Raw genomic sequence first — 59,184 nt, forward strand, 5'->3', positions numbered from 1 at the left:
GTTTCCCAGGTCGAGCCACTTCCTCATCTGCTAGTGTAGTATGAATGTGTGTGTGTGTGATAAATATATATTTATATGTAAATGTATATGTATATAAAGTGTGAACGTGTCTGTTTTGGACTGTGATGTAATGTGTTTCTTTTTTTAAAGTGTTTATTATTATTATTTATTTTTATTTATTTGGCTGTGCTGGATTTTAGTTGGGGCTTCCCTGGTGGCTCAGGTGGTAAAGAATCTGCCTGCAATGCAGGAGACCCTGGTTCGATCTCTGAGTTGGGAAGATCCCGTTAGTTGTGGTATATGGTGTTTTCAATTTTCACTGCAGCAGGCAAACTCTTAGTTGCAGCACGTGGGATCTAGTTCCCCGACCAGGAATTAAACCCATGTCCCCTGCATTGGGAGCGTGGATTCTTAGCCGCTGGACCACCAGGAAAGTCCCTGTAACAAATTTCTGACTATGACTTGTGACAGAAAATTTGAGAGCCGTGATTGGAGGAAGCAAAAGTTCAGCATGGCTGGAGCACAGTGGGAGAGGGGAAGAATACAAGGGCAAGAGAGTTCATGTATGGTTCTAAAAGAAAACTGGATTTTATTCAAAATGAACCTGACCCCATAAGACTTAAGCAGAGAATGGACATGACCCATGTAGTTTCTTGGTTTCATTTTTAATCTTGCCATTTAGAAATAGATAAACTGAGTCTCCTTACAGTTACTTTTCCACCAAAACAGATTTGCCTTGCTTTCGCTGGCAAGAAATTGGGTTAGGGGGAGGCAGAGGAAAGACACTTCTGTCCACCTTGCCAGATCAAGAAGGACCTCCTGGAGGCACCCAGGAGAAGGGGCATACAAAGATCCCCGGGAGGCTGTAACGAAGGGTGGCAGAAGGAGGCCCAGAGCGGGTGGAGGAGGGCGGGGGAGTTGCTGCACTAGCGGATGAGGAAGTGGCTGGACCTGGGAAACTGGAAAGAGAGTATGTGTGGCTCAGCGTTCCCATCGCTGCCCGGCTCACTCCCATGTTCCTGAGTGCCTCTCCTTCCTTAGACTTCCCCCAGCGTGAGGGCCCCCTAGCACCTTGGTCCTGACCAAGCCTTGGTGGTGGCAAGAGAAGGTAGGAAGCCCTGCCTGCTGCAGTCTCACCAGTGTCCTCTGCTCCAAGTGCCTGTTTCAGGAATGGCAGCTACACTTACTCTGGCCACATATTGCTCCTCTGTCCCCCCACTCCCACCCCCCAACTCAGTCCAAACCAGGCAGAACAAGGTTTCCCCAGGACCACTGTCTTTACTGTGTCCCTGTTCCCCTCCTGCCCCATCCTCAGCCATCTTTTTCCTCCTAATTCTTAGTCTAGTTCAGGTAGCTTTTTTCTTTCTCCTCCTGTATAGGCCTTTACACACACACACACACACACACACACACACACACACACACACACACACACATTCACTGGTCCTCTTTTTCCATCTCTTGCTTCCATGCCATCCCATCCCCTAGATCATTCCCTATACACTACCCACCTCTCAGCATCTTATTCTTATTTTAACCATAGCTCAGTGCTACTTCCTCTAGGAAGTTTTCCAAGAAAATTCTCCTTTTTTCTTTTGTTTTTGCTTCTAATTGCTCCCCAGACTCATACAACACTCAGCTCTCAGGAAGAGGCGCAGAAGAGCGCAAGAAAGGGAAACGCCCCAGGAACGGACCTTCATAGCGAATCTTTGGTTTTCTCCTGTGGAATATAACACTTTCACAGAATATCAACATCAAGCAAGGCCACCCAATGACAGAAATAGATTAAGAACAAGACCTCTCTGTAGTCACATCCAAACACAGACAAAAACAAGAAATTGTCCAAGCCATAGAAATGAACAAACATCCCCCTGTTCTAGCTCACACGAGTGGCTGCTGCTCCTTTACCAATCATAGCGTTAGTCTTGCTTCATTCTTATTCACTAAGGTGCCCAATTGGTGGGGACTTCCCTGGCGGTCCAGAGGTTAAGACTCTATGCTTCCACTGCAGGGGGTATGAGTTAGTTCCCCCGTTGGGGAACTAAGATCCCCGACGCCAGTGCGGCACAGCCAAAAAAATAGAACCAAAAAAAAAAGGTACCCAATTGTAGAATCCTCCAGCTTCCTGACAACCTCTAACCCAGGGCACCCTTGCTTCCCTGACCTCTCCCCAAATCTGCAAATTTAAGTCCAAATCCTAAGCCTTTTCCTGGTTGCCCCATGGTTGGTGTGTGTTGTTCTTCTTGATGAAATGAGTCCACAAACCCAATTTTGTTTGACTACAAGTGTCTGCTGATAGTCTTTGGCTGGAGGGCATTGACAATCAAGAAAAAACATACAAGTATACTTGTGCGTATTTTTTAAAACTCTGAACGCCTACGTTTTGGTTTTTAAGTGTATTTTATGATATTTCAGTACCACATTCCCTTTCCTAATTATGTTCTCAGGCAAACTGCCCCACCCCCTGAATCATCTGCTTCAGCTGGTTGCATTGATTCTTCAGTCCTTGGGCGAGCTGAGCATTTTCCTGCATCTCTCCTCTCCAGTCTTTTTTTTCAATAGTGTTTGTCTGTTTATGTATTTGACTACCTTGGGTCTTAGTTGCAGCTCTCTGTAGCACTTGCTTCAATAGTTACAGTGCTCTGGCTTAGTTGCTTCACAGCATATGGGTATGTTAGTTTCCAGAGCAGGGATCGAACCCACGTCCCCTGTATTTTCAGGAGGATTCTTAACCACTGGAGCAGGGAAGTCTTACTGTCTCCAATCTTGTATTAAAATTGAGGCCCAGGAGAAACCACTCTCTTAGATGAGGCTTCCAGGATCACCTAAGCAGATCTGACCTCTCCCTTCTCAGCACTCCTACTGCACTTGTTTCAGTTACCCACCAGAGTCTTGTTTTATCTCCTCCTCATAAGCTGTAAACACCATGAAGATGGGGACTGAGTCTTAAAATCTTGTTTAGCACCCTAGTGAGTGGTCCAGCTAAAAGGCCCCGTCAAAGGGTCAGGTGTTCCCATGGCTAGGAGCCAGGGATCCCTGAGATCATGAGAAGTTATGGTTTAGAACTGAGAAGTGGAGCGCCTGAGTCATATTAAGGAGGGGTGAGTGGGCCTTGCCTTCTAGACTCCTGGGGGACACAGGTGGCAGTGTCCCTGGGAGCTCTTTGTAAGGATCCCTAGGGCAGAGAAAGTCCTGGGTTTGTGTACTCTGTGCTAAGAGTCAGAGTGGATTTGAATTTGCTACCACCCTGAACACCTTGGTGTATTATGTCACTGTCCTAGACAAGGACCTTATCACAGTAATCAGAGTCAAAAAAACATAGGACAGCCCTGAGCTTTGAAGGTGTGGTACACATACACTCACACACACACTCATGCACACAATATCCAGGCTAGTGGCTTTTAAATTGTGTTCCCTGGAGTTTGTCCCCTAGAAGTACCCTGGGAGGCTAACTGAGTCCCATCCCAAGTCCCTAATTCTGATTTAACCACTGAAGTTTTGTTTTTCATCTTTTTGTGTTTTGGGATTCTGCATGAGATGTAATTTGTAAAAGTGTTAAATACATGTTAACAACACCATGGAGATGCAATCAGCAAAATCCAGAATATGGAAGACACTGTAGAATAAACAACCTGGTTTCTTCATCAGGTAAACTATAGGGGAAAAAAAGGAAATGGAACCTATGAAATAAAAGATGCTTAAGAGCCATATCAATGAAATTCAATGAGCGGACTTTGTTTAGATTCCAGTTTAACTAAATCAATGAATGACACAATTGGGGAAATTTTAGCACCGACTGACTGACTGGTGAGCCTGTGCTCTAGAGCCGGTGCTCTGAAACAAGAGAAACCACTGCAATAAGAAGCCCGCTCACCGCAACTAGAGAGTAGCCTGCACAGCAACAAAGATCCAGCACACCAAAAATAAATAAATAAATAAAATTTCAGAAAAAGTAACAGCTTTATCAAGATATAATTCACATACCATACAACTCACCAATTTAAACAATTCAGTGGTTTTTAGTATATACACAGAGTTGTACAACCATCACCACAATCAAATTTAGAAGAGTTTTGTCACCTCAAAAAGAAACCTCGCACCTATTAGCAGACATTCTACATTCCGCCACAACCCTTACAGCCCTAGACAACTACTAATCTCCTTTCTGTGTCTTTGGATTTGTTCTGGATGCTTCACACAAGTGAAATCATATAATATATTGCCTTTTGTGACTAGCTTCTTTCACCTTAGGATAATGTTTTCAAGTATAACCTTGTTTTAAATTTTCCTGGTCTTATAGGAGGGCTTCCTTGGTGGCTCAGTGGTAAAGAATCTGCCTGCCAATGCAGGAGACCTGGATTTGAGTCTTGGATCAGGAAGATCCCCTGGAGACGGGAATGGCAACCCACTCCAGTATTATTGCCTGGAGAGTTCCACGGACAGAGGAGCCTGGCAGGCTACAGTCCACGTGGTTGCAAAGAGTCAGTCTTATAGGAAAAAACAACCTTAAAAGTTTATTACTCTGGCTTTGGATTTTTAAATAAAGATACATGGAATAGGTTTAAACCAACTTGGGAGAGGGAGTCTAACTGCTAAAAAAAAAAAGGCTAAAAACCCTTTCGTTAGTCCAAACCCCTCACCTTACATTCAAGGAACTAGGGGCCCAGAGAGACTAACCTAAACACACATAGCTTGTTAAGGACAGAGCTGGTCCAACACCCAGACCAGCTGAATTTTGGCTCCATCGTCCTTTCATGTTGCCACACTGCCTTTTGAAAACACACACACACACACACCCACATTTCCCACCATAATTCATAAACATGTGACCCACAAAATATCTTTAGAGACACATCTTGACAAGGTGAAGGGACCTAGAGAAGAAGTCTGGAGAGCTCTCCCTTCTGCTCAAGGTCAGTCTTACTTCAGCCCTGAACCCCGGGAGGCCCCATGATGGGGGCTGCTCCATCTCACAGCTCAGGCTTTCTGCTTTCCTCCCCTGAAATGCAACCACTTAGGGAAGAAGCAGTGTTAGTACCAGTTCCCAGAATTTCTATTTCAGTGGACCTCAGGAGTGGCAATCTTGTTAGAAGTTAGAGAAAGTTGTTTGCATAGCAAGAACAGTTTTTACTTATTTGAATATTTTTTGGAGTGCCTTGGGAGGGGGTGCGTGTAGGGGGAGGCTGGCAGAGAACATGGGGGAGAGAGAGGGTTAAAGCCTTTGGGGGAAAAGTCATTGGAGGGAACCCAGTTAAGGGTTAAGAGGCTGTATGGGAACCCCACTGGTGCTTCCAGAACTGACTTCGGATGAGACGGAGGGAGGGAGACACCAGGAAACAGTCATGCTGAGGGAGAGGACTCCAGGCTGAGGCAGTCTGTGATCTTACAGCTGTTCCTGGAATACTCCCAAACCATGTTTATGGGCAGCTCAGAGAGGCTGTCAGTCTGCTGCAAAAGGGCAGGAAGAGGACAAATTCTATAGACAGAACATTATCTTAAGGCTGAGGATGAGACCTGGGGCATGGTAGGGGAAAGAAGATTCCAGAGAGCCTGCCTGTGAGAGGAGGGTAACCAGCCAATGGTAGCACCTGGTAACTGTCTTTCTACCCTGGAGATTCCCTGAAGTGATTCCTGATCCCTGGAAGGGGGCCTTAGGGCAGAGGATAGTGCAGGACTTAGCTCCAGGGCCCTCAGCCAGGCAACTTGGACTAGACGCAGGAGACCCAGGTTCGATCCCTAGGTGGGGAAGATCCCCTGGAGAAGGGAATACTACCCACCCCAGTATTCTTACCTGGAGAATTCCATGGACAGAAGAGCCTGTCTGGCTACAGTCCATGGGGTCCAGGAGGTCCCAAAGAGTTGGACACAACTGATTGACACACTGTTGGGGCTTCCCAGGTGGTGCTAGTGATAAAGAACACGCCTGCCAATGCAGGAGACATAAGAGATGCAGTTTCAATCCGTAGGTCAGGAAGATCCCCTGGAGGAAGGCATGGCAGCCCACTCCAGTATTCTTGCCTGGAGAACGCTATGGACAGAGGAGTCTAGTGGGCTACAGTCCATAGCATTGCAAAGATTCAGACACTGAAGACTGAAGTGACTTAGCATGCACGCACATTGGTTAGGCCACATTTGCAAAATACTTTCCATTCTCCTGTCTATAGAGGGCGTTGGCAATCTTACCCTTAGAAATCTGTCCGTTTGGGACCAGGGAAGATTTTAAACATCCTATGTAACAGGGAACACACCCCCTTCCTCCGCCCCAGTGGGGCAGCAGTGATGGCAAGTCAGAGTAAAGCTCAAAGGGAATAGGACTCAGGCTGTGCTCCAGAGGCACTGGGCTTGACAAAGCGAAGGGACCTAGAGAAGTCTGGAGTGCTCTGCTTTTGTCCAAGGTCAGTCTCACTTCAATCTCTGATCCCCCAGGAGGCCTCATCTAGACTGTTTTGGTTCCTGAATAATCAGTGGGTTATTCAAGCTGGTTCTGTCTAGTGGAGAGGCGGTAACATGAAGGGCTCTGAGGGCCAAGGGCTGGCAGGCAGTTACGTAGCTCATCTCAACCTCATTTTGCCCTTCAGCTTCCGAATCCCAAAGTCCCAGGCCCATTCTTCCAGTCTGGACTTCAACCAGCTGACACATGCAGTTCAGCTGCGTCAGTAGGTGTCAACCTGAAACTGGACCTGTGCCTGATTCATCCAGGAAGCTGAGCCCAAGAGGTAGAACAAACACCCCTAAAGCAGCTCCTGCCAGGCCTGGGGTGAGAGGTTGTCTGGCCAAACAGACAGCAACTTTGTTTGTTTTGCCCTCTTCATGCCCCTCCCCACTTGCCAGACTCCCTCATTCCTTTCTCTGTGCCCATCTCTGGGTCAGAAGCTCTGTGGGTTTTTTCCAGATGATGCAAGAATGTTGTTTAATTTATGTACTTTTTAGTGAAGGTGATTTCTGAGGAAGAGCCTTGGGTGTTGAAAGGGGTCCAATTGAATTGATAAGGGGGTCCAGCAGGACCTTCTGTGAAGAGAAGCAAGAAGTAGGAAGTGGTTCGAGTGGGGATTAGATGGAACAAAGGGGCCAGAGATTTCTGGGACTACTCCTTTCCCAAGGAAGTGCCACCAGTCTACAATTTAGGCAAGTCCTGTTCTCCTGGGACAACTCCAGCTTGACCTTACTATCCACATTCTTGGCTAGTTTATTGTTTTTGACACTAATTGGTGGACACTCAAGACCATTAAATTTTGGTTCATTTCCCCCCACCCCAACCCCAATACAAACGCAAAACAACGTGGGAATTCCCTTTCAGAGGAAGCAAGAAACGGTGCAGCTTTAAGAGAAAGGGAAGGGAAGAAGTGGGTTCTGACTCAGATCCTCCTGCCATTGGCTGCTAGAGGGGATCCCACTTCAGGGATTGGCTGTGACAGAGTCCGCCTACTCTTGTGATTGGCTCAGCCAGGGAAATATAAGGTGGCCGTACCGGCCTCTTTCTCAGTTGGAGAGAGGCAGGGAATCCGGCTGGGTAGTGTGCTGAGACGCACCTGGCGTAACCCTCTCCTTTCTGAATCCGAGTCCAGGTCCCGCGGAGGCGGCAGCCATGAAGGAGAGACGGGCCCCCCAGCCAGTCGTGGCCAGATGTAAGCTCGTTCTGGTGGGGGATGTGCAGTGTGGGAAGACAGCAATGTTACAGGTGTTGGCGAAGGACTGCTATCCCGAGGTGAGTTGCTCGCCCGCCCGCTGGCCACCTTTCCTCTTTGACCGCCTGCTGCTGCAGGTAGATAGATTGCCACCTGCCCAGGGGAGCTGTTTCATCCCACCCCACCCCTCCCCATCCTCAGCCGCTTTCTGGCTGGAGGACCGCCCTACCTTAGCTTCCCCTGAGACCTGTTCCACTTCTGCCGCCCCGCTGGCTCCTCCTCACCTCTTCACCCATAGTCCCTGATCAAATCCCCTCCTACCTCTCTTCATCCTGGAGTCTGCTCTTGGGAGAGGGAACTGGAGGCATTTGAGAGTCAGGGGTTTCTTGACGTAATACCTGCCGGTCCCTTCACCCGTTCTATGCGCTTGTCCCCAGGCAGGCTTCTGCTGCCCTGCTGGTCCAAGGGACTTGTGGGGAGAAAATAAAGAGCCAGAATTGACTTGTGGCTCTGAAATTTGGAGACAGGCAAATCTGGGGACAAGAGGAATCCGTGTGTGTGTGTGTGTGTGTGTGTGTGTGTGTCCCTGACCATCTAGGATATGGGGAGATTGTCCCTGGCAGGAAGTCATTTACATTTCTCACTTTGATGGAGCAAAGTGCCTGAGCCTCTACACCCCTCCCTCCGGTCCCATGTGGTCCCTCCCACCCCAGGTATCCTCACCTTTCCTACCACTTTAGTGTCTCACTAGGGTGAGTGGCTTCTTGTGTAGCCAGCACTAACTGGAGGGTTCTGAGGGTTGGTACGTCCAAGGTGTGAATAGTTCCTCTCTTTTCACAGACGTATGTGCCCACTGTGTTTGAGAATTACACAGCCTGCTTGGAGACAGAGGAACAGAGAGTGGAGCTCAGTCTCTGGGACACTTCAGGTAAGACTGCTGACCCCAAGTGCCCCTTTCCCACCCCCACTGGTCTGTTGAATTGCTGTCTCTTGGAAATTGTTTTTCTCTTTGATGGGGAGAAGGAGTATGGTGCCTGCCCGGAAACTGAAAGAAAGGGACCTGAAGATTCTTTGGTGGGGGTGGGGCCTGGCTAACTCAGTTGGCTCATCCAGGGGTGCAGAGTGGATGAACCCCAGAAGCTATCACTTCTCTTGGTCTGGCTCCATCCTTTAGAGAACTGGAATGGGGAGGTGAATGGACCCCAGAAGACTACTGGAGGAGGCAGTTAGGGCTTCTCCATTTCCGCTCTCTGCCACCCAACACACGCGCTCACAGCCTTTACTGCCCCAGAGCAAAGCCAAATAAAAGGCAGGAGGCAATTGTGCTTGAGGCAGGAGGCAATTGTGGTTGAGGCAGGGAGACAAGTCTCCTTTGGGGGAAATGTTGCTCCTGACTCAGTTTTCTCTCCTGCATTTCATCTCTGGCCACTGCTGCTTGCCTGCCGCAGCTCAGCCCCACTGTCATACCTCTGCGGCTGAGGGATGAAGCGATGCATTGTCAGTGTTTTGGAGGGTGGGGGCTCAATTTGGGTCATGGTCATGTTGTACATGGGGGGGAGGTGTTGGCTCTGACTAGACTGAGGTAGAAGATGCTCTATCTTTCTGGAATGTGGAAAGCAATCTTTTAAGCCTCTCATCCCTAAACCTTCAGTGCTAGGCTATCCTTTGCTTTTCACTCTGACCCTCTTTCCATTATCTCTTTACCCCAGCCATTTTTAGATAGACTGAGCTCAGAATCATAATTAAGGACTGAAAGCCAGAAATATGAGAAAGAAAATAAAATCGATTTCTCTTCAAAAATGCTGAGTTTAAAGAGGAACTATAAATCACTAGGGGTTTCCTGTTACATATAAATATGCCATCCTACTCCTCCAAAGAGCTATTATTCCCATCATCCAATTTTGAGGATTGGAAAGATTGGAGGTAGGAGATGGGTAATCAGAAAATGAGACATCCCCCTTGCTCCCCACTCCCCAAAACAGGACAGAAATTCCTCCACCTGGTATGTTTCCCTCTGTTGCAGTTCCAGGGGTTGGGAGCCAGGATTCTGATTATCCAGACTGTGCTATGCTGGCTGGATTGAGCTGGAATGCAGCTTGGCTGCATGATATATGGTTTTTCATCTCCTGTACTCTGCCCACCTCTCAATCTTCCCAGAATCTTACTGCAGCTCATCTCTTTTCACTACCACCACCCCCAAAGAGCCCCTCCCCCTCCTCCCACAGTCAGAATGCAGTCCTTGAATCCCAATCCAGATAATGGAAAATCAGCAAGGTGGTCTCTATTCCCTGTGCCGTATCCCCACCCCTCAAGTTCCAAAAGGATGCCGGCTATCCTTCAGCCTCAAACTCCCTCTTTCAAATGAGATGCCCGTAAGGAAGGAGGAATGGCAGGGGTGTGTGGGATGGGGCTTCCCAGCATTGGGGCCGTTATTCACTTGCTGGTCTTAGGGGAGGGGGATCGCTTAGAGCCAGAAAGGAGGCCTCCTCTCCTCCTCCTTCCCCAGTGCTGCAGTGTTCCCTCTGCTCAGTGGTACTGTAATAAGACCCCACTTCATCCCACAGAGAAGGATGGGGGCCGATTACTGAAGGAGCAGGCAGTTATCCCAACTCCCCTCTACTCCCTTTTTTTTGAACAACCAACCCCCTGCCTCAGCTTGGATTCCCCCCAGTTTCCATGGCGATTGCGGTTCAGGGAGAGGGGCTGCTTGCTATTCTGAGCACGGATTGTCTGGGTTCCAAAGCTGCTACTGTTCCTTCCCCAGGGTGGAGGGGGGCAGGTTCAACCCCCAGCCTTCTCCCACATTGGACCACCTGGGTCTGCACTGCCTATTCCCCTCTCAGCGATGGACCCTTATTCGAGAGCCTCTAAATCCCAGCTGTTGGTGCTGCTGTCTTTGAGAACGCCTCGCTGAGATCTTGGGACAGGGGGCTGCAGCTTTCCATTTGCCCTTTTCAGTGTAAGCTGATTTGGTTGGGAGGAGCAGTGGGACCCTGAATTCCTGATGCTCTCCCTTCCCTGCCCGCCTCCTAGAGTTCTGACCCCGTGGCAAAGAAGCAGAGCAGCCAGTTATATAACAGGCAGATGTGTTTCTTCACTGGGGAGACCCTGGAGCAGAAGCCAGGAGCAGAGGTTGGACAGCAGGCAGACTCTAGAAAAGAGATCTTAAACAAGGCCTGGTCTCTCTGCAGGGGTAGGAGCTGCTTCCCCTGGGACTCAGAAAACTGGTAGACCTTCAATGAAGCCCACTGTAGGAGACCCAGACAGGGCCCGATTATACTTCACCCCCTTTTATTTTGCCCCCTTTCCCTTTTTCAGGATTAAGGAGGATGACCTTCTCACACTGTCTCTTGGCAGGTGGTCAGGTCCCAAGCTTCCCATTGCAGCACATTCATTCCCCTGGGAGATAGGTGGAGGCTTCTCCCTTAAGGGACCAAGTGTGGTGTTCCCAGCGCTCTTTGGGTTTAGGCCTCTAGGGGAGGGAAAGTGCCACAATTCACCATCAGCTCTCTCCCCCCACTACCAGGGTCTCCCTACTATGACAATGTCCGTCCACTCTGCTACAGTGACTCAGATGCAGTATTACTGTGCTTTGATATCAGCCGTCCAGAGACTGTGGACAGTGCACTCAAGAAGGTAAGACTGAATGAATTCTACCATCTCTAGCTCAGCTGGAGAACAAAAAGGAATCTTGGGGACCTTGTCATCCAAACCCTCTTGTGTAAGAAGAAATTGAGGCCAGGGAAGGAAGAGATTTGCCCGAGGCCACACCATAAGCTACAGTTCTGGGACCAGAGAGGCTTCCCAGGTGGTTCAGTGGTCAAGAATCCGCCTACCAGTGTAGGGAGCACAGGTTCAATTCCTGGATCAGGAAGATTCCCTGGAGGAGGACATGGCAACCCACTCCAGTATTCTTGACTGGACAATCCCATTGACAGAGGAGACTGGCAGGCTACAGTCCATGGGGTCGCAAAGAGTTAGACACATCTGAGCGACTAAGCACTGGGACTAAACCCAGATCTCCAGTCCTTCTTCATCCTGCCTTTGCCCCTGTCCTGCACTGATCTGTCAGAGGCCCAGCAGGGGAAGGTGGTGTTAGAGACTCGGAAAGTGAGGGTTGAGAGTAGAGAACTTTCTGGTGATATGGTTTGAGGGTTGGAGAAGGGGCCTTTTGGTGGCAGCTTTACAGACCTTGATCCCAGGCCTTCTGGGACTTGGCCAGCCAGGCAGGCCTGAGCTGAACTGCTGGTAGGAAATGCCTTGGCCTTGGTAGTAAGGTCTACCCACACTGAGGAGTCCCAGGAAACCTTGTGGAACTAGCCTAGTTTCCCAGAAGACTCCAGGATTATCTCCTTCCCTTGGAAAGAGGTTGGCTTCTTCTTGGCTTTCTGGACTTGTGCAGCCCTTTGGGTTGAGGGGGTAGACCCATGCCCCATAGGCTTGGCAGAGAGTGCGAGATTTGTTCCTGTGCTCTCTTTGAAGACTGGGCCATTGAATCTGGGGACAGACTCTTGGGTCAGCACTCCTGTGGCCCCAAAGGCCTCATGGGCAGGAAGATGATGTAATTAGTGCAGTGGTGATGCTGTGACTCACAGGGAGGGCTGGGCTGGGGATAAGCAAGCGGAATGGTGTGTGTGATGTTGCCAACTGGGTTCCTCCGGGTGTCTGTCAGCCACTGACTCTCCTTCCTTCCTCCTTCCTATCTTCTTGCGCGGCTCTTCAGTGGAGGACGGAAATCCTTGACTATTGTCCCAGCACCCGTGTCTTGCTTATTGGTTGTAAGACAGACCTGCGAACAGACCTGAGCACTCTGATGGAGCTGTCACACCAGAAGCAGGCACCCATCTCTTACGAGCAGGTGTGTGTGTGTGCCCACGTGTGGGCTGGGAGTTGAGCTGGGGAAGGCTACAGGAGAGGGCTTGAAAAATGGCCCTTGTTCACACTCTTTCACTACAGCAAGAGAGAATTGGTATTCTGGGGGCCCATCTATAATCAGGAAACTAGTTTCCTGGATAGAGGTAGTGGATAACAATTTGCTCAGATTCATGCTTCCCAGGTGGCGCTAGTGGTAAACAACCTGCCTGCCAGTGCAAGAGACATAACAGATATGGGTTCCATCCCTGAGTCAGGAAGATCGCCTGGAGGAGGGCATGGCTAACCCACTCCAGTATTCTTGCCTGGTGAATCCTATGGGCAGAGGAGCCTGGTGGGCTACAATCTACAGAGTTGCACAGAGTTGGACATGTCTGAAGTGACTTAGCATGCACACAGGCACATGCTATAGTTTTTTAGGTGAGCCATTCCTGTGTGTGCCAGTGTTTCTCAGGTGGTTTTTTGTGTGTATGTGTGGACCACCTTCATGAGAATCACTAGAGGTGTTTGTTAGAATTCCCGACTCCTTATCTGCAGAGTCACTCTGGGAGAAAGGTATGGGAGTTACATTATAAATTAAGTCCCTGGATAATTTCTTATGAACATGGGAAGGTAAGGGTCATTTCTTTAAACCAGTCTTTTACATTACAATCATCTGAGGAGTTCTTAAAAATACTAATTCCTAGGCCTACCCCCAGAAATTCCGATTTACTTGTTTTGGCATCAATATGGTTTAAAAGTGTTCCAGATGACTTTAAGGTGCAGTCAGGCTTCACCTTCAGAAAATAATCAGTAGAGGGTGGTGGTGGGAGCCTGGCAGTTGGGTCCCTTGGAGCAGCCCTGGGGAGGACCACTAACCTGAGAAAGCAGGGTTTCAGAGCCATTTTGGATCACTGCATCAATGACCTCACTTCCCCTGCAGGGCTGTGCCATCGCCAAGCAGCTGGGTGCAGAAATCTACCTGGAAGGCTCAGCTTTCACCTCAGAGAAGAGTATTCACAGCATCTTCCGGACGGCGTCCATGGTGTGTCTGAACAAACCCAGCCCAATGCCCCCGAAGAGCCCTGTCCGAAGCCTCTCCAAGCGACTGCTCCACCTCCCCAGCCGTTCTGAACTCATCTCTTCCACCTTCAAGAAGGAAAAGGCCAAAAGCTGTTCCATTATGTGAAGTGGGGGTTGGAGAGGGGAGACAACCTCCCACTTCCTCCCTTGGGTTGCAGAGGCACAGGGAGAGGGAGGAGGAGACAATTTAGGACTCTGGACATGAGATTTTCAGATGGCCACGGTGAGGGCTCGGAAGGAGACAGGAACGAGACAAGGAAAGAGCCAGGCCCGGCTTGAGGACCTGACACTGAGAAAGAACCATCACACCCCAAGCCAGGCACTAGGTGGTGGAGGGGGCGGCTGCCCCAGTGCCCTCTGCTCCAGTGACAGAAAAGGTGTGGGGGTTTGGGGGGCATGCTGGCCTCACGGCTTTGGTTGGGGGCCTACAGGAGCCTCACTTCAGCATCATGCCTCTTCCACACAGCGTTTCCATGCAGGCCAGGGGATGGGAGGGGTCCCTGAGCCCTTCTCTTCCCCTCTGAGGAGGCTGCAGAGGAGTGGAGAGTGGGGAAGCCAAGAGGCAGCTCCCTTGGGAGCTGAGCCCAGGTGCTTCATAACTGGTAACTGAAATCAGAAGGCAGGAGCTGGTCAGAGCCACTGAGAAGGAAACCTCATCTTTGCATAGCCCATGCCTCATGGAGAGGTGACATCATACATTCGCATGCTTCTCACCTGAGTCCCCAGGGTCCAAGGGAGAAGCCCCAGACCCCCTTCTCTTGCAGTGTGGGGGTGGTGGTGCTGCAGGAGGCAGGGCTGGGTGGGGGTCACCAGACTTTTTCTGCCCTTAGGGCAGTATAGCTGGCATTTGTTTTATAGACTCTTGTCTTTGGAATCGGGGGGAGGGGGGAGTGTTTCAATCTGTTATATGTTCTGTGTTTAAAGAAGAAAACCTATTTATTAATTAAATATATAAGACATACAAAGAAGTTGACTCTGTTTTCTTAGTTTCTTTCTTGGTTTCCTTTGGTCTCCGATACTGAGGAGAAAGTTGTGCTGGGGTCCTTTCTGTGCGTTGCAGAGGGGCTGCCTCCACTGTTCCCTGGCACCTCCAGCAAGGATCTGATCCCTCTCCCCACATCCCTGCTTCATCCCCTTCCCCACCCATTTCCTGCTAACCAAGTGATAATCTCCTTACCTCTGGAGCAGGGTTTCTCAACCTGGGAACCAATGACATTTTGGAGTAGCTAATGCTTTGTGGTGGGGGCTCTCTTGTGCACAGGAGGATGTCTAACAGCATCCCTGGCCTCTCCCTGCTGGGTGTCCATAACACCCTGAGTTGTCCCAGCCAAAAACATCCCCTGCATTGCAGGTAGATTCTTTACCATCTGAGCACCAGGGAAGCCCAAAATGTCTCCAGATGTTGCTAAATGTCTCCCAGGGAAAAGTCATTTGGGGTTGACAACCATTGCCCTAGAGAGTCTAGAGGAGAGAGACAAAATCCAGTGAAAGCATCAGATGGAGAGCCAACCCCACCCCTACAGAAAGTGGACAGGCTGAAGCCAAGGCTGGGAGGTTCCAAGGGTTCAGGTCTCCTCTGAATTCAAGGTGAGGTGATGCCTTTTGCTTTCTTGACCTTCTAATTCCAAGGCCTGTTGATGGCAGCTCAGGGGACTTCTCATCTCTTCTCTTCAGCTGCTTATAGCTCCTTTTTTCTAAGTTTCATATTGTACTGGAAATAAAAATTTACTGTGTATTGCATACTTACTATGTGCTCAGCATTGTGCTGAGTGCTTTACCTATCACATTTTTTTGGATTTAGTATTAAAAAAAATCTTATGGTAGTTTATTTACAATGTTGTATTCCAGTGTACAGCAAGGTGATTCAGTTATATATTATTTTTCTTATTCTTGTCCATTATGGTTTATCACAGGATATTGAATATAGTTCCCTGTGCTTTACAATAGGGCCTTGTTGTTTATCCACCCTATGTATAATAGCTTGTATATGCTGATCCCAAACTTCCAGTCCTTCCCCCTACATTATCACATTTCACCTCATAAATGAAAATAACTAACATTTATTAAATGTTTACTATGGGTCAGGTGTGCTTATAAGTTTTTTATGTTACTTATTCTTGTGGTAACCCTATGATGTACTAACGCCATTCTACAGACAGGAATACTGAGGTTCAGAGAGATTAATGTGCCTAAGGTCACGTAGCTAGAAAGTGGTAGAACCTGGATACAAACCCAGGCAACCTGGCTGTAGAACATGCACTTAAAAGAAATGAACCATTTAATTTTTTTATCATTTTTAAAAAATTGAATGTCTTTAAATTCTATAGTGCTGTGCAATTTTCAAGTTTCACACGCATGATTTCAAATAATCCCATAAACACCATTCTTCCCCCACCCTATATTGCCTCTTCACTCTCCCCACTGGTAACCAGTAGTTTGTTCTCTACAGAACATGTGCTTTTTACTGGTCTGCTATCCTATGGTTGTAGTGGTGTTAGTTGCTCAGTTGTGTCTGACTCTTTGTGACCCCATGGACTATAGCCCGCCAGGGGATTAGTCCCTGTCTGTGGGATTCTCCAGGCAAGGATACTGAAGTGGGTTGCCATTCCCTTCTCCAGGGGATCTTCCAAACCCAGGGATTGAGCCTGGGTCTCCTGCATTGCAGGCAGATTCTTAACTATCTAAGCCACCAGGGAAGCCCATGCTATCCTATCCTGTGAGGCAAATGGTCTTATTATCCCTATTTTATAAATGAGAAAATAGAAAAGCCAGAGATGCCATATAACTTGCACAAGATCGTACTCTAGTAAATAGTGGAGTCAGGATTCAAACCCAGTCTCAGTGTTAACTAACTCCATGGGTCCTTTACTGCTAGCCATGTGGTACTGAAATAGGAGACTATACTTATGAACACTCAAAGAATGTAGTCCCTTTGTCTCCATCTCCAAAGATGCATATTTGTGAAAGAGCTAGCAGGGTAGGACAAACCATGCATGTATCCTTTTTCAAAAAAAAAATTTTTTTGGCTGCACTGACCAGGGATGGAACCCCCGCCCCTTGCATTGGATACGGAGTCTTAACCACAGGACTGCCAGGGAAGTCACGCAAGTATCCTTTAAACTCGATGTCTCACAAGTATCATGAGAAAGCTATGTGCAAGTACTAGGGGAACTCTGCCTCTATGCACTTGAACAAGCTTAATCAATTTTCTAGGCCTCAATTTATTGATCTTTAAAGATGATTGAGAATGGTAGCCTGAAAATGGGGACAGCATCTACGCTGAAGTTAAATGAACTTGGAGTTGAATCCTGGCTTCATTCTTTCAACTATGTGGACTTCAAAGGTATAATTAATCTTTCTGGGCCACAAATCTCCTTATCACTAAAATGGAGATAATGCCCATCTTACAGTGTTAGAACAAGTGAAATAAGTAATGTAATTAAGTATCCAGAGTTGGGCAGTAGAAGATGACTCAGTAAAGAGCAGCCGCAGCTCTACCCCTTGGTCTGATTGTTAGCTCCAGTCTGTGAGTGGAGAGCCCTCAAGCGTTCACTGGGTGAATTACACCTAACTGATCTTGGACAACTTTTCCCTTCCCTTCCTTCTCTGAGGTCCAAGTGGGCAGATCAAAGGCTTCAGAGTTCTAAGAGCAGAAGGGTGCCTCTCCTGGGGTTACTTTGGGACTTTGTGCAGTGAGGTTCCGAGTTTTAGGTTATTTGGGCTTACTCCAGGCTCTGCTTCAGTAACACTGAACACATTCAGAGAGAAAAACCAGACCAAGAGCCATGTGAGATTGAAACCCAAAAGCTTGTGATGGGAAAAAAGGAAAGGAGGGAGACATTAATTACCTCCTGGTCCATGGTGCTGCCAAGAGTTGGACACGACTGAAGCGACTTAGCACGAACGCATCTATCTAAACCGTCCTAGAATTTGTCAAGATTTTTGTTTTGGGAAGGAAGGGAGGTAGAATTATTAACCACAAAACCAAAGAGAAACAAAGTACAGTTTTGGGGGCGGGGGGGGAGCTCATTGGAGGACTGACAAGAGGGAACTAGAGAAAGAACAAAAAATATTAAGGTAACCCAAACAAATGGCTAGATTCCAAAGAGCCAGAACGTGAAAAGGGCAGGTCCTATCTGGGATGTTTAGAAAACCAGGTGCCACAGCCCAGAAGATACTCTCTTTCCAAGAGGCCTTTGCAATCCATTGTGTGAGCTCATTTCAAAATGTTGTAACAGTAACTAAGGTGTTACTGCGGGGGCCAGGGTTGTTAAAATGTCCTCCTAAAGCTGGGATAGTCTCACACAATGAACTGTCCCATCCTCACTGGTAAATACTAGGCTGCTCCTGTAACTTAAATTTTCATTTATCCATCTGTAAAATGGGGCTAATAATCTATCTCAAAGACTTTTTGTAAAAACCGGCTTTTCCACAAATGGTAAAGTATTTATTGCTTTACTACAGTTTCTAGTTATAACTACGTGCTATTGATATGTAAGGAAAGCCTTAAATTTCTCCGTTGTAAGCCACGGGCCATGATGTCGTTAACTACAGTTTCCAGGAAAACCAGCATATTCCAGGAGGGCTGCGCCCGCAGAGAGAAAAACCTTCTGATGAAAGTCGACCTATGAAAAACTCTTCCTCCCACAGACTCAAATGTTTGGCGAACCACATTGCCCAGCGGCCCCCGCGTCCCGGGACCGGCGCTCGCGCCGTGCATTCTGGGATTGGTAGTTCTCAGTCCCGCGTTGTTGGCCTGCGCTGCCCGGGACCAGGAACTCGCCTTCCCGGCTTGCCGCGCGGCCGAGGGAGCAGCCCGGCGACCAGGAAACGGGAAAGATGGCGACTACTCGGCGACGTTGAGGCCGCGTTGGGCGGTTTGGGCTCAAGAGTGGTGAGTCTCGGGCGATGGAAGCGGTTTCCACGAGCCTGCAGAGAAGGCAAGAGTGAGGGTACAGCGGTCGACCCTGCCTCTGGGACGAGGCGAGGAAGAACGCCATAGGGAAAGGGCACGAGCTTGGAAAGCTCTATCCGGCAGGAGCCAAGGGGCGCGGGCCCCAGTGGGAGTGTTGGCTCCGGCGAGGATAGGGCAGGTCCCTGGAAGATGTTACGGGTCAGACCTTCGCCCATGCGCACAGCACCCGTGATAGCCTCAGTCCGATCTTATTCTTGCGTATTTGGAGTAGCCGTTGCTCCAGCCAAACTGAAACTCTGGCTTTTCTCCCATAACTAGTCATGCTTTCCCGCCTCTGCGCCTCCTGTATTATTTCTTTTGCCGGGAATGACTTATTTCCGACACCCTCAATTACACATCTTCAAATTCTACCTATATTTAAATACTCAAGAGCCACTTCCTCTACACTCTTTCCAGATTTCCTTTTTCAAGTGAAAGGAAACTTCTTTGAACTCCTGCAATAATTCATCTGAGCCTGCATCTTGGTATGTGTCTCATATCCTCTATTGTTTTGTAAGCTTCCTGTGGACAGGATCTTCCTGATTTCCTTTTGTAACTCACACTGTGCCTAGCACTGTGCCTTGCATATGGTGGTTGTTTGATAAATGCATACTTCATTGAATGAAAAAAAAAAACTCTGCCCCTGTCCTGCAAGCACTGAGGAACTCAAAGATCTGGAGGTTTGTGATGAGTAGAATTATAATAAAAGTTGCCTGTGTTTACTGTCTGCTTATTTGGTCTTCTCATTTTCTTCTAAATTCATTGCACTCAGGCTTTTACTCCCACCATGCCATTAAAACAGCTCTTGTCATCTCTGTTTTTATGAAGGAGAGGGTGACTTCTTTATCTTCCAGTCTTTCACCACTTGACACAGATCAGCATTCCCTCCTTGAAACACATGGCATACTTTACTATTGCTTCTTTCCATGGCATACTTTACTATCTTTTTTTCTTTTTCACTGGCTATTGTTTCTTTCCAATTTTCTTCTCTGGCTTCTATGCCTGACTTCTAAATGTTACAATGTTTCAGAGCTTAATCCTGGGTCTTCTTTTTTAAAAAAGTATTTATTTATGACTGAGTTGGGTCTTAGTTGCAGTCACTGGTGGTGGGGGGCGGGGTGTGGGCTGCTTGGTTTTCTTACTGACATCTTACATTCACCGTGATCAAAATGAAACATTTAGTTTCTTCCTAAATCTTTTCCTTCCCCAGTCTTCTCCAGTCACTAATGGCACCGTGAACCATTTCAGTTGGTCAGACCATATATTTAGGAGTTTTAGTGTGTCTCCTCTTTGTTTCCTCCCTTCATCAGTAAGTCCTGTCAGCTCTGTCTTCAAAATCTGCCTTGAGGCTCTCTAGTTCTTTCCGTCTCCACTCTCACTTTCCTGGAACAAACCACTGTTACCTTTTGTAAAATATTTATTTATTTATTTGGCTGTACCGGGTCTTAGTTGTGACACAAGGAATTGTTTAGTTGTGGCATGTGGAATCTAGCTCCCTGACCAGGGATCAGACCTGGGCCCCTTGCATTGGGAGTGCAGAGTCTTGGCCAGTGAACCACCAGAGAAGTCCCCACTGTTATCTTTTGTCTAGACTACCATAATAGAATTCTCAGTGGTTCTGTGTCCACTCTTGCCTTTTGCAAGTCACCAAAGTGATTCTTTGAAAATGTAAAATAAGACCGTATTACTTCCGGTTTAACACCTTTCTAAGGTTCCCACTGCAGTTAAACTAAAATCCAAGTTCTTCTAGCCTGGCCTAAAACACGTTTCTGTGATCTGACTCCTGCCTACCTCCTTGAACGCATCTTGAGTCAGTCTTCTCCCTTGGTCACTGCCACTCCTGACCACATGAGTCTGTTTTTTTGGCAGCGCTGCACAGCTTGCAGGATATTAGTTTCCTGACCAAGGATTGAACCTGGCCCTGGCATTGTGAGGGCCTAACTATTGGACCACCAGGGAATTCCACACATGCATCTATTTTTAGTTAGCAAACATGCTAAGCTAGCTCTTGCCCCAGTGTCTTGCTGTTCCTTCTACACAATAAATCCTTGATTTTTACGGACTCTCTATTTCCTATCATTCAAATCTCAGCTTACATATCATCTAAAAAATTCTTTCCAGAGCCCTCTTATTCATGCTGCTCCCCATCACACACCCTGCTTTGTTCTCTTCATTAGCACTTATACTGTTTGAAATGCTCTTATTTTCTGCCTAACTGCTGTCTGATTCACTGGAATTTAAGCATTATGAGATCAGAGACTTTGTTTTGTTTACTGCTGTATCTCTAGTACTGGAATAGTTTCTGGCACCTCTCAGGTACTCAGTGAGTATTTGTTGACATAATGATGATGTCCAGGATGCTTTATAGAGAAGATTGCCTTTCCTCTGGATTGTTTCCTTAGGGCTATAAGTGAGAGACATAAGCATAATGTCCATGTTATATGCATGATGTACTGTCAATTCTGAGGTAAAATAGGTTGTCTCCAACTTTTTGAAAGTGCTACTTGTTCATTTTTCTTTTCTTTACCTAGTCTCCTTTCTTAAAGATACATGGCGGGAATTACATGGGAAAGGGGGATTGTAAGCTGTAGCTTAGGGAACTGTTATTTCATGGGAACCATTTGGAGATAAAGTAAGTTTTGAGAAATATATCCTGAGGCTTAGGAATGATGATGGTGATGGTAGAATAGAGGCAGATTCAGACTTGATGTCTGAATTTAGCACCTCGCTGAAATAGATTTTGTAGTCTAAAGGGCAGTTGACAGTGTGGTATGGTGTTCAATGTCTCCCAGGCAGGATGAGGACAGAACAGTTCCTGCTTAAACTCTTTGTGGGACTGGACCCTAATCAAGGCTGTGAAAATCTGAGTAGGGAATGTCAGTCAGAACGTCTGTGACCTCTAGTTTTTGGTATACTTCTTCCTCCCTCCCTCCCTCCTTGCTCTACTCCATCCCTTCCTCCCTTATGTTTTATTCTAAAATAATCATAGATTCACAGTTCAGTTCAGTCGCTCAGTCGTATCTGACTCTTTGTGACCCCATGGACTGCAGCACACCAGGCTTCCCTGTCCATCACCAACTCCTGGAGCTTGCCCAAACTCATGTCCATCAAGTCGGTGATGTCATCCAACCGTCTCATCCTCTGTCATCCCCTTCTCTGCTCGCCTTCAATCTTTCCCAGCATCAGGGTCTTTTCAGTGAGTCAGTTTGAATCAGGTGGCCAAAGTATTGGAGTTTCAGCTTCAGCATCAGTCCTTCCAATGAATATTCAGGACTGATTTCCTTTAGGATGGACTGGTTGGATCTCCTTGTAGTCCAAGGGACTCTCAAGAGTCTTCTCCAACACCACAGTTCAAAAGCATCAATTCTTCGGAGCTCAGCTTTCTTTACAGTCCAACTCTCACATCCATACATCACTACTGGAAAAACCATAGCTTTGACTATGAGATGGACCTTTGTTGGCAAAGTAATGTCTCTGCCTTTTAATATGCTGTCTAGGTTTGTCATAGCTTTTCTTCCAAGGAGCAAGCGTCTTTTAATTTCATGGCTGCAGTCACCATCTGCAGTGATTTTAGAGCCCCAAAAATAAAGTCTCTCACTGTTCCCATTAGATATAGATTCACAGGAAATTTTAAAACCAAGGTGCATGGAGGTCCTATGTACCTGTCACTCAAGTTTTTGCCATTGTATAACTAGAAGTACATTTCTTTTAATCTGTGTAAAAGTGAGTTTCTCTTCTATTTGAACTTAGGTTTTCCTTGAGGTGCTGATCATAATCCCACATCTCAAAATTAAACTCCTTTTTTCTCTTTTGAGTTTTCTTTATGCGCTCAAGAGAACTTATCTCCTTTAGATGTAGATATGTTGATTGATCCTCGTGGGCTGGTAGATACAGTAGATTCCTAAGATAAGCAATACAAGATATTTCTAGAGATAGCTAGTATACCATTTATTTGGTGACTTCTTTTTTAATACTTGTGCAGTTTAGTTATAAAAATTAGGTATGCTTATTGTATAGTTTTGGAAATGAATACATACAAAAAGGAATCACAGAGAGATAGTATTAATGAATAAGAATGGGCCTCTGGAGCCAGACTGCCTGAAACTCTGACACTTAACACCCAGGTGTCCTTAGGCAAGTTACTTTATATATCTGAGCTTCAGTTTCTTTATCCATAAAGCAGGCACACCACTATATCTACTTCAGAGGATTGTTTTGAGATTAAGTAAATTGTTTGTAAAAAGTTCAGAAAAGTACCTAGTACATAATAAATACTCGTCTTATGCACGATAGATGGCAGGAGAGCTGGCTGATAAGAAGGACCGTGATGTATCACCTTCCAAGGAGGAAAGGAAGCGATCTCGGACTCCTGACAGAGACCGCGATAGAGACCGAGACCGGAAGTCTTCCCCATCTAAAGACAGGAAAAGGCATCGTTCAAGGGATAGGCGTAGAGGAGTCAGCCGTTCTCGCTCCCGTTCCCGATCCAAGTCTACGGAAAGGTAAAGTAACTTGCTGTTTGTTACCTGGAAAGGGAGTGTACATTTCAGACTCCTTTATTCTTGGTTCCTCTGATGCCTCCATATTGGGACATGAGTCTGTCATAGGCTTCTCTACACCTGGGGACCCAGTAGCTCTTAAAGGTAAAGAGGAAACTTGTAAGATGAAGGTCCCAATGATTGAGGAAGATAGTTCATCTGTTCACACAGTCCATGGCCTATCATTGTCATTAATACTTAGCAGTACAGCTTGGAGCTCTAAGACCTTATCAATAGAATTCTCTCATAACTTCTCGGGAAACACATTTTCTAATTTGTAAAATATTACTTTGGGAAGAAAAGAGCATGGGAACCTTCTTAGGGCTGCAGTGCAGGTACACAGGAAATATCACATGATTTCTTAATTGCTCTGTCTTCAGAGATCGCCGGCACAAAGAGCGAGAGCGAGATAAGGAACGAGATCGGAATAAGAAGGACCGAGACCGGGATAAGGATGGGCACCGAAGGGACAAGGACCGCAAGCGATCCAGGTACCTGACGGGTTGGAGTGGCCTTTAGGGAAACGCCCTCACTGCTTCCTCTCTGTATCTCAGCTCGCCCAGCTTCATGGGAAAGTGAATTTTCCATAGTGAATCCTGTTGGTAGTTATTGCAGAGCTGTCTTTTAGAAGGCACACATCTTCTTTAGAATGTATAACCAGTTAGTGAAGTCACAGCCCCTTGAGGGTCAGCTTGTTCTTAGAATTTTGAAATTAGTTTGAAAAGGTTACCAGCCAACAGAACATTCCTATAGCTCCATCAGACCATTCAGTTTTCTACCCAGAATATACAACATGTACTTGTTGGGTTAGCTTGATCTCTTTGTTCTGGAAACTTTCTATACAAAGTTTTTATTAGGCCCTGAATATATAGGTTAGAATTCAGGGCGAAGGATAGAATCCTCATAACAAACACTGTGGTTACTTGAGATCTCTTGTATATTAAGCTTATAGCAGATGTGGGGAAAAGATTGCTGGGACTGATAGGAAGGAGAAATGAGCAAAGGACATATATAGCAGTATCTGGGAAGAGTGTGGGTGGTGGCCATGTCGGCTGAATTCATTGTGCATTACAAAGTAAGGCAGGGTCTTCTTTTTCCTTCTGATGTGCATTTGCTATTTGGAGGAATTATTTTTTAATTGAAATATAGTTGATTTACAATATTGGGTTAGTTTCAGGTGTACAGTGAAGTGATTTCAGTTACACATATATATTGTTTTCCAATTCTTTTCCATTATAGGTTACTATGAAATATTGAATGTAGTTCCCTGTGCTACAAAGTAAATCCTGTTGTTTATTTTATATATAGTAGTGTGTATCTGTTAATCCTATACTCCTAATTTGGCCCTCCCTGCCCTCTTTCCCCTTTGGTAACCATAAGTTTGTTTTCTGTGTCTGTGAGTCTGTTTCTGTTTTGTAAATAATTCATTTGATTATTTTTTCAATTCCATGTATAAGTGATGTCATCTAATATTTGTCTTTCTCTGTCTGACTTACTTTACTTGGTATGATAATCTGTGTCCATCCATGTTGCTGCAAATGGTAATATTTCATTGTTTTTTGTGACTAATGTTTGGAGGAAATATTTTTGATATCAGTATCACTTCCCAGAGGAGATTAGTCTCAGAAAAGGAGATTCAGATAGCATGGGGCCAAGACAGGGCCATCATTAGGTTTCAGAGCAGGCAGAGTGACTAGGCCTGCAAAAAGAACTTCAGGACTTGTTGGATGACCATGGACCAGTCTTGTTGAGTCATGGGGAAACTTCCATTCTCTTTTGGGGGGCTCAGTCTGAATCTCATCCAGGTGCTAGAGTAACAGTGATATGGGGAATTCTCTGGTGGTCCAGTGGTTAAGACTCCTCGCTTCCACTGCAGTGGATCCCTGGTTGGGGAACTAAGATCTCACATGCTTCATAGCATGGCCAAAAAAAAGTGATGTGGTTTTTCCCCCTGTTCCTTTGCCTTAAAGTTTATCTCCTGGCCGAGGAAAAGATTTTAAATCTCGGAAAGACAGAGACTCTAGAAAGGATGAAGAGGATGAACATGGTGATAAGAAGCCTAAGGTAAAAAGAGGAAGAAATTTTTTTCCCTTATCATCCTCTTCAGTTCAAGCCTGACTTTGTTCTTCAGAGGGAGAGAGCCTCTATAGAATGAAGTCCTGTGTTTTATCTTCAGGCCCAGCCATTATCCCTGGAGGAACTTCTGGCCAAGAAAAAGGCCGAGGAGGAAGCCGAGGCCAAGGTAAGAGCTTGAGGGTCTGTATTAGTTGTCTAGGATTGCCATGACAGAACATACGGACTAAGTGACTTAAACAACAGAAATTTATCTTCTAACAGTTCTGGAGGTTAGAAGCTCAAGATCAAATGGGGTTGTTTCTTCTGAGGCTTCTCTTCCTGGCTTGTAGGTGGATGGCTTTTCCATCTTCACACGCTCTTCCCTCTGTGTACAAGCCCCTGGTGTCTCTGTGTGTACAAGTGTTCTTATAAAGATATAGTCAGATCTGTGGTGTAGGGCCCACCTTTGGAGCCTCATTTTACCTTAATCACCTCTCTAAATACAGTCTACTCAGAGGGATGGGAGTGAAGGGCTTCAACATCCAGATTTTGAGGGAGACATAGCTTAGCCTTTAACAGGGTCCCAGGCCTGTTTGTGTTTTCCTTACACATTTAATGCCTGAGCAGGTATTTCTGGGCCCCTTGCCATCTCGCCATCAGTGACATGAGTCTACCCTGTCCCCAGATCCTTGTTGACAGTTGTAATCTATTTTGTAGCCCAAGTTCCTCTCCAAAGCTGAACGAGAGGCTGAAGCCCTGAAGCGACGGCAACAGGAGGTAGAGGAGCGACAGAGGATGCTTGAAGAAGAGAGGAAGAAAAGGAAGCAGTTCCAAGACTTGGGCAGGAAAATGTTGGGTTCGTTTTCTTACCCCGTGGCCCTCAATGGGGGTAGGAAAGGGAGGGACAGGATTGCGATATCACTCAGAAGGGCTTGAGACCTGTTTGAGTTTGGAGGAGAGTGGCTGGGGCACGTTCATGAGAAACATCTCTTTCTGTTAGGTCTTCATTCCCCTTGTATCATAAATGTCCCCCCTTCCTTTTTACTCATTTGGTGTCTGTTGTTTGGACGATCTCCATGCCCTCTTTTTTCTTTCACTGAGTTCTTCTACAGCTTTGTTCTTTTTGGTCTGCAGAAGACCCTCAGGAACGGGAACGTCGGGAGCGCAGGGAGAGGATGGAGAGGGAGACCAATGGGAATGAGGATGAGGAAGGGCGGCAGAAGATCCGGGAGGAGAAGGATAAGAGCAAGGAACTGCATGCCATTAAGGTTCGGACCCCACCCTCCGCACACACAAATGAGGTTTAGCTGTGTGGCCGTTCTGATCTCTGTATGTGAGGTTTGGGCTTGAAGGGCTTTGTGTTCTGTCCCTGGGCAGGAGCGTTACCTCGGTGGCATCAAGAAGCGACGCCGGACAAGGCATCTCAACGACCGCAAGTTTGTCTTTGAATGGGATGCGTCTGAGGACACTTCCATCGACTACAACCCCTTGTGAGTGGCTTCATGCCTCAGCGCTAGGTCTTTTAAACTAGGCAGTTGCTAGAGAGAATCAGTGACTACAGAGATAGAAGTGAGATAGGCTGGGATGGGGTGATGGGTAAAACAGCAGTCAGCCGGTCCTCTGGGTGGGGAAAAACTCTGACCGAAAGGGGAACTGGTACACCTTCAGCCTTGTGCTTAGCAGCTCCTTCTCTTTTCCTCTTCCTCTGTCTCAATCCCAGGTACAAAGAACGGCACCAGGTACAGTTGTTGGGGCGAGGCTTCATTGCAGGCATTGACCTGAAGCAGCAGAAACGAGAGCAGTCGCGTTTCTATGGAGACCTAATGGAGAAGAGGCGGACGCTGGAAGAAAAGGAGCAGGAGGAGTGAGTGGTCAGGGCTATGGGTGGTGGGGCAGAGCCGAGTCTACAGGAAGGAGATGGAGGATATGGACCCCATTTATTCCCTGTGTCCTGCTCCAGGGCAAGACTCCGCAAACTTCGAAAGAAGGAAGCCAAGCAACGCTGGGATGATCGGCATTGGTCCCAGAAGAAGTTGGATGAGATGACGGACAGGGACTGGCGGATCTTCCGCGAGGACTACAGCATCACCACCAAAGGTGGCAAGATCCCCAATCCCATCCGATCCTGGAAAGACTCTTCTCTGCCTCCACACATCTTGGAGGTCATCGATAAGTGTGGCTACAAGGTGAGAACAAGCAGACTGGCCCAGAGGTCTGACATGTTGCCAGATTCTAGGGGGTACATACTTAATTTGAGAACAGAAAACTTTGTTTCTTGACTGTTTGGTGCCTCCTCTGCCGGTGGGCACCAAGGTGATGTTGCCTGTCAGTTTCTGAAGTATTGTTTGTTGATTGTGTTTCTTCTCGGGTCCCATACCTTTTCACTGTGCTTGGTTTTTTCCCATTGTGCCCACCCTGACAGAAGTAGCCCAGGTAGCATAATTCTGTCTGTACCCATTGTTATGTCTGGGTCACTGCAGGAGCCAACACCTATCCAGCGTCAGGCAATCCCCATTGGGCTACAGAATCGTGACATCATTGGAGTGGCTGAGACTGGCAGTGGCAAGACAGCAGCCTTCCTCATCCCGTTGCTGGTCTGGATTACCACTCTCCCCAAAATCGACAGGTGAGAGCAGCCGACATTGGTTCCGCTGGGTGGGAAAGGTGAAAATGGCAAATGAGCATTTGGTCTTCTTTTTAAGTCTATAAGCAGAAGGCCCCTTCTTTGTTTAGTCTGGGTCAGATATTAGGGAATAATTGGATCATGATATCAAAGAAGCGTATGGTTATTTTATTGCTGGTACAGATCACTCCTTGGAGTGCTTGGCTGTCCTGGAGTCTGATTTTTAAGAGCACTTGTTGCATTCTTTTCCCACCACCCTCCCCATTCTCATAGCTGCTCTTAAGAGTGACTTTATCTTGCTCCTGTTTGTGGTTGGATGAGAACCAAAGCTCATGAAACTGCGGGCTGCCCCATTTACCACAGGATCGAAGAGTCCGATCAGGGCCCTTACGCTATCATCCTGGCCCCCACTCGTGAGCTGGCTCAGCAGATTGAGGAAGAGACCATCAAGTTTGGGAAGCCGCTGGGCATCCGCACTGTGGCTGTTATTGGTGGCATCTCCAGAGAAGACCAGGGCTTCAGGCTGCGCATGGGTTGTGAGGTTGGTTCACCTAGCCAGCCCGCCATTTGGGACGGAACTGTTTCTAGTTTCTGCCATAGATGTACAATAAATGATAAAAGGGGCTGGTTTATAGATATGTGCTGTTACTTATGGAGGACTTAGGCACCAGGGATTGTACTTTGCACATCATTAGTTGTCACAACCACCTTAAGAGAATGGATAATAGTACTTCCATTTTACAGATGAAGCTGAGGATCGAGTTAATAACTTCCCCAGAGTCACAGCTGGTGATGGGCAGAACTGAGATTCATATCTGAAGGCTGTGCTCTTAATCACTCTGCCAGACTGCGTCATTGATTTTGCTTTGCATTCTTCTCAGGGTAGGGAAGGACAGCTTTTTACAAGAAGTCTGCTGGAGGAATTGAGTCTTCTGCAGGCTTCCTAATCCTACTATCCAGCCCCCTCCACTGTATCACTTAGTCTGTCTTCCATCTAGGAAAGTTCCTGTTGATGTTGCCTGTTCCATCTAACCCTTGGACCTAACCCAGAGACCCCATTCATTCCTGAGAAAAAAAAATCCAAGTGATTTCATGCCAGTTCTCTGGAATTTTCACTGCCAAACCTAAGGAGTTTAGGGGCCAAGTTCCTTAGCATTGGGGATCTGTTGCCCAAGTAGGTGGATAGTTGACAGGAGAAGGAAAGGGTACCTGCTGGGGCCACACGTGACTCCACTGTACCCCCCAGATAGTGATCGCTACCCCGGGACGTCTGATCGATGTGCTAGAGAACCGCTACCTGGTGCTGAGCCGCTGTACCTATGTGGTTCTGGACGAGGCAGACAGGATGATTGACATGGGCTTTGAGCCAGACGTCCAGAAGATCCTGGAGCACATGCCTGTCAGCAATCAGAAGCCGGACACAGATGAGGCCGAGGACCCTGAGAAGATGCTGGCCAACTTTGAGTCAGGAAAACACAAGTACCGCCAAGTAAGGCTGCTTCCCCAGGCTGGGAGAAGTTGGGCAAGTTGCCAAACCTGCTCCAGGGCCCTTCTTGCCCTTGGTGGGCCAGAGTACATGTTTTCAGAATGGTGAGGCATGGCTACATTCGGTCCTCTCACAGTACTAGCAGTGTAGCCTCTTAGCCTGGAAAGATGATTCTGGAGAGTCATGCTACTGCCACCGCAGGTACTGGCAGATCACTCAGCCCTTCCTTCCTGTTATCAGAAGGTAGCAAGTACTCTGCTGAATAGGCACTGAGGAAAGAAGTGGAAGGGCAAGGGGCAGTTTTCTGAAACACTTTTTCCTGTCCAGGCTCATTTTCTGTTCTTTAGTTTGGGCTGCACTGCTAGTGCTGATGGTGGGATGTGTGGTGTGTCTGCCTGAGCCCAGGGCTAGACCTCTTGTTTTCACAGACAGTCATGTTCACGGCCACTATGCCCCCAGCGGTAGAGCGTCTGGCCCGGAGCTATCTTCGGCGACCTGCTGTGGTATACATTGGTTCTGCAGGCAAGCCCCATGAACGTGTGGAACAGAAAGTCTTCCTCATGTCAGAGTCTGAAAAGAGGTATGGGGGCACCTGAGTCAGGGGAAACAGAATGGAGAAGGGGCTCTTTTTAGTGCGAGTGGTGGCTGGAGGGTGATTGTTCTGCCATGTTGAAGAGTTTCTATTTTCTTGTTCAAAATTCCATGGGCATTGGAGATTCTGAAATTGGTGTTTGTAGATCAGGGTTGGGCATTTCACTTGGAGTGGAGGGGTAGTATGCATGTCATTTTTCTCATCCTTTTCTCTCCAGGAAAAAGCTGCTGGCAATCTTGGAGCAAGGCTTTGATCCACCCATCATCATTTTTGTCAACCAGAAGAAGGGCTGTGATGTTTTGGCCAAATCCCTGGAGAAGATGGGGGTGTGTCTGGCAGGGGAGGGCAATGCCTTGTCTCTTTGGTGCTGCTTTCTGAAACTAGTTAGGCCCCCTGGGCTCCTGCTTTCAATGCTGACCCATTCTTGAAAAATAATTTAACAAGTCAGGGTCAGAGGGAAAGGGGTGGTTGATGGGGATAAAGAGGACTTGTTCAGTTGCTGTGACTCCCTGTCCATTCCAGCAGTGCCAGCCACAGCTGCCTTGGGTTTTCCTCCAGGTGGGCTGGGGCCAGGGAGACATATATCCTGGCAGCATCTGAGGGTGTGGAGTGGAGTGGGTTGCAGTGTTTTGTTATCAAGTATGTTTGGGAGAGGGGATGGCATGGTCAGGAGGGAGCTGTTAGTGATCAGTGTCCTTTACTCCTGAATCTGGTGTTTGAGGGGAAGGGTGTGTCCTCTCCACTCAACGCTTAAACGTCCTTAAATTTCTCGGCCCCTGCTTTCCACCCTCATCTTGCCCTCATTCTCTCTTTCACTACTTGTCATTTGTGTGGCTCCACATCTCACCCCTGACTGTCCTACCTTTAACATTGCCCTGTCTGTCTTCCCCACCCCCATCTCTCCCATCCCTTTCTTCAGCTCATCTGTTCCCTTCTTCAGTTGCCCTTGTTCTCTCTCCTGCCTCCTTTCCCTTTCCGTCTCCCTCTCTTCTCTGCAACCCTCCCTCCCTGTCCACTCCCTCCTACCTTGTGTCTCTCTCTGTGATCCCATTGCTCTTTCTTCACCTCACCATTCTTCCTACAGTACAACGCTTGTACGCTGCATGGTGGAAAAGGCCAGGAGCAGCGAGAATTTGCACTATCCAACCTCAAGGCTGGGGCCAAGGATATTTTGGTGGCTACAGACGTGGCGGGTCGTGGTATCGACATCCAAGATGTATCTATGGTTGTCAACTATGACATGGCCAAGAACATTGAGGGTGAGTGCAGGGGAAAGCAGCTTCACTCCAGGTAAAGGGTGATTCCTTGCCTGCTTCTTCTTGAATATCTCCACCAAGGGGGGCCACTGCTGTCAGCTCTCTCAGCCTCGAGCCTGGGGTTGCTTGTTCCCGTGAGAAGAGCTCCTGTCCTTTATCTCACCTGGGTGTGTTGTCTCAGCACCTGGGATAGCACTGTGTCTTCTGGGTGTGGAGAAGAGTGGAGCTGGGCCACACTGTCTGAGTGTGATAGGGTGACCTCCATCAGCAGTGCTGGTAGGGAGAGCACCGTGGGCCCTGCAGGTTCAGGCAGCACGAGCTGTGTTTACTGCCCTCGGAGGTGTGGCAGGGAAGAGGGTGCCTTTAGAAGTGGAGACTTCAGACACTGCCCACCAGGGCATCTGGCCTGGTGCCCTGACATTTCTCCCCCTCCCCAGATTACATCCACCGCATTGGCCGCACGGGACGAGCAGGCAAGAGTGGTGTGGCCATCACCTTCCTCACCAAAGAGGACTCTGCTGTTTTCTACGAGCTGAAGCAAGCCATTCTGGAGAGCCCGGTGTCCTCCTGCCCCCCAGAGCTAGCCAACCACCCTGATGCCCAGCACAAACCAGGCACCATCCTCACCAAGAAGCGCCGGGAAGAGACCATCTTTGCCTGACACAGCACTAGCCCTGGGGTTCAAGGCCATGCCCTGGAGCCTGTTCTTCAGCACCCTCACATCTCTTCCCAGGTCCTCACTCTTCCTGGGGCTTAGGACCTGGCCAGGCCCTCAGGTCTGAAGGCTTGAGTGCAGGTCTGTCAAAGGGGAGGAAGCTGCTCCAGGAGGCAGGCAGAACAAACTACCAGGGTTTTGGCCCAGCTCTGCCCCTCAGGCGGGCTTTGGGATTGCATCGGGCCATCAGCTCTTGCCAGTTAAAGGGGCAGCCAATTGGCATCGCCTCCCAGACTGAACAAAAACCTGGCTGCTGGGCTGAGACTCTTTTGGCACAGACCTGACTGCCTCAGCTATGCACCATTGTTGCCCTAGATGACCCAGGGAATCGGGTACTGAGGATTGTGGACCTTGGACTCTTATCGTCATTTTGACAGCTGTTTGCCCTTTTGGATTATAAAACAAGTCGAGAGCCTTGTTTAGAGTTGTGCACAGCCCCTGTGCCAAGGGGTGTTGTGCACTCGAGGCGTCCCTCACCCAGGGAATTTTTATAGTAGATGAGGGGACAGGGTGAGCTGGCTGAGTCCATCTTGAAGTCAGTGAAATTTCTGTTTTCTATTCTCTGAGAAGATGAGTTTGTATGTTCTGAGAATAAATACACGAATATTAAGGCTGTGTCTAGTTCTAGCTAAACTCATCTCCCAGGTCCTCCTTAGTACCACAGGAGACAGGACAGCACTGGGCACAGTGGGTTGACTTGGGAGATGAAGGAAAATGACATCCGAAAAAGATCCTCTGGTCTAGGCTGTTAGTCTTAAGTCTCTAGGAAGCACTTGAGGGGAGATGGGCAAGGCATTGACGGTGGGACTGTAATGCATCTTCCCTCCTCAGCTCTGGCTTCACAGAACTTGTAGCTCTGGCTTGGACAGCCTCCTGGGGTCTTCACACAAGGGTGAGGAAGGAAAGCAGCTGGGAAACTGGCAGAAGGACAGTTAGAACCGTTCTCCCACCCTGGAACAGTGTGCTTGACCCCGAGTCTTCAGGACCATTGCTTGTGGCTCCAGGATTGCTGAGCCCACTGCTCCGGAGGCTGAGGAGATGGGCACCAGAGACAGCAAGGAGAGATGAGCTGGGTCCGGCTGAGTTTCCCTGGTGGGGAGGGGGCTGCAAGGCCTGAGTCCTCCCCCAGTACCTTTACTCACATGCTCTTCCTTACCCCTCGAAGAGCTGGGCAAGGACATGGAGTTTGAGTTGCAGCTACTTCAGGACCTTTCTGGCCTGAGGCTGGCACAGTGTGAGGCTGTGACTCAGCCTCTTCTCCACCTCCCTAAACAAGTCCCTTCTGTGCTGCTGAGTTTCCCTCCAGGGCCTGAGCATGAGCAGGGGGGTGAAGGGGTGCCTGGGAGTCTAGTGCCTCCCCCAGCTCTGTCCTTTTCCTTTCCCACTCAGTAGGTCTTTTTTGAGAGAGCACATTGAGGATACATCTTCAACTCCTCCAGACTTGGGCCATACAGTGAGGATCTTGGCTACCTGAGCCAGCAGACAGAACAGGAGCCCGAGGGTCTGCGCATGGTGTTTATTAGTGATGACAGTGAGGTGGGGCAGGGTCTTATGGAGCATGCTCTGTAGGTCACACACTAGAGCCTGGTAAGACAAGGGTAGCCAGGCTGACAGGGCCTCTGGGGGCTGTCCGCTGGGTCCTATCTCTCCCCCTCTAACCCTAACTTAACGAGCAGCAGCTATGGATCAGGAAATAAAGTCTGAGGCCCATATCCCATGGGTGCATGGGAGGCATGAAGGCCAAGAACAGAAAAGATAGGATGCCAGAGCAAAAGAATGAGTGGGGCAAGTAGGCCCCCAAAGCAAGCTGTCCATATGTTCTCTGCTACACTCGCCCTCCCTTCCCCAACCCCAGTCCACCATGTTCCTAGTCTCTGGTCCCTTCAGATGCTAAGATGCTTCCTGGCAGGTGAGGAGAGCCCTTCCCTTCTGGAGCTTCAGTTGGCCCTAGCCCAGCCGTCCGTGCTCCAGACTTTGTGTGGATGCCCCACCCCAGCTGATGCCAGGAGTGCCACCCTGCTGGGCTTCGATTGTCTCATGTCTCATGTGTGGCAGTGAGGTGAGCAGAGGCCCTCAGACCCCAAAGCACAACCCCTGAGTCCCTCAGGTTAGGACAGGACTGTACCTGCTCAGGGACCTTGTTTCTTCCTCATGCCATGCTGCCCACGCCCCACCCTCTTGTCACTTTGACTGGCATTCCTTCCCTGAGTCTGGTGGGAAGGCCCCTGCTAAGGGGGTCCTGGCCTGAGGGCACTGCCCAGTGGGGCAGTTTCTTGTGCAGGAGGAGAGGAAGGTGCCAGGGTGCAGCACACACAGCTATTTCCTGGAATGGGAGCCTGGGGGGGTCACTGTGCCCAGGAGGTGAGGGGGCCCCCTGCTCTTCTCCCAGAACCTCGGGACTGCAGGCAGGCCTGGAGCTGGGGCTGGGCAGGGGGATTCGGGGGCTGAGCCTAGTGCCAGCCTCATGCCAGTCTAACTCCGACCTGCCTGGAGCAGGGGCCCCAGCCAGCCTGTGCCTGCCGGGGCAGGGTGGCAGGAGGCTGTCAGTAGCTATCCTTGGGCCAGGGCCGGTTGCGCTGCCAGTTCCGGTCATTGTGGTTGTGCTCCGAGTCCTGGGCCAGGAGGCGGTCTTGGGGGTCATGCCCGTTCGCACTAGGCAGCCCCGAGGTGTGTTGGCGGTGAGGCTGGTACAGGTCGTGATAGGCATCTGCATAGTCCTCCTCCAGGTGGCGGGAGCTGCGCTGTGAAGATCCTGTCCAGGCTTGGCGGGAGCTCTCGCTGGCCTCGTCTGAGGGCATCAGGCTGTCCCGCTCCAGGGGCGAGTGCTCCTCGCCACGCTCCCCTAGCAGCTGCTGGTTCTGGGGGCAAGATGGCGGCTCTAAGTGAGGCCGTGCGGGCCTCGCCTCAGCCTCCCTCCCCACTCTGGCGGCGTGAGGATTCTTGCCCTCAACTCTCGGTCCCCGGGTACAGGAAATAATGCAGAAGGAGAAGCACACTGGAGTATTCTTCCACTTCAGACAAGGAAAACTGGAGCTTTTGACTCCCGCCAAATCCAGGCTCTGCCTTCAAGACAGACTAGGAGAAGAGTTTGGAGAGTGTGTTTCTTTGGAATCCTAGGAAAAGCGGCCTCTGATTACCTGTCTCATTGCTTTCTTCCCTCATCAGGGAGTGCCTTCACCCACACACCCTTGCTCTGCTCTCTGATCCTTTGGCCTTCAAACTGGAGGTCAGGAATGATCCTCTGGGTGGGGAGGGGGCATTGCTTTGGCTAGCTCAGCCTGAGCATCAGTGCCCTTGGAGATGGTTACCTGAAGTCCGGGGATGGCACTAGGAGGGCCCAGAAGCCCAGGGCCAGGGGCTGGGTGGTGGGTCGCCCTCCAGTAAACCTCCAGGTACTCAGCCAGGTGCTCGCAAGCATCTTCCAGCTGGTTTTCATCCAGAATCACATCAAACGACTCCTGGAAGGAAGGGAAAGGGGGAATGCTCCATCTCTATCTCCCCACCACAGCCCTGGAAAAGCAAGAGTGGTGCCCCAGCCACTTACGGGTGGGCACTGAACCAGCTTATCGTATGCCATCATCTGTACAGTCAGGTGCTTCATCTGCGACTTCCCCCGGGAGCGGATGAGACGCTGGAGTACCTGAGGGGAAAGGGCAGAGCTGGGCCCAGAAAGAACTGGGCGTGTCCCCGACTCATGGCATGAGGAGCAGGCGAGGATGACTCAGAGCGGTGTTAAGCAGCAGCAGGGAAAGGGGACTGAGGAGCCCTTGGGCAGGGACCAAGCAGAGCTGTACCGCATTCTAAGAGGGCAGCCCTGTAGGCCTCCTCCATCGCCAGGGCTGACTTACCTTCGGTGAGGACACTTTGACAAAGACGATGATGGGGGCCAGTGAGGTCTTGGCCAGCTGTGCCGGGTGGTTGATGGTGTCGGCATCCAACACTACTAGCTGCAGGGATTTGGCCAGCTCGAATATGCGCTCGATCTCACTCTGTACTTCAGCTATGAAGGGAGGGAGGGGTAGGGGTAGCCGCAATGCTCACCAGTGGCTCCACCCCCATCTGACTCCAACAGGGCTTTGGGGTCTCCCAAATGGTGGATGGGAGGGAATGGCAGAGGGAGGGGATGTTCATCAAGGCCTGGGCAGGCAGAGGCATGGGGAATTGAGACTGGGGTGGGTTCTTGCCAATCCTGGGGAAGGTGGAGAAGGGGTTGGGCAGGAATGCAAGTTGTCAGGGAAGAGAGAGGTATGAGGAAGGTTTTCACTAATGCATGAGTGGGCAGAGAAGCAGGACTGGGGACTTCTCACCAATGCTGGAGCGGGCAGAGGAGCGCTCGATGATGGTCCTCTTGCCAGGATTGTTGAGCACGGATCGCTTTGCCAGTGAGAGGTCTGCGGTGACTCGGGTGATGGAGATCCTGGGGTGGGCAGGGAGAAGCACAGCCCACCTCTAAATTTCAAGCCTAGGCCCCTCCCTACCCAGGTCTACCAACTTTCACTTTAGAGAAGACCTGGCTAAAGCATCTGGAAGGTTCTCATGCCTCCCCAGGCCAAAGCAGCTTACCTGCCATCAAACCTATGTTTGAGGAAGTCGAACAGCGCCTTCTGCATCATGTCTGTGACCTGGGTTGGGAGGGGGGTGAGGGCAAAGGCATGGAATTGACTGGGAGCCTTCTTGGAGATGGGCAGCATCCCCAGGTACGGCCATGGAGCTCACCCCCTCCACACACAGACCTTGACGGATGGGCAGTGGGGAACATCCCTTCCCACTGTTCCTGTGGCAAGTTTGGTAGAGGCAACTATGGGGTCAGGGACCTCTCACCTCGTAACCTTTCAGAGAGGGTCCCACCAGCACCACAGGCCGCATGGAGGGTACCACGTCGTATGGAGGAATATGTTCCGCCTGCAGAATTGACCTGAGGTCAGGCAAAGTCATGGCCATGTGGCCTGTCCTTTGCCTGAGTGGGTTGGGGCAGATGCAGTAGTTCTGGGCCCCCTCCCCTCTGTGTTTTCTTGCCCCTTCAACAGTGACTGTCCAGAAACCTGTCCCCACAGCCAGACGCCATGAGCCCCCCCAAGCCCCAGTCCCTTCCTTGACTCACCTGCTTTTGCTTCTGCTTGGCTTTTTGGAAAAGGAAATAAAAGATTAAAGTTGGTGAAGGGGGAAAGACCCTGAGGGCACGGTGTTCCCATCCCCAGGGGAAACCCTGGGCTTCTCCCAGCTCCAACCCCTTCCCACAATGTTCACTGGGAGAATCTCCCTTCCCCCTGTGTCTGAGTGGCCCACCTTCCCAAGACAGGTGGGTGGAGGGGAGGCTACCTAGAGATGGAGGAGGGGAGCGTCGGCTGCCAATGTCACTCAGGCTGGACGGGTTCCCAGATCTCCTGAGAGCAGAGAGGGAGGTCAATGAGAGTCTTTGTGTGTCTGCTCTACACAGTACTCAATAGTTGTATACATCTCCTTATGTTTCTGCTAGTGAGAGAAGTGCATGTGACGTGAGCCTTTGTGTGTGAGCTTCAATACGTGTGCATTTGTACCTGTGTGTTGTGAATGTACACGTTAGGTCTGAGTGTGCACACTGCATATTGCAGGGGGGAAGGTGGTATGCATGCCTGTGTGGTGATGTGGACCGTGGTAAAGAGCACACGTGGGGAGGTATTTACTGAGCCTCAGCCCTGCTCTCACCTGGCTTTCTGCTCCTGCTTGAGCCGGATGCTCTCGAGGCGCTGGGGGCTGGGGATGAAGGCGATGTCTCCGCCCTCTTTCACTAGCCGCCCGATCCACCAGTCATTGCTGTATTTCTAGGGGTGGGGTGGGGCGGAAGGGGTGGTGAGAGGAGGCGGTCCAGGCCACAGCGCTGGCTCTTCAATGAAAAGGGAGGCGTTGGGAGAGCTGGTCTGAGACAGGCAGGGCAAGGGGAGGGGGTCAGGAGAAGGTGCCAGAGGGGAGGGGAACCATGTCTGAGACCCCCAAGATTTCCTTGTGAGGCCTCACACTGGTCACAGGGAGCCTCAGAGGCAATTAAGCTAACTGCTCACTTGTACAGATTGGAGTTGAGGCCCAGGTCTCAGGAGGACCGAGACCCTGAGGAGTAGGTCTCGGGTATGAGGGGTGTGTGTATGTACAGGGGTGTGTTAAGGATAAGAGTTTCAGAGTTTCGGGACTTGTTTATTAAAGAGGACTGAAGCAACAGGCCTGGTAACTTGGGTAAGAGCAGAGAAACCAAGCGGCTTCTGTCAGGAGGGGGTCAGTCACCTCTTTAATGTGCAGAAAGTCTTTGGCCTCAAAGTTGACTCCAGAGCCCTGGACCGGACACTCCTCATCCAGTACGCCACAGTAGCTGACATTGGTCCTCACAGCAAACGCCACAGGTTTGTGCTGGAGAACGCAACCGTTGGCGCAAATGAAGGGAACCTCAGAGCACCCCATCCAGGTTCAGGGCCCATCCGTCCACCCAACCACACACAAACTTGTTCGCACATCCTGCCCATTGACCCATAGAGACTTAGGACCTGGTACCAGTTTCCACACAGCCTGGCCCACTGTGCCCCCAGCCGGCAAGAGGATACCTTGGCCCTTTCAAGCTGCTGCTGAGCCTGGCTCTCCACTTCACGCCGGGCACTCTCCCGGTCCTCCTCCAGGGAGACGTCTGAGTCCAGAGATGGGCGGCTGGTATAGGAGTCGGCTGAACCCTGGTGTGGGGAGAGGCTGTGACCTGTGGGCTCAGGAGTGCTGGGCACTAGAGAGGCACCTCCGAACCCTACTAACCTCAGCCTCTCCAGCTCCATGCGGGCGACTGGCCCCGTCAGTCCCTCCTGTTTCCCCAGAAAGGGCACCAGTGCCTCTGGGGCTGCAGGAAAGCCAGCCCAACCCATATGTGCTGAGATCTGGGCTCTTCCTCCCAAACCTATTAATATTGCAGCCTTGAATAGAGCCTTCATTTCCCTCCTTCCTCCCTTTTCTCCCCTTGACCATGTCCTGTGAGGCAGAGGGAAGTGAGATGTACTGAAGATGACATACTGGGGATGATTCGGAATCTCTGGAATCCAGAAGACCCAACCCTCTTGTTCACATCAGCCTGCAAAGCAGCCTGGAAACTATTTCCTTAAAATGTCTGGCAGGAGTATAGCCAGCCAGGAACAGTCAAGAGACACTGGTTGGCATGGCACTGGTCCTGAGTGTCAGGATATAGCTGCCCACCCTCTTAGATCCCATCTCTCGTCCTGGGTGAAGGGAAGGACGCAGGGCTCCCAACTCCTGGCAGTTACTCCCTCCCTGCTCTCCCTACACCCACTTTCTTTCCTCTCACACCTGCTGGGACAACTGGCCAGGTGTGGGCAGCACACAAGACAGACTGAGGAGGCAACATAAAGCTACCTCCTTGAGCCCAGGTGAGACCTGGCCATGCCTACCACCTGGCCTACATCTCTCCACCCCTTGCCCAGGGGGATATCAGCCCTGGAGGAAGGCAGTGCTGGTGCCCGGCAACCCAGCCAGGAGCAACCCTGGGGATGGAGGCAGGGGGTCTCTGATAACCTGAGCCAGGAGGGTGTCTGAGTCCTGCTCAGAGGAAGGGGCTCTGGGCAATGACGGGCCTTAGGAGGGTGGCAGAGCTCACCTTCAAGGCCATGAGGGTGATGCACAACTGAACAAGCGAAGGTGGACCTCAGGGCAGGAGGGAAGAAGTCAGAATGTCTGGATTTGCCCCTCAGTCTAGGGAAAAGGGAGTCTTTTGTTTCCTGCTTCAGTTTCCCCTCTTTATGAGCAGAAGCCTGAAGTGAGGCTTCAGTTCTGAGGTCCAGGGGGCAGAGATAAGGCAGGAGCCTAGATAGAGGGACCGTGTGGGAATGTACATGTGTGTGCATGTTTAGTAGAATGTTCTCAGGCTGAGAAACATTCCTTCAGACCCACTGTGCATGACCACCACAGAAGGCAGCGGAGGCCTGATTCTGGGTGGGGAAGACAAAACCCACACACCTGCCCCAGCCTCACCGTGGGCAAGAGGGCTGGTCAGCCTGTGGGCAGCCCAGGTCCTAGTGTGGAAGCTAATGACAACATCCATGCTAGACCCAAGGCATGAAGATAGCACGAGGAGGAAAGGGCCTCCCATTTTACAGAGCACGTTCCCCATCTCCCTTGAGAACTAAATAAGGCCGGCTTGGCAGCAGGATAAAGAGCAGCTGAGCCCAGGGAAGAACCTTAGCTCTATCAGCTGAGTAGGGGACCTCGTCCCAGGGGCCTGGGGCACAGGAGACGCCTCTGTGGGAAACGGCTGTCTGAAGTGAACAGGGGCCAGCAGGCGAGGGGGCAGGTGAGGCAGGATGACCACTTGCGTTGGTAAGTACACGCCATATGCTTCCTAGATGGGAGAGGAGTCTGACCCTTACTCTCTGTTCTCCAGGCTCTCAGCCTAACTGAGTCATCGTCGTGTTCCTGCCTGGGGCACCTGAGTTACCTGGCCTCTTACCCTAAGAGCGGAATGACAGGGTCTCTCCCCAATATTCCGTGAGTCATGCTCAGAATGCAATCCCCTCTCCATCTTTCCCAGGTCCTCAGAGCTCACCCATGACTCAGGGAGGCCAGGGTTGCCCCACCAAGCAGACCCTGGGGTCTTGCCTCCTCCACCCCCTGTTATGCCAAAACAGCCAGAGGCTCAGTGCTTTGGAGCTGCCAGGAGTTGGCACTGTGCCCCGGTGGTGCCCCCCTCGCCTGGTGAGTGTGTGGGCAGGATGCAGCTCCACTCTTGCCTGGCACGGGGGAAGGAGAGGAGGGAGATGAGCCGTTGGATTTATTTAGAGCCTGATTTCCCTCCTACTGCTTCAGAGGGGGCCTCAGGGAGAGCAAGGAGCCAGGCAAGAGAAAGCAAAGTGGGGGAGGGTAATCAGGAACCAGAGAGGGGTGGGGAGCCAGCAATGGGTTAGCAGGCTGCCCCAAACACCATCCCTATGTCAGGCTTTACCTTGTAACTGTCCTAGCCTTCTCAACCAGGGATGGAAGAACCTTCTAGGGCCCTCCAGCCCCACAGAGGGAGGTTCATTCTCCAGCTCACCTTGGCACCCTGGGCCGTGGCCAGCTGTCCCTTCAACTGTCAGGAAGAGGTGTTCACCAGAGCCTTGAAAATCATCTGCTCTAGCTGCAATGTAATTAGCCCCAGAGGCCCAGTGGGGAATTGGGCCCAGCAGGGGCCCAGTCCCAGAAAAGGACTGATAGATAGGTGCCTTTTCTGAGCCCCAGAACTCATCTATCCTGGACATGGCAGCAGGAGATGGGAGAAGACGCCAACACTCCCTTTCGACCCTGGAGCGCTCTACCCTCCATATCAGATCAGGGACCCCTCTCAAACCATCCAGCTGCTTTCATAAGGAGGCCTTCTTGTAGGACGCTGGAGAGAAGGGAGACACTGCTGCCCATCCTTGCCCCATCTTTCCAGGCACTCTCCCTGCTCTCTTGAGCTCCCGGAATCACTGCCTAATGAGCTGATTTGTCTCAGTGGGTCAGGAGATAAAAGCAAAGAGGAGAATTAAATATTTATCAGTTGCCTGGTTCTCTGAGCAAAGAGCTTCCTCTCCATCCCCAGGCCCTGGGCTCCTCTGGCTTCACCTCCCAGCCTCCCTGCCCAGCAGGTGCTCAGGATGCCCCCCTGCTTGGGGATGCCTCAGCAGGAGGAGTGGGATGGCTGGGGCACAGTCAGCCGGCCCACCCATGTGCTGGGCACCCAGTTTCCAGCCTGGGAGAGAAGCTGGGCTGAGGGGTGAGGAGGTAAGGCAGTGCCCGGGGATGGCCAGCTGAAGGCGGTAATGGAGGTCCTCAAGTTTTATGATCCTTCTGTCTGAAGGGGCTGGTATGGGATTCTCTGTTCTTCTCCAGGCTCCCTAATCTGTCCTTTACTAAGGCACAGGAGGGCTGGATTGTCCCCCTCTGTAAGAGCCCCCGCATCTCCTGTGTCTGCTGTGTTCAGACCCCAGAAATCCTCCCTCGGGAACTCCAGACGTTGCCCGAGGCCTCTCTAATGCCTCGGTGCCCTCAGTCTCCAGCCCCGCCTCCCTCTACCCTTCTGTCCTGGGCTGTGGAGCCACCTGCTCTGAGCCTCCCCCTAACCGAGCCCTCTCGGCACACACCGGATGCCCCCTGCTCTAGGACGGGGGCACCGGGAAGCCTCTGGCATGAACATCCATCGCTCCACTTTGCTGGAGCGCCACCCTCCCCCCACCCCCCACAACATGCCCTGCCCCGCCACAGAGGCGTTCCTCAAAGTCCTGAACTGGGGGAAGGGTCCGAGGGACAGGAGGTGTCACCCCAACTTCCCCACCCCCACCCTCCCCGTGGGCACTCACCGCCTCCGAGTCCTCAAACCCGGGCACGTAGGAGTCGTCATACATGGGGGAGTCCGGGTGGGGGGGAAGCGAGCGGCGCCGGGGGCGGGAGCGGCCCGGAGGCAGGGGCGATGACAGCGGGCCGCGCCCGGGAGATGCCACCGAGCCCCGCAGCCCTGCGGGCGGCGGCGGAGAGCGAGAGCGCGAAGGAGGGAGCGAGCCGCGAAGACCAGCTGCTCGGAGCTCAAATCACCGCTCCCCCCACCCCACCCCCCCAAAACCCTGCCGGTCCCACCCCGAGCGCGGCTGAGGAAATCTGGCGCCGGCTCCTACAACAATAGCGCCCGCCCACCTGACCCCCCTCCCCGGGAGCAGGCGAGGGGGTGGCGGCGGGGGGCGCCGGCCACCGGGGGAGCCCGAGGCCCGGCCGCCAGAGGGTGGCCGACGCCAGCGGGGTAGAAGGTGGGTCCCCGAGCACCTACGGGGCAGAGGGGCGGCGGGGAGGAAGGGGAGGAGAGACTGCGGGCGGGGCGGATCCCGGCGTGGAGGAGGCGGGCCGAGGAGGGACGCGGAGACCGAGACGCTCGGCAACCCAGGAAATGCTCCGCCGGGAAACAAAGGGCTGGCGCGGGGGAGGGGCGGGGCGGAGACCGCCGCGGAGCCGAGACCCCGGCGAGCGAGGAGCGGGCGCAGGTTAAGGGGAGGCTGGAGAGAGAGAGCTGGGGCAGAGGCCGAGAGAGGAAGAGGGGAGGCAGGGAAGTGGGAGACTGGAGAGACGGAGGAGGCGGGGCGGGGGCGGGCGGCAGGTGAGAAGGCGGCGTGTCTGGGCCCCGGCGGCCCGGGAGACTCCGAAAGCAAACCCCGCAGGGGGACTGGGGAGAAGTGGGTTTAGTGACCCCCGGCCGAATGCCAAAGAGTAGCCCCTGGCCCCTGCCTCCCCAACCCTCCCCTCCCCCGCCCACGCCAGGCGCTCGGCCCCTTTAGTGCTGGGACTCTCTCGAAGCAAAGGGCCTCGGTGGTTGCCCAACCCGGGCGGATTGGGGCCCGGCCACCCTACAACACCTGTTGCACGGGCAGATTTCATCCTAGTCTGGCCAGGATGGGGGTTCCCTTCCTCACTTCCTTGCCAAGGACTGTGCCAGGCAATGCCAAGGCATCGTGGGAACTGGCGTAGGGAGGGGCTGTTTTAGGCGAACCTAAAGGGAGGGGGAAAGAAGCCTGAGTGGAGGAAGGGGGATGGTTGTGGCTGGGACTGAGGAGGGCCTGGCCACGCTGGGGTTAGAGGGGGGAGCAAATCTCCTCAGAGTCACTAGTCTAAGGCCAGATACCCTCCTTAGCAAAAGGATGAGGGTGGTCCGGGTGGCCAGTGTGTGGGTTGGAGCCACATGTACCACTCTTCCAGTCAGTCTCCTTCAAAGGGGCACTAAGATTTGCGGTTAGAGACCCGAGCAGCAGCCCTTATCTTGAGGAAACTTCCTCAAAGATCCACCCATTTGAACTCCAGAGCAAAATTATTCCTTTGAATTTTGATGGCCTCCCTACCCTTTCCTCCCCTCTCTGCCTCCTCCCAGAGATTGGGGCGGGTGGCGGGGGTGGGGAATGTGAGATAGACAGAGGGGTGCTCTTGGAGAGCTTCTGGGCCTCAGTCCTTTTCCCCTCCCAGAGTCTCACACTCAGGAGGGTGAATCTGATATTTGCTCATCCCTTTTCTCCCTGGGCTACAGGGGAGTTAGAAAGCCAAAACTCTGACAGGGTTGGGTGAGATCTATGGTAGGAAACACTGTGCCTGGGAGAGAGAGGAAGACCACCCAAACCAACTGGCTTCCCACTTACGTCACTTGTTCGTGTTCCCTTAACAAGCAGAAGAGAAGGGGGTCTCATCTTAAGACTGTCTTGGTCTGCCTTTAGTCTCTCACCACCCTGTGAATGGTGCAGTCCAGCCCTGCCCAGCATCTACTTCCCGCAGGGATTTAGCAGACAACTTTCTTGGAGCCCCTATGGCCCACTATTAGGGGAGGCAGTGTACTTTCACAGTTCCCTCTCCTGAGTCCAGCACCATTTGAGGCTTGGTAATATGTTGGATTCTTCTGTATCGGAAGTTTCCAGACACTGTCTTCTCACTTTGTGCCCTCTCCCAGTTCCTCAGTATTTCTCATATCCTCTTTTATTCTCTGTCTCTTCTGTCCTTCCAGAGGGGCAGAAAGGGGGCATTAAATGTGACACAATAAGACCTTAAGGTGCTCTCTCCTGGGAGATGATTCTAATGAAGACGACAGCTACCAGGGCATCTGCGTCTCTCTCCATCCCTGAATTTACTCTCCTGGCCTCTCCTTTTGGGACTCTCCCCACCACTGGAGTGTCCGGGGGACTGTAGGTAACAGTGGACCTGCTATCAACCCCACTCCTGTCTTACACACCTGTCTTCATCCCCATCTGGGACAGTGGTGTCTTAAGTCTGCTCATGAAGCATGAATTGCCATGCCAACCACCCCCAGGAGATGTATTCAAGTTCCTCATACCTGGGCCATCTCCTGGGTCCTGCAGGAGCTTCAGAGCCTCTCCCTGGTTCCCTTCTCTCTGAGTTGCTACTCACTGCCCTCTTCCATTTCTCACCACACCCACACCTGCCTGCTCTAGTTCTCATGCCAGCCTAGTGCTGCCTGTCCTATAACAAGACATGTGCCTGTCACTATCCATGTGGTCCCTAATCCATTTTCTTTTCCCTGGCTGAGCATAAGGAGAGCAAGCTGGGGGCTGGGGTGAGGGGAGGATTCATGGACAGGATTCCTCCTGCCTTCCTCTTTCTAGGGGAGCGTCATTAGACTGGCAGCTGGCAGATACCCAAGGCATGGAAGCAGCACATGGGGTTGGGGCTAGGGGGAAGCCTGAATAACCAGGTTTGGGAGATGGAATTCTTGGGACTCCCCAGAATACGTTCTAGCTTCTCCTATAAGTGCACCAGGAAACTGGGCGATCCCAGTCGTGGAGTGTTGAAGGGAGAAACTGAGGCAGGAGCTAGGACCTCTAGAAAGTCCTCCCCAGCAGTATTTAAGATCTGGAGAAAGCCAAAGCCTCTAGCATTCTAGCTGCTGGGCTGCTCCCAGGGAATGCAGGGAGGAGCACCAGGGGAGCTTTGCAGGGTCCTCCCCTCAGTCCTCGCATTGAGACCCCTTTCTGCCCCCACACAGTTTCCCGCCCCCCCCACCCACCCACCCACCCCATCCCAGTCCCAGTGGTTAGAGGCTGCCAGCACTGGCGGTTCCCTCCTTTCCTACCTGCCACCTCTACCCTTAGTCTCACCTACTCCGCCTCCCTCCCCATCACTGCAGTCTTCCCCCAAATGCCAGCCCTCTCCCTACCTCGGAGTGGGCTCTCCTCCCACCCACTGGGGAGGGGGCCCTCGCGTTTACCTCATTCAGCAGGAAGGTTGCACTGGAGTCAGAAAAAGACATAGACCGGGCTGGCGGCCTCTCCTCTTCCCCCGGGCCAGGGGCTCCGAGGCGGGAGCAGGACCGGGCAGCTGCTCTGCACACTGGCTCCCGCCTGCACGCCTGGCCTCGCCCCACGCCCGGCTCCCACGGCGCTCCCTTCCCTCTCTCCGGGCTCCCTCCCCTCTTCCCTCCTCCCTCCCTCCCTCTCTCTCTTCCTCTCTCTTCCTTTCTCGCCGCCTCTTGTCACTCTCTCCCTCCCCTGTCGCTTTTCAGCCCTGCTTTCTCCATTTCCGTCTCTCCCCCCCTCTACGATCCCTGTTCTCTGTTTATCTGGGGGCCTGCCACTGTCCTTCCATCCACATATCTCGCCTTTCTTCCCTGACCGCCCCCCACACCACCTTCTCTTCCTTAACCCTCTGCCCAGAAAAGGTAGGGACTCCGGAGCTCCCACCGCTGCAGGCAGAAGGGCAGGAGTAGCCGAAAGGCTGCCCTGACTCCGGAGCTTTAGGCGGAAGGTTCCGCTCACTCCCAACACCTGCTCGGTGCGCCCGGAAAGAAAGGCGCTGCGGTCCCAGAGACGACTTCGACCTGTCCTCAGCAGAGGAAAAGATCGGAAAGGAAGAATGCTTGTGTACGGCTCTCTAGCCCCAGCGTCCAGCGCTCCCTCGCGGTTCTGGGGAAGCTCCGTCCATCCACCCGTCCCAGGCCCATACCCGGTGGCTCCTATGGGATCCAACTGGCGACAACCCAGCTGGGATGCGCCCGGCACCCGGGGTGTCTCTACTGTCATTCCTCTCTCCCGGATTCCGGGGCCACGGGACTCAGCTCGCACTTGCGGAGAGCGAGGCGAGACGGCTCCTCCCCAACCGGCTGCAGCGCCCCCTGGGCTCGCTCGCCCCGCGGTCGCGGTCGCACACGCCCTCCGGGTGGTGGCACCCGTCCGGGGTCGCTTGTCGGCCGGCAGGGCTCCGGCCCTGCCAGCAGGAGGCGCTGCCCTGGCTAGAGCAGAGGCAGCGCGTTTCGGAGCCAGACCCCCGCCCGGCAGAAGCCTAACAGGGCCCCCTCATCTGCTCTTCTTTCCAGGAACTGTGATCCCACCTCCAGACCCCTTTGGGATCTGCACTCTATCCCCTCCCCCGAGGGCCTTCTTTGAGGTCTTTGGCCCTTCTGGGCCCCTACGCTGCTCCTACCTGCATCCTGCTCTCCGGGGGCGCTCCTGCTGAGCCCGGCAGCGTCCTGGCCCGGCCTGGGTAGCAGGGAGTACGGAGTCGGGCCAGTCCTCGGTCAGTCAGGACCCGCTCCCGCCCGCTGCTTCGGCGGGCACGTCAAATAGGACAAGCCCAAGTTTCGGCGGGGGAAGGGGGGAGCAGGGCTGTAGCCCCAGCCAGCTCTCTCCCTGCACCCTTGTGAGCGGATCAGCTTCTCATTGGTCCCTCCAAACCCCCAGTATCCCAAGGCTGGACTCTTCTCCATACCAAAGACCGCGGATGGAGGGAGGGGGCGGCCGACTCCTACGCAGAGACAGATATACCCTGAAGCCCAGTGACCAGGCGTCTCCAACTTCCCCCTCGGCATCAATTAGAACTCTTTCCTTTCGGATCCAGGGTATTCCACTTTCCTTCTTGGCCGTTCTTCTAACTCCTTTCCTTTGGGCAGTCCTTGACTCCCCCATCCTCCCATCCTCTGGGGATCTTGGAAGACTTCTCTCCCCTTCACCTTTCAGCTTATCCTGTCCCTGCCCCCATTCCGGAGGGAGCTAAACTGAGGGAGAATCAACTCTCCTCTTTCCACCCCCAGCTCCTCCTTATGCTTAACCTGCAAAGTCCTTTGGGAGAGCACCTTCTCTCTCTCTCTCTGTGGTCTAGTCCCTGCATCCCTTCCCACCCACCTACCCCTCAGTTACTTAGCTTCAACTATTCAGAGGAGATAAAGAGGTTGCATGTGTGCTTTAAAATTGTGCATGGAGGTTTTTATGGGTTTTGTTTTGTTTCGGTTCTAACAGAGGGAGCAGAAGCTTTGCTATCATTTGGCAATAAGACCTGAAGGGAGAGAGGCCCCTCCCTACACCCCTGCTGACCACAGCTAATGGACTAGCTCCTCTGGGCCTTGGGGCAGCTTAAGTTTCCACAGGAGAAAGGGAGGGGTGGGGGTGCTGGCCAAGGCAAGCAATTGTCCCTAGTTTCCCCCTTCCTCCCTCCTCTTCAAGAACCTACAGCCTCTCCATCCCTTACTTTAAAATAGAAATATCAGTGACTTCTTTCTGAGCCTATCAGAGGGAATCTAGGTGCACAGGGGCAGCTGTGCACCCTTCAGTTGTTCTCATTTCCACTCCAGCCACTGGAGTACACATCCCTCTCTATTCTGCTCCTGAAAAAAGGTAGGACTCTCAGAGCTGGAGCTGGGAGCCCAGCCCCTAGGTCCCCAGAGCAGTCCTATTCCAGCCCCCTGCATGTGAGATGACTGCTTAGAGGACCCACACAGTCTTCCCCCTCGCTTTACCTCCCTTAGTGCCCCCATCTCTGGCCCTGACCTGACAGTGTCTGACACCTTGCTCAGAGGGGCCTCAAAGCCTGGATGCATTCCTGTGAGCCATGCCTTAGGTTGGCCCCTTCCAATTCCTAGCTGCAGCATCTGCCTCTCACCCCCCGCCCTCCAGGGCTTCCCAGACAGCCTTCATCCCTTCTCCCTGGTGTCACCTCCTCTGACCTTCCAGGTTGTCAGGACCTCAGGATATTTGACAGGACTCTGCTAGCCCTTTTGGCTAGCCTTTGTGCAGACACTGCCCTGCACAGGGTGTTGCGCTACTGACCTAGAGCTAGATTTCAATCTCCACTTGCCTCCTTAGCAAGGCATAACTCACATAACTGTACTTAGTGGCCCTAACATTTGAAAACCCCTGTACCACAAAGGACAGAGAACAGAGATCACCGTGTCTGTCCCTTTATGTCTACTCTACCGAAAGCTTCTGAGAAAGCTCTGTGGGGGTAGTTTCCACAGGGAATCCCTGTTGCCAACTCCAGATATTACTCTGGGGAAGTTCCTCTACCATCAAACCTCAATCCCTCTTGCTGCAATCTCTGTTTTCCTTTTCTGGGCTCTGCCTCTAGGCCCGTGGTGATATTTGATGCTTCTGGGCACTTTCAGGCTCCATCCCCTGACGCAGCATTTGCTATAAATATGTCTGTAGAATTTCTTGCTGACAGTGCCCAGTAAGACTGCACCTTCCTTCCCACACAAGGCCTCTCTAGAGGGACTGGGCTCTCAGCTATGTCTCCAAACCCAACTCTTGCCAGTTCTGAGGCAAGTGGTGTGGCTGTTCTGTGGATTTGGGGGTTCTTTTTCATCCCTGGGAAGAGGGGAAGGTAAGAAGGCTGAGATGCTTAGCTCTCATTCTCTTTCTCCCTGGAGTCTGGCTCAGAGTAGGTGGCTCATAGTAGGTGTTTGACATATGTTTATTTTAGTCTTAGATCTTAGTTTCCATTGAATGTGACTGGTGATTCCAGTTCCACAAAATGGATTGGAGAGAGGAACAAGGCTGGGCACAGGAGGGGAACTCTAGTGCTGCCCCAGGTGGAGGAAGGAGTATGAGAGGCAGGCTCCCTAGGGTGGCCTGGGGAAGGGGGTGCTGGCCTAGACTTTACCTCCTTCTCTCCTTCACTCTTGCCAAACTCTTAACACTTCCAGACATTGAATTACAGCACCACCCAGGAGATCAGGTCAAGTCCTTCCTCCACCCTCACATATTTACAAGCTTTGTAAACACTAGAGGTTGGGCGTGGAAGCTGGGTTTGAGAAGAGATGCAGTGGAGGTGGGGAATCCCTGGGAGTGCTGAGGCCTAAGTGAGGACAGGATTCCCCAAGTGGAGGCAGTGGACGCATCCCAGGGCTTCCAAAAGCTGGGACAGAGGGGACTTGGGCATCCTTTAGGAAAGTGGGGCTGCCAATGAGAGGCTGAGGTGGCCTCAAGAAGGCTCAGGGCAATGGGAATAAGGCCAACCCTGATGTACATACAGCTGGAGTGAGAGAGCTGAGACTTGGGTCCTTTATTTCCGCACCCCTGGGCTTACTGCAGGTCCTCGGCTCCTTTATCTCTCACAGGACCCCTGACCTCCACCCGGATCAGTCCCCTCTCTAAAATAAGAATTAGTGGGAGAGGTGTCTGTGGTGGGGCTGGAGGCTGGGTGACTGTTCTACTTGCTTACTCTAGCTCTCTCACCCACCTGTGGCTCCCACCACTGTCAATTCAGGATCTGAGCTGTGGTAGCCATCTCCAGCTCAGAATGAGGGCCTGGTGCCCTCAGCCTCCCCGGGAATGAATTATTGAAGAGAACATAGTGCTAGCTGCTTAGGCGGCTGCCCCCTGGGGCCTGCCATTGCCTCTCTGCTTCTCACGGCTCCTTCACCAGCTCTGAGGAAGATGAGGTCTGGGTGCCTGGGATGGGACAGGTGTTAGGAGATATTAAGGAGAGGCTGGAACTTTGTAGGATAGGGAAGTGCTGACTTGGGCCTTGGGGAGAAGCCTTCTGGGGAGGAGGGCAGAGGACTGGTGAAGAGTTGTGGCCCCTCATCGTGGATCACGACAGGGTGCTCACCCTGGAGCTGGGTTGGGAGACAAGCCTGGAAGACCCTTGACTTGAGGGGCTGCATTGGCAAGGGGTGGACTCCATTACATGCCTTTCTGAGTAACGTAGAGCCAGGAGTCTGGATCCTTCTTTGAGTCAGCATTAGGTCACTAGGGGGCTCTGTACAGAGCCCTCTGTTCCCCTGCCCCCCACCCCCCGGAAACAAGGCCCTATGGAGATTGTAGGAGAACCACAGAGCGGCTGGAAGCGAGTGCTGGTTTACGGTTGACAGGGAGGAGGGCAACAGTCGAGGGTCAAGGTTCTAGGTAGGCCATTGGTGGAAAGAACACAGGATTTGGAGTCCGAAAACCAGCAGGCAAGTCCTAATTCTATCACTCACTAGTTCAAGCGAGTCACTTGGGAACAGTTTTCTTACTTTTAAAAGGGGAAAGAACAGTGCTTGCTCGAGAGATTCTGTGAGAATTCAGCAGGAATATTTGTGTTTCATAAAATGTAAATTCCTATGGAAAAGTTAGTTGTTATTATAAACAGGGAAGCAGCACATAGTGGAGAGAACTGTCCAGAGTCATGATCTGGGTTGCCACCTGTGCCCTGTGACTGACCCCTCGTCCTTCCACTTCTGTGGTTACAGGACTTTTCAAAAGACCACACTCAGTGCTTGGATCTGGATTTAGACCTAGATCTTCAGATTCTATCTCAGGGGTTCTTTCCATTACACCATGTGGGCTGGACACTGTGGTCCACTCTGACCTTCCATCCGTGCTCAGCACAGGGGACTTCCCCGAAAAGTCCTCCACACCCTGAAGCCACAGCGATGAGTACTTCATTCCTTTGTCTCGTGTGGCCACACCCCTCTCTCCTTCAGGAATAACACAGCAAATACATTTCTTAGCTTTCCCTTGAGGCAGCATAAATGATATTATCAAGTATTTGGAATGTAGTTTAAAAATAACTTTTTATCATTACAGAAGTAGTGATTATGTATTGGAGAAAGGAAATACAGACAAGCAACAAGATGAAACAAATCAAAACACAGTATTCTCACCACTCTGTTATTTCCACCATTAATGCTTTTGGTGTAATCCTTCTGGATCTTTTTTCTTAAAATTAAAAAAATTGGGATATAACTCAGTTGTATATAGCGTACTGATTTAAATGTACAATTTGGTAAATTTTTTGCATATACGTACCTATCCATCAATGTCTGTGTAACCACATCCATATCAAGGTCTGTGACATCCTCACTCAAGAGCTGTCCTTGTGCCCCTTCACGGTCAGGATCCAGCCTCTTGTGGTGATGGCTACTTAGGCTCTTATCACCATAGATTAGGTTTGCCTGTTCTTGAACTTCATATAAAAAGGATTGTGCAGTGTGTACTCTCTCATATCTGGTGTCTTTCCCACAATATTACATTTTTGAGATTCATCTCTGTTGCATTTATCAACAACTTAAATGTCATGTGGTGTTCTATTGTTAGAATACACTATAATTTATTTTTCCATTCTCCTGTTGATGAACACTTAGGATGTTTCCAATTTTGTGTATACTGAATAAAATTACTATGAACATTCTTGAACATGTGTCTTTTGGTTAGACATATGAACTCATTTCTCTTGGAGATATATAGCAAGAAATGGAATTGCTGAGTTATAGGCTAGGCTGTATCTTTTTTTTTTTTTAATGTACACACACACACATACACATACACACACAGGAATGAATGCTTTTTTAACCTGCTTATTTTCATCCAGTGTTCTCCACGGTTCCATTTCATTAACTTTCATTATATCTAATCCCAGTCAATATTCCGATCTCCCAGTTGGCCCCAAAATGTCTTCTATAGCTGATGTGCCCTAATCAGTATCCCATCAAGAATTCACACCCTGCATCCTACAACACCTCACCTTGGGTCCTTGCTGGTTGGTGGCTGGAGACATGAGTTCCTTGTCACGTGGACCTCTATGTAGGACTGCACACACATGGCAGCTGCTGAGAGAGAAAGAGAGGAGGTGTGGTCTTTTTTGGAACCTAATTTTGGGAGTGACTTTTCATCTTTCTTGCTGCATTTTATTCCTTAAAAGCAAGTGACTAGATCCAACCCACACTCAGAGGGTGGTGAATAAACGAGGACTTGGATACCAGAAAGTAGGGATCATGGGGAGCCATTTCAGAGCTGATGGGAAGATATATAATAATTTAAAGGGAACTTTAATGTATACATAAGGACTTCCCTGATAGCTCAGTTGGTAAAGAATCCACCTGCAATGCATGAGACTCTGGTTCGATTCCTGGGTCAGGAAGATCTGCTGGAGAAGGAATAGGCTACCCACTCCAGTATTCTTGGGCTTCCCTTGTGGCTCAGCTGGTAAAGAATCTGCCTGCAATGTTGGGAGACCTGGGTCTGATTCCTGGGTTGGGAAGATCCCCTGGAGAAGGGAAAGGCTACCCACTCCAGTGTTCTGGCCTAGAGAATTCTGTAGACTGTATAGTCCACGGGGTCGCAATGAGTTGGACATGACTGAGCAACTTTCACTTAATGTATGTATGATACACACACACACACACACACACAAACACACATATAGACCAATACTTCTATCTACATTTTATGAGTGAGAAGACAGCCTCCTTTTTCATTCTATTTAAAGTAGGTCCCTCCGCTCATAGACTTAGAGAACAAACTTACAGTTACCAGGGAGGAAGATGGGAAAAATGGGGTGGGGGAGGGATAGTTAGGGAGTTTGGGATCAACATGTTCACACTGCTGTATTTTAAATGGATAACCAACAAGGGCCTACTGTATAGCACAGGGAACTCTGCTCAGTGTTATGTGGCAGCCTGGATGGGAGGGGAGTTTGAAGGAGAATGGATACGTGTATATGTATGGCTGTCCACTTGAAACTATCACTGCACTGTTAATCAGCTATGTGTGTCTGTGATCTGTTGCTCAGTCATGTTTGACTCTTTGCGACCCCATGGACTATAGCCCATCAAGCTCCTCTGTCCGTGGGATTTTCTCAGCAAGAACATTGGAGTGGGTTGCCATTTATTCCTCCAGGGGATCTTTCTGATACTCCAATATAAAATAAAAAGTTAAAAGAAAAAGTAGGTCCCTCCAGTTACCTTTTATTATAATTACCTTTTATGGTAAGTTCCCACAACACCCTTAAAAAATAGACTATTTTTGGAGCAGTTTTAAGTTCACAGAAAAATTGAGGGGAAAGTAAATTTCCCATTAGCACCTTCCCCCTACACATGCACAGCCTCTCCCATTATTAATATCCCCCACCAGAGTCGTAGAGTAAGATTTTGTTAAAATCAGTAGAGGCTGATTTTGACACATCCTTGTTACCCAAAAGTCCCTAGTTTACATCAGGGTTCACTCTTGGTGTTGTACTTTTTATGGTTTTTAAAAAAATTTATTTATTCTTTAATTGAAGGATAATTGCTTTACAGAATTTTGTTGGTTTCTACCAAACATCAACATGAATCAGCCATACATTCTATGGGTTTTGACATGTATAATGGAATATACCCACTATTATAGCATCCTACTAGAATAGTTTCACTGCCCTTAAAATCCTCTGTGCTCTGCCTGTTCGTTCCTCTCTGCCCCCAAACCTTGGCGACCACTGATCTTTTTATAGTTTCCATAGTTTTACCTTTGCTAGAAGCTCGTATGGTATTTGTTTTGTTGTTAGCAACTATAGTACAGTTGATAAGTTGTGTCTGGCTTTTGCAACCCCATGGACTTCAGCATGCCAGGCTTCCCTGTCCTTCACTATCTCCCGGAGTTTGCTCAAACTCATGTCCATTTAGTTGGTGATGCTATCCAACCATCTCATCCTCTGCCAGCTCCTTTCTCTTCCTACGCTCAGCCTTTCTTATCTCATTGGGTCTTTTCCAGTGAGTCGGCTCTTCAAGTCAGGTGGCCCAAGAATTGTAGTTTCACCTTCAGTGTCAGTCCTTCTAGTGAATATTCAGTGTTGATTTCCTTTAGAATTGACTGGTTTGATCTCATTGCTGTCCAAGGATCCAACGAATGTTGGCAATTTGATCTCTGGTTCCTCTGCCTTTTCTAAATCCAATTTGTACATCTGGAAGTTCTCAGTTCGAGCATTACCTTGCTAGTATGTGAAATGAGCGTGGTTGTTCGATAGTTTGAACATATTTTGGCATTGTCCTTCTTTGGGATTGGAATGAAAACTGACATTTTCCAGTCCTGTGGCCACTGCTGAGTTTTCCAAATTTGCTGACATATTAAGTGCAGCACTTTGACAGCATCATCTTTTAGGATTTTAAATAACTCAACTGTAATTCCATCACTTCTACTAGCTTTCTTTGTAATAACACTTCCTAGGGCCCACTTGACTTCACCCTCCAGGATGTCTGGCTCTAGGTGAGTGACCACATCATCATGGTTACCCAGGTTATTAAGACCTTTTTTGTATAGTTCTTTTGTGTACTGTTGCTTCTTAATCTCTTCTGCTTCTCTTAGGCTCTTACCGTTTCTGTCCTTTATCATGCCCATCCTTGCATGAAATATTCCCTTGATATCTCTAATTTTCTTGAAGAGATCGCTAGTCTTTTCCATTCTATTGTTTTGCTCTATTGCTTTGTACTGTTCACATAAGCAGGTTTTTTTTCACCTCTCCTTGCTCTTCTCTGGAACCTTGTATTCAGTTGGGTATATCTTTCCCTTTCCCCCTTGCCTTTTGCTTCTCTTCTTTTCTCAGCTATTTGTAAAGCCTCCTCAGAAAACCACTTTGCCCTCTTGCATTTCTTTTTCTTTGGGATAGTTTTGGTCACCACCTCCTGTACAGTGTTACAAACTTCCTTCCATAGTTCTTCAGGCACTCTGTCTACCAGATCTAATCCCTTAAATCTATTCATCACCTCTACTGTATAATTATAAGGGATTTGATTTAAGTCATACCCGAATGGCCTAGTGGTTTTCCCAACTTTCTTCAATATAAGTCTGAATTTTGCAATAAGGAGCTCATGATCTGAGCAACAGTCAGCTCCTGGTATTGTTTTTGCTGACTGTATAGAACTTCTCCATCTTCAGCTGCAAAGAATATAATCAATCTGATTTCAGTATTGACCATCTGGTGATGTCCATGTGTAGAGTCATCTCTTGTGTTGTTGGAAGAAGGTGTTTGCTATGACCAATGTGTTCTCTAGGCAACTCTGTTAGCCATTGCCCTGTTTCATTTTGTATTCCAAAGTCAAAGTTCCTGTTATTCCAGGTATGTCTTGACTTCCTATTTTTTAAAAGGAGACCACAGTTTTTTAAAAAATATTTAGTTATTTGGCACTGGGTCTTAGTTGCTGCATGTGGGATCCAGGTCCCTGACCAGAGATAGAACCCAGGCCTCCTGCATTAGGAGCATGGAGTCCTAGTCACTGAACCATCAGGGAATTCCTTGACTTCCTACTTTTGCATTCCAATTCCCTATGATGAAAAGTACATCTCTTTTTGATGTTAGTTCTAGAAGGTCTTGTACGTCTTCATGGAACTGTTAACTTCAGCTACTTCAGCATTTGTGGTTGGGGCGTAGACTTGATTACTGTAATGTTGAATGCTTTGGAATGCCTTGGAAACCATCAGAGATCATTCTCTTGTTTTTGAGATTGTACCCAAGTACTGCATTTCAGACTCTTTCATTGTCTATGAGGGCTACTCCACTCTTCTAAGGTATTCTTGTCCATAGCAGTAGATATATTGGTCATCTGAATTAAACTCGCCCATTCCTGTTCATTTTAGTTCACTGATTCCTAAGATGTCAATGTTCCATCTTGCATCTCCTGCTTGACCACGTCCAATTTACCTTGATTCATGGACCTAACATTCCAGGTTCCTATGCAATACTGTTCTTTACAGCATCGGACTTTACTTTCACCACTAGATATATCCACAACTGAGCATTGTTTCTGCTTTGGCCCAGCCACTTCACTCTTTCTGGAGCTACTAGTAATTGGCTTCCACTCTTCCTCAGTAGCATATTGGACGCCTTCTGACCTAGGGGACTCATCTTCTAGTGTCATATCTTTTTGCCTTTTCATACTGTTCATGGGGTTCTCAGGGCAAGAATACTGGAGTGGTTTGCCTTTCTCCTCTCCAGTTTGTAACTAGATTATGCAATATACTTTTCATGATATATAGTTTTCTATTGCATTTGCCTGTTTGTTTATTATCTGCCTCCCTGGACTCGAATGCAAGTAGTATGAGGCCAGGAACCTTGTCAACCTTTTTTACTTCCCATTATATCCCAGTACCTAGAATTGTGCCTGCTACCTAGTAGCATCTCACACGCTAACAAAGTAATGCTCAAAATTCTCCAAGCAAGGCTTCACCAGTACATGAACTGAGAACTTCCAGATGTTCAAGCTAGATTTAGAAAAGGCAGAGGAATCAGAGATCAAATTGCCAACATCCATTGGATCATTGAAAAAGCAAGAGAGTTCCAGAAAAACATCTACTTCTGCTTTATTGACTATGCCAAAGCCTTTGACTGTGTGGATCACAACAAACTGTGGAAAATTCTTCAAGAGATGGGAATACCAGACCACCTGACCTGCCTCCTGAGAAATCTGTTTGCAAGTCAAGAAGCAACTGCTAGAACCAGATGTGAAACAATGGACTGGTTCCAAACTGGGAAAAGAGTACATCAAGGCTGTATATTATCACCCTGCTTATTTAACTTATATGCAGAGTACATCATGAGAAATGCCAGGCTGGATGAAGCACAAGCTGGAATCAAGATTGCCAGGAGAAATATCAATAACCTCAGGTATGCAGATGACACCACTCTTATGGCCGAAAGCGAAGAACTAAAGAGCCTCATGAAAGTGAAAGAGGAGAGTGAAAAAGTTGGCTTAAAGCTCAGCATTCAGAAAACTAAGATCATGGCATCCGGTCCCATCACTTCATGGCAAATAGATGAGGAAACAATGGAAACAGTAACAGACTTCATTTTCTTTGACCTCAAAATCGCTGCAGATAGTGACTGCAGCCATGAACTAAAAGATGCTTGCCCTTTGGAAGAAAAGCTATGACAAATCAAGACAGCATATTTAAAAGCAGAGACATTACTTTGCCAACAATGGTCCATCTAGTCAAAGCTATGGTTTTCCCAGTAGTCATGTATGGATGTGAGAGTTGGACCATAAAGTAAACTGAGCACCAAATAATTGATGCCTTTGAGCTGTGGTGTTGGAGAAGACTCTTGAGAGTCCCTTGAACTGCAAGGAGACCAAACCAGTCAATTCTAAAGGAAATCAGTCCTGAATATTTATTGGAAGAACTGATACTGAAGCTGAAGCTCCAATACTTTGGCCACCTGATAAGAAGAACTGACTCATTTGAAAGGACCCTGATGCTGGAAAGATTGAAGGCAGGAGGAGAAGGGGATGAGATGGTTGGATGGCATCACTGACTCGATGGACATGAGTTTGAGCAACCTCCGGGAGTTGGTGATGGACAGGGAAGCCTGGCATGCTGCAGTCCATGGAGTCACAAAGAGTTGGACACGACTGAGTAACTGAACTGAACCTAGTAGGCAATTAATGAATGTTTGCTGAAAGGATGAATATGTTTTACAGTTTGTCCATGTCACATTCTGATTGGAATCCAGGTCTTCCTGACTTCCCAGCCCAGATGGATGGGTGTTCATTACATCACATGCGTGCATGCTCAGGCACGTCCGACTCTTTTTGACCCCGTGGACTGTAGCCCTCCAGGCTCCTCTGTCCTTACGATTCTCCAGGCAAAAATAGTGGAGTTGCCATTTCCTCCTCGAGGGGATCTTCCCAACACAGAGATTGAACCTTCATCTCCTGCAGTTCCTGCATTGGTAGGCAGATTCTTTATCACTGAGCCACCTGGGAATCCCTCATTACACCTCACTGGGAAGGAAAAAAGATGATGGGAGAGAGAAGGGGACGGGCAGAAGGAGTGAAGGCAAGAAAGAAAGAAGATAGGAGGCAAATAGCTTTTCTTTAAGCACACTTAGCCAAGGGAGCAGCTCTGGAAGGCTCTCCTTTCCCCTGAGAGCTCTGCCCCAGCAAGAATCCTTGTCCTGGTTCTTACTGACAATGGTGGATGGAGGCTCATGTTTGTTTTAAGCAAACAAAAACTTTACCTAATATTAGGGAAGAATAGAAGGAAAACAAACATTGAAAATACATGAAACATAAAACAGTCCAAGATAGCCCAAAGTGAAAGTTCCCTTTCTGGGACTTTCCTGGCGTTCACAGTGCAGGGAGCCTGAGTTCAATCCCTGGTCGGGAAATGAGACCACAGATGCTGAAAGCTAAGAGTTCACATCCTCTGCAACAAAGACTGAAGATCCCAAGCGCTGCAACTAAGACCCGGCACAGCCAAACAAATATATATATATATATATATATATATATAAAGAATGTTCCCATTTTCACTACAGCTGGCTTTATCCTTGGACATCCAGGCTTGGCTCCTTTATAGATCTTGCCCCCCAGATAATTGCTATCCAGTTTCAAAGTTTCTTTCTTTCTCTCTCTCTCTTTTTTTTTTTTTTTTTTTTATGACTTTGCAGTCACCTTGTACGCCTTCTGGGTTTCCCTGCCTCCCAGCTCCTAGCCTGTTTGCGTTGGTTGGTGGGTGTGAGGACATGGTAAGACTCCCTAAGCATGAAAAAGATTATAATGATCCCTGTACAGTGAAAAACAATTCAACCCTCATGAAACTCAACTGCAAAAAAAATTTAAGAGGTTTAACAAAATTCTGAAAATTTCCATGACAAATTTGGTGTGTGGGGGAAAATATCAAATATAAAATTATTTCTAAGTAAATATTTTTCAGTGCCCTGTTTTGCTGACACCTAGCCCTCGGCATGTCTATTGAGTAAAGAGTCACTGTTAAATCCCCCAAATCCCACCTTGGGGGGAGGGAAATGTGAAATTTAGGGGAATTATAGTATATTGAGTATTACCTTATTTGGAGTATTTTTCTGAATTGGCATTTCCCCAAAAGTTTGTCTTGAAAATTTCTAAAGCTTTCTGTAGATTTAAAGTTGCAAGAATTATATGACTATATAT

The 59,184-nt window shown here is 49.8% G+C and overlaps 3 protein-coding genes across 6 annotated transcripts; 2 read left to right on the forward strand and 1 right to left on the reverse strand.

The window, feature by feature from the left end:
• Window positions 1-7,481: 7,481 nt before the first annotated feature.
• Window positions 7,482-14,524, forward strand: RND1 (Rho family GTPase 1). Its single transcript, XM_081596795.1, has 5 exons — window positions 7,482-7,705; window positions 8,466-8,553; window positions 11,152-11,261; window positions 12,349-12,483; window positions 13,420-14,524. Exons 1-5 carry the CDS (start codon window positions 7,586-7,588, stop codon window positions 13,663-13,665), a joined length of 699 nt encoding a protein of 232 aa, XP_081452921.1. The 5' UTR covers window positions 7,482-7,585; the 3' UTR covers window positions 13,666-14,524.
• A 3,867-nt stretch (window positions 14,525-18,391) lies between these two features.
• DDX23 (DEAD-box helicase 23) lies at window positions 18,392-32,388 on the forward strand. Of its 2 annotated transcripts, none has more exons than XM_081596791.1 (17): window positions 18,392-18,499; window positions 22,807-23,015; window positions 23,432-23,542; window positions 25,022-25,115; window positions 25,228-25,293; window positions 25,824-25,962; window positions 26,241-26,374; window positions 26,484-26,596; window positions 26,827-26,970; window positions 27,067-27,292; window positions 27,587-27,732; window positions 28,093-28,270; window positions 28,976-29,218; window positions 29,644-29,795; window positions 30,025-30,133; window positions 30,892-31,066; window positions 31,501-32,388. In XM_081596791.1, the coding sequence occupies exons 2-17, from the start codon at window positions 22,807-22,809 to the stop codon at window positions 31,722-31,724; spliced, it is 2,463 nt and encodes an 820-aa protein (XP_081452917.1). In that variant the 5' UTR covers window positions 18,392-18,499; the 3' UTR covers window positions 31,725-32,388. The 2 variants fall into 2 exon arrangements, with proteins under 2 accessions (XP_081452917.1, XP_081452916.1); XM_081596790.1 differs by having other exon boundaries at window positions 18,392-18,453.
• An 892-nt stretch (window positions 32,389-33,280) lies between these two features.
• Window positions 33,281-45,628, reverse strand: CACNB3 (calcium voltage-gated channel auxiliary subunit beta 3). Of its 3 annotated transcripts, none has more exons than XM_081596793.1 (13): window positions 45,502-45,628; window positions 38,348-38,470; window positions 38,034-38,156; window positions 37,464-37,579; window positions 37,098-37,162; window positions 36,880-36,899; window positions 36,600-36,680; window positions 36,342-36,400; window positions 36,086-36,195; window positions 35,627-35,778; window positions 35,323-35,418; window positions 35,087-35,236; window positions 33,281-34,636 (listed from the first exon to the last, which is right to left on the reverse strand). In XM_081596793.1, exons 1-13 carry the CDS (start codon window positions 45,541-45,543, stop codon window positions 34,322-34,324), a joined length of 1,452 nt encoding a protein of 483 aa, XP_081452919.1. In that variant the 5' UTR covers window positions 45,544-45,628; the 3' UTR covers window positions 33,281-34,321. The 3 variants fall into 3 exon arrangements, with proteins under 3 accessions (XP_081452919.1, XP_081452918.1, XP_081452920.1); XM_081596792.1 differs by lacking the exon at window positions 45,502-45,628 and adding an exon at window positions 42,113-42,578; XM_081596794.1 differs by lacking the exons at window positions 38,034-38,156; window positions 45,502-45,628 and adding an exon at window positions 42,113-42,578.
• Between the last annotated feature and the right edge of the window lie 13,556 nt (window positions 45,629-59,184).

Source organism: Giraffa tippelskirchi, chromosome 4 (assembly GCF_054371585.1).
Source record: "Giraffa tippelskirchi isolate mGirTip1 chromosome 4, T2T-mGirTip1v1.2.pri, whole genome shotgun sequence".
Lineage (NCBI taxonomy): Eukaryota > Metazoa > Chordata > Mammalia > Artiodactyla > Giraffidae > Giraffa > Giraffa tippelskirchi.

Excerpts from the sequence above, each read along its gene's own strand:
- CACNB3 (XM_081596792.1), bottom strand. The coding sequence starts at position 42,157 with ATGTATGACGACTCCTACGTGCCCGGGTTTGAGGACTCGGAGGCG. Across the intron at positions 36,900-37,097 it reads CTCCCCTCCTCCATCTCTAG|CCAAGCAGAAGCAAAAGCAG; the intron begins GTAGCCTCCCCT and ends TTTTCCAAAAAG. Across the intron at positions 36,196-36,341 it reads AAACATAGGTTTGATGGCAG|GATCTCCATCACCCGAGTCA; the intron begins GTAAGCTGCTTT and ends TGCCCACCCCAG.
- RND1 (XM_081596795.1), top strand. The coding sequence starts at position 7,586 with ATGAAGGAGAGACGGGCCCCCCAGCCAGTCGTGGCCAGATGTAAGCTC. Across the intron at positions 8,554-11,151 it reads CAGTCTCTGGGACACTTCAG|GGTCTCCCTACTATGACAAT; the intron begins GTAAGACTGCTG and ends CCCCACTACCAG. Across the intron at positions 12,484-13,419 it reads CACCCATCTCTTACGAGCAG|GGCTGTGCCATCGCCAAGCA; the intron begins GTGTGTGTGTGT and ends CTTCCCCTGCAG.
- DDX23 (XM_081596791.1), top strand. The coding sequence starts at position 22,807 with ATGGCAGGAGAGCTGGCTGATAAGAAGGACCGTGATGTATCACCTTCC. Across the intron at positions 25,294-25,823 it reads AGGAGGAAGCCGAGGCCAAG|CCCAAGTTCCTCTCCAAAGC; the intron begins GTAAGAGCTTGA and ends TCTATTTTGTAG. Across the intron at positions 27,293-27,586 it reads TCGATAAGTGTGGCTACAAG|GAGCCAACACCTATCCAGCG; the intron begins GTGAGAACAAGC and ends GGGTCACTGCAG.